The sequence below is a fragment of the Stigmatopora nigra genome, chromosome 14 (assembly GCF_051989575.1).
Source record: "Stigmatopora nigra isolate UIUO_SnigA chromosome 14, RoL_Snig_1.1, whole genome shotgun sequence".
NCBI classification, from domain to species: domain Eukaryota; kingdom Metazoa; phylum Chordata; class Actinopteri; order Syngnathiformes; family Syngnathidae; genus Stigmatopora; species Stigmatopora nigra.
The window spans coordinates 7824640-7896728 of NC_135521.1; the positions used below are offsets into that span (position 1 = coordinate 7824640).

Here is a 72089-nt window from a genome sequence, read left to right on the forward strand (position 1 = left end):
TCTTATTGTTAGGTTCACCAATAGGCATTCACATGCACTTGCCAGTATACGTTCTACTGCTTGGTTAATAATATACATCTCAAAAAGCAGTGATGCTATTGCTTTTAAAACGTTTCCTTGCACAGACCATAATTTGACTCTGCACACTATCCTTTGGGTACAAATAATTGGAGAACTTTATAAACTAGTAATTGTTATAGAAGAAGCTTGAGACAGCCAGTGTTGTACCCATGCCGTTGGTAATAGGATGGCGACGGGGAGCAATAATGACCGGCAGCTGAGATGCTCATTATTTGCAATGACTTAACTGGAAGATGAGAATGTTAGAAAGATGTGGGGTAAAATCCCACCGCTCTCATCTTAACGAGCAATATTGATTGTTGCTTTAGGTGGCCTTGTGAATAAAAAATCTAAGGAAAAACAAACGTTATACCTGAAAGGTCTTGATTTGAAGATGGCAAACGATGCTAGGCGATTTCCCGCATGGTACTAATTGGTTTAGCGATCACAGTTTTTAATGAATGAATTCAAGCACCCCATTTGTTCGAATTAAGCTCGCCCATCCGTATTTACTTCTTGTTCACTGGCCTGGTGTGACAAATCTATTTATACGTGAATTGAGAATATTTTTCCCAATTTGGTATGATTGGCACGCTGAGGCCACTTTAATCCGTTGTCAAGTAAGAGTCATGAAGCGGAGTAGTTCCAGGCACCTCCTTTCCATTCACAAAATGGCATCAACGGAGAGTACCAAGAAATATCGTGATTATGATGTGCAATATATACTTTTCGAGAGTTCCATTCCAAACGCTTTTCACTCTACCCAATATGGCCACGAACTAAGCCTCTGTACCAGAAAGGCCTTGCAGTGTCTAACTGATATCTAAATAACTTCAAAATCAAGTCAAGTGAGTATGCAGTAATCAAGTATTTAAAGGAAAAATGTATGGGTATCAGCTGGGTGTCAGAATTGGTATCGGAAGCCAATTAAAAAGCAATACTAGATCTAACCCAACCAAATGCGGCACAACTTCACATTTAATATATTACTCTATTAACAGATTAACTATGTTGACTCATTAATGTATACCAATCTATTAATGCTACATTACTGTAAGTTACATCAGCGATAGAACAAAGCTTTGTAATGCGCAGCTGCAGAAATAGTTATTGAATAACTGAACAGATGGCTCACATTGAATCAAATGGAGAAGTAATAACATACTCACATGCAGTGAAAAAAGGCTGGTATGCAATATTACGTGTAATGCTTTTTCACATGTAAAAAAAAAAAAGTAATTTAACTGAGGAATATGTACTGTAGCCAGCTCCACGAAAGATGCAACCAAAATATAAATAATAGATGGAGACTTATTATTTTCTCTTCTCCATTTTCGAAAAGGAAAACTCAACGTGAATTTGATCAAAAGTGCGACTGCCTGGGGCTAAATAAAACGTATCCGTCTAGATTAAAGAAGTATGCTACATTTTTAATCCCAAATTCACTCGAGCGCTAGCGGCGAGCAATTGTGGGATTTAAGGGTGGTGGTGGCAAACTCTCAAAACCAGGAAAATATTTCTCCACTCATCACTATTAGATCATTAAATTTAGTGTGGAGCTATAGTGTATGGTGACAGCTTGAGTGCACAGCCTTAATTGCTTAAGTAATGCTAGAGAAACGAGATGGAGAACAATGTGAGGCAAAGGAGCGGGAATAAAAGGAAAAGGAGACAATTGAGAGGATGGAAGAAAGCTCAAAGGTGCTCCCAATTTCTTAAGGAATTCCCACCTTAAATTGATCCCCATGTGTTTCATCTACAAGTGAAGATTGCAGTCTCAATTGAAAGATCACATATTAACACTTGTTTTCATTTGTATAGATTTTATTGTTTGGTAAAATGACAAGCATTATTTATATCTATATGGATATATAAATAGCAATCATACCAACAGGGACACACACACACGAGACATGACTACTTTGAAGGTGAAAGCTGTGACCGCAATGTGATCAGTAGAGGACCATTACTTGTGTTAAAATCTGTACAATGTGAACTGAGAAGTTGAATCAGCCACTCAAAATGTCAAAGAAGCAGGGAGAACAAAATGTGGCAGAAACTGAGGGTGACGTGTGACAAACATATTGCGAATGACAGTTTTCATAAACTATGTACATGCCAAAGGTCCGTAGTAAAATTTTCAGATGCAGTTGTCATTGGGATTATTAATGCATAGAAAGGTGTCCATTGTCATCATCATAGATTTTTTTTCAACACACTATACCATAGACAGCCACTTTACGTCATGCTAATCTCTACCCTCACTAGACGCGTCCTAGTCTAGTCTAATTTTCTTCCTTTGTGTTTGGTCCAAAGTTGACTCTCTTGACTCTTCCTGAAGGAACATTCTTTGAAGTAATTGATATTTAAATTCCCTTATTAAAGCTTGAATAAGTGAGATTTCTCTGCTTGGGGCAGTGTGGAAAAAAAAATCCCAAATGCTATAATCATTATGGATTGAAAGTTGGTGAGCTCGTAAATGCAATGAACTCTCAGCCTGCAATTCAAATTGGAAAGGATCAGGTCACGGCTATCCCCGTCAACATGAATGAAGTAGGGATGGGGAAAACAACGTCAATTTTCCATAAAGGCACGGGAGAATAGTTTGGGATAAATGAGAAGAGATGTTCCAAATGTATTGGATTTTTTTGGAGGGTATGTAATATTTAAATAGATCACAATTATTGCAATCACCAATTGGATCTATCACAACATGGAGCTTCACATTGTCAATTATCATTGGTAAATACGTTGGTGCCTCAATGAAATTCAGAAATTCCTCAAAAAACAATCCGTGTAGCAGTACTAGACCTCGACTCATTCTTAGGACTGCCCGACCCAGGCCAACACGTTGCCTTTGACAACATCAATGATCTCGCAGTTGAGCTTATTGAGCCGCCCGTCCAGGATGAACAGGGACTCCCGGGAAGGGGTCATGAGATATTGGCCAAATGTCCCTCCCCCTACTACCGCTCGGTTCTTGGCGCTCCACGGCCACTCATTGGGCTTGATGGCCTCTTTCAAGCTCTTGATCATCTTCACTTTGCCGCTGTGCAGTTCCACAAACAGCACGTCGGTCTGCCGGCCCGAGCTACCAAACACGTTGTACTGGTGGGCCTCTGTAAAGGAGCGCTGGAAAGCCAGGTCGGAGATGTGCAGGTTAGTGTGGATGTCGAATGGCTCCCCAATCTCACCCCGTTCCGAGATGGTCTGAATCCGCATCAGGCCGTCACTGTCGTCTACGGTGACCAGATAACGGCTGTCTGGGGACACGTAAGGCGTTCCAGTAACGTCACGGTTCTGCCCGACCACGCCATCCGTCACGCCGTCCACGATGACTTGAGGCTGTGTGGCCCCAGTGGAGTCTGGGTGGCAGTTGACAAAGTAGTAACCTCCCAGGTGAGTGTAGGCGGCCGACTTGGGGATGCAGTTAAAATCCCGCAGGCTGATGTTTTTCACGTAGGCCATGGTCTCCAAGTCAATCTTGTGCAAGACAGGCTCATTTTGGTGAAAGATGAGGCCAAATCTGTTGGCAATTTTAAAAAAGGACAACACAGAAGATTGAATCAATAGCTAATCATGATATCTCTGTGATACAACATTTGAGTGGCATTCTACTAGCTGGAGCGACAGCCATTTTGTTTTAGACTGAAAAGTCTTTTGGTATTTAGATGGTTCACAACCTTATTTTCCATTATAGACCGTGCTATGTTTCTAGACGTGTCACATACTGGACCATTAAGCTATCGACCCATATAACATACCCTATAGTGCAGTCTGTTGTGTTAGCAGAGATCCCATCCCATGTTAGACTGCTCTTCTGTCTGACACGTTGCAGATTTGGAATGAATGAAATATGGAAAATTCTAGACTACTTCCTCGGTTAAATCACAGTTCATGTCTGAATTCTGACAGAAGGTAAATGCCACCTTCTTTTTTTTTGTTCTCAAGTAATCACATGGCTCACCTGGGCCAGAAGCTGTAATCTAGGAATAGTCATCAATCAATCGTAGGTCTCATAGACGGATGGATAAAAATTCACTTTGGGACTAGATCGCCTTACATGAAGGTCAGCTATGTGTTCATCATTACAGGGCATTCTTGATTGATTGGAACTCCAGATATGGATCAATCGTGATTACGATTATCGGGCATTTCTCTACACCTAATTATTCAGCGCATATATTTGAGAAGCTTGGAGGCTTGTTTCTAATTACCTCGGGATAGCAGCTGTCAACATTGAGTAGCGACTATACAGAAATAGAAAATCCCTTTCAGAGGAATAATGCAAGAGGCTGAAGTAGGAGTAATAATGCATCTTATTTTCCTGTATATATGTTACATTTACATTTATTCAAACAAGCAGTCTAGCGCTTTCATTAGTTATTTTCCCTGCAATGCGACATTGCTGCATCTGCTTATTTAACTGGTCCTCAGTTTCTTGTTGGTTGGTTACCACTTGAAGTTTGAATCGATCACAGCATTAACCGAGTAGTACACCCTGGATTGTTTTCTAATAGATAACAGGGTTGATGTTGAAAGATTTTTCGACTATACGCTGGATTGGTCACTAGTTAATCACAGGGTTATGTTAACGATGAACACATCTTGGATTAGTGTAGTGATTCTTTTGCCTGACTTTGGTGCGGTCAGTCAATTCTCACTCAGGTGCAGTGATTCATTTGCTTGACTTTGGTGTGGGCAGTCAATTCTCACTCAGGTGTAGTGATTCATTTGCTTGACTTTGGTGCGGGCAGTCAATTCTCACTCAGTGGCAGTGTAAATGTGAATGCAATTGGTTCTCTGTGTGTGTGCTCTACAACTGACTGGTGACCAGTTTAGGGTCCAGTCCACCTTTTTGCCTTGGGTCAGCTGTGATAGGCTTCATGACCCTACGACCTTGACTTGGATAAGCGGTGATGAAAATTAATGAATTTTCTTACACAATTGTTGAGCGGATAAAAAGGTTGGCTTATTTTGACCTTCATTCTCAGAATCCCCGTACTCTTTTGACTTAGAGGATTTGGGGATTCCAAAATCATTTTCAGGATGTCATCAAAGCCACCGAATAACATGAATAGGGACAGAAATAATAGTCAGATTTTTAATGATACAGTCTCTATTGTGGCTCCTACCCTTTCTCATATTGAGAAACATTCTGACCCTGCTTTTCACGAAAAATGTTTCCATGTGCCTATAATAGTGTTTTTAAAAATGCCAAAGAATCTGCTAATAGAACATTACGTTCTGACAGCCGTACAAGGTATATACACGTTTGACATACTCTGTGACAGAGGCTGATGGGCACCTCAATCTCAACATCGTTCGTCATCTTTTATACCGTATGGTAGGGAGCACACTTAGAGGCTATTATCACTCTTTCCATCGAGGCAATCAACGATCCACAGATTCCTTCTGCCAGAACTCTTTATTTGTTTGTGTCACAGACGGACGGATAAGATATAGATTTATTGGGCTGTAAACCAACCTTTACATTCGAATGCTGGTCAAATCCGGAATTTCAATCATGTTTTCCATTTGACATTTTGGGTCCTAGACCAAAAAATGAAGCTGAATAAAATGCCCTGTCAGTCAAAATGGAATGTTTCAGCCAATGAGTTAATGTTTAAAAAAATCCCAACACTTTTAAACTCTTCCAGTTTTCTGGGGGAAAAAACAACAACAATTGCTAGTTTCTAGTTCTTGCAATCTTTTTTTACCTAAAGTTAGACTAAGAACGTAGCAGCTTTGAAGCCCTTCCCTTGTGTCAAAAGTGGGCAATGTTCACATTTATAAATCAGAATAAATGACACCACGTCCTTGGCAATGTTATCCGATTGCCTCTGAATGCCTTCCACCGGGATTCATTCTTGTCATATGATGGGAAAAAAAACAAAAGGAAATGCATCTGCCGGTATTGGTTATTTCCTAGAAGGATTTGAAGTTACTATTTTCTTTTTTGAAGGATATACGCAGAGTAGCATGTCTATCTCCGTCAGTTGCACCCAATAGGCTAACAGTTGATTACTATCCTTTGTTCATTCCAGACCATCCCATCCAAATAATGGCATGAATCCACCTTCTGCCTCTAATGGATGTTGTATCCCATGTGCTATTTTGGTCTTGAAACTAAAACCTTTTACAGTTCATGGATTTTTTTTCCTGTATTCAAGACGGACATTTATTGATTTTGATGGAGGTGTCACAAAAGGTCTGAAAAAGTTGCTGCAATCACATTTCAAATCGATCAGTGCTCGAGCAGTCTGAACTGCTGGCCTTCAGACTCTTCTTCAAATCTCAAGACATGAACTCGATTGATTTTCTATAAATAAAACCATGTGTAGTATTCACTCTTTGTTTTTTTTTCAGCTAATACTTTAAAGCCAGCATGTGCTTCTTCAGCCTAGCTGCAAGATTCTGCTTGATGTTTCCGATCAGTGGATGCTTCATGAAACAGTCATGAAACTTTTTCACAAAGCCCCTTTTGCATTTTCCCTACTGCCACATTCACCATGATGAGATTTTGAATGTTTTGATTTGTGAACACCCTCCGGGCCAAACTAGCATGCGAGAGAATTCTTGCATTAACATATGGGGGGTGGGGAAGTAAATTGAATCAACAGCTCGCTCTACTTGTTTTGACGCTCTGTTTCTTTTGCAATGATTGGATATCTTTTTTTACATAAAGCAAAAGCTGTACTCATTTTAGGTTTGGCTATAAGTGGGCATGTATATGATTATGGTTCATATATTGCAATAACCAACAGGTTTTTACCAAAATACCTACCACTAGAATAGTGTCTATTTTAATTAATTGTCTGGCATTGACATATCTAATTCCCGTTGACCCGTGGAAGGCTTGTTAATTCAGTTCAGTCACGTTGATTTGGACGTCTAGCATTGTTAATGGCTTGTTTAATTCTTTTCTACGGCAGGTCATGAGTTAAGAAAGACACATTTGTTCATGGAAAGTGTTGTACTGCTAAAAAAAAAGCCATCATATTCTTCGCATTGTCTTTACTAGCTGTTTGTTTCGTTAGACATGCATAGCATTCTTTACCTTCCAGCATGAGGTTGAACATACATGAGGCTTGTTTACTTCTTTTAAAGGGCATCAAACTGAAAAATAGATTCCCCATGGATCTAATTACAACTGCGCCAGCATAGCACCCCGACCTCACTTACACTATGTACACTTGCGCTGGTTGGGCCCCATCGACTCTGACTCTCTTAATGTGACCGACCTCTTGCTTGCTGTTCACCTCCAGGTTGCGAAAGCTAAGCCATCAAAAGCCAGGTCATTAATTTAGTACTCTGTTTACTAATTTGCCAGTGTGCCAAGATCTATCTCAAATGTTGGGTTGATCTCTCAGTACACAATACGGAACCGTGCGTCAAAATGAACCTGCTTGGCCTCTGCACACTGAATGCCTGCCAACGTAATTGCCCAGCCAACCTGCTCTTCTCTTGACAGACAGACAGGCATATAAAAGCAGGCCAGTTAGAGACGGTAGGAAACCAGCCACATCAGTATTACCAAGAGTATACGGTACGAGAGTGATGAGGACTCACGCACCTCACACTGTCCACAAAGAGGCTGACCGAGGGGATGAAGAAGTCGTCGGCCTTGTCGAAGCGTCCACTCACAGGCTGTGTGTGTACCGTGTGGTGGGATAGCTTCACACTTGCCTCACTTATCACCTGTGGGACACGGGTCAACAAATATACTGCATGCGTCTATTTTGAAAACACAGCATGCTAAAAATGGAAGCTGGGGATTTTTGTACCTGCAGTGTCGGAAAGCTCTTTTGCTTATCACCCCAGCTGAGGATCCAGACCTTGTCTCGAGATTGGTCATAGTGCAGTTTCACGGGATACGGGTCGGTGCTGACCGTCTGCAAAACAGACACCATTTTAAGTTTTTGACATTTGACCTTTAGCTGCATTTGTGGATGATGCTAATGGTTGCTTTGAAATTTGGAGGAAACGTGTTGTATCAAAGGAAGATTATGTGATGTTCATTTAATATGAAGTATATTCACACTGATCTTGCCCTCAGGAGAAAACAGGTGTTGCAGTTTGTTGTTTTTCTTCTGAAAAGCATCTACAAGCCTACCGAGGATGATCTCACTGTTGATTCAGGGTCTAAAGCTCATGCGTGAGACTCAATCCTCAGCTTTTTGGATTTAGAACAGTTTTCTTTTTCCTAGCACGTCGCGACTACACAGCAACAAAAATTGCATTTCAGTTACAACCCGCCAAGAGAACAGTTACGGCAAACTCATACAAGAGAAGACGGGGCATGAATCCAAGCCATAAAGGTGCCCCTTTTTTGGATGACAAATGGAAAACAAGAGGATGCAGCATGAAGGAAATAAAAAATAATGTAGAGGACAGATTGAGAGACGAGACTTTCGTCTTTACAGCCAAATTTAAAGCATCGGCATATTTGGTCAAAACTAGCCTGTCCCAATCAGAACAAATACCTGCTGTCAGTATTCCAACTATCTAAGCGTCTTTTACATTGTGCCAGAAAATTCCAGAGGATAGTGCCAAAGCCCAGACGAATAGGAAGATGGTAATTGGTCTTATGAGCCATATCCTAAGGAAATATAGCTTTAGATATTTGTATATCAGTGAGGCGACAAGACTACCCTCCACTATTAGTGCGAGAGGCATCCAGGATTTTTCTTTTCATTCATTCCCATTCTGGGTTCTTTTATATTGCTGTTGTAATCATTTTTAGGAGAAAAAGAAACTACAGTAAAACCATGAGAGCGGGAACTTGAGGAGGCAGTGAGAGGTTCAGGTGCTTTAATTAACAGTTGCTAATATAATGCAGTGGAGCACAACCTCCAGGCGGCCTGAATAAATGAGCCACTGACAGTTTTCGGGGAGCTCAGTCTGCTTAGTGGCAATTTGGTGGCACTACTTCTCAGTGAGGCAACTGAGGCATAAACAGCCATCTGCAAATGGATCTGAGACACACCCAAAAAAGCGTCAGACACGCATGACAGCACTCAGATTCACTTTTTGTAAAACAAAACAAAAGAAAACAAAAAAACAACAGCGACAGGGAGCACAACGTTGGATGTGAGGGAAAGAACATTCAACAAACTACCCTCGGGGAAGGAAAAAGAGTAAAAGCCTTGTAACCTAGCAAAATTGTGACGAAAATATACCTTGCTTGGTAAGGTTTATACTTGTATGTATTGTGTTATACTTGTATAATCACAATAAAAGTATTACATTTAAATGCACATAGGGAAACCCCTTTGTTGCAAGACTGTAAAATAAGTGAATACTTTTATTTTTTAGACAAGTGCAATAGCAAAACATGGCGTTATGAGAGAACCATTGTCGTCTGCTTTTATGTGATGTGTCAAAGACTCCAACTGCATTGCCAATGTCCAACCCCCCACCCCCTAACAAAAACCATCAAATCGCAATGCAAATGTGCTGCTGATATATTTATAATTGCAGGCAATGGCTTTAGCAACCCTCTTGAGTTAGACTTTTGCTAAATGGTGCATTGGATTATATAGTTTGACTCTATACCAACTGTTTTTTCAATGACATAATTGAACGATAATTGCGTGTTAACGTGTAAATGTAGTTACCTGGACGGCCTTCTGGGACTGGACATCCACAATGAGCACGCGATCCAAAGTGGGTTGCGTGGCGTAAATGAATTTGTCCTTGACGTTGACCGCCGCCGACCACACGCACTCCTGCACCTCATCGTCTTCTGAGGGGGGACACACTTCCTCCTAGACACACAAACGACAGCTTGCAGTTCTTATCTTATCAACAGTTTTTCTGCTTCTGCCCCCTGAAGAATGAGCTTTTCCTCCCCTTCTAACGCATAATCCACACAACAAAGCCGGAACGTTCCCCAGATGCTCAGCCTCCGGGTGATGGCGGCATTTAGCCCGGCTGGCCGGCGTCACTATCCTCAGCCCAGCTGTCTGTTTGCGGCTCTGCAGGGCGATTTAGAACGGCTGCTGGCCAGCAGAGATGAAATAAAAAAGCCCCAGGATGTTGGAATTAACGCCTCTCTTGGGTGTATTTATAACTGCAGAGGCAGTGCTGTGACAGGTGCCTTCCCGGTGGTCAACTTGTCTCGCTTAAGAAGGTGCATATACCTCTCTTGTCCTCGGTAGTAGTGCGGTAAATCTATACTGCTACTAATGTCATGACATAAAACCGATAGAAGTGAATGTGTGAAACTAACACTGCAGTTGACAGCAGTGCTCAAGGATTAACTAGCAAGCCAACCTGAATGGGAACAAACTATGGATGTCCTGCTTGCATTTTTGCATGCTGGTTCAAGTCAACTGAATTTTTCAAATAATTAAAAGATATGAACAGGGAAAAGAAACAAAGACAAATGTTCTCTTTCCCCAATTTGAGCAATGCTATCTCAATGTAATAGCAATATTATTATATCCTTATTTGTATTTTGTTCACCTTCAGAGCCAGCAGTTTTTCACTAGGCTTGATGTGCCTCTGTATCTCACATGCCACGGGCTGAATGACTTTAATGCCGTCCTGGTAGAACACGTAGAACATGTTTCCAATACCGAACCCTGCAACAACAAAGAACATCACACGCTTGATAAAATAGGGGCCTGTGCTATGGATTGTAATTTAAATAAAGCAGCGTCCGATCATTTAATCCCTTTTGTCACAGTTGGCTAACCCTATTACAGAAATTCAATTAAACTACTTTAATGAATCCAGTCATGGAGCCATACCTTCATCCCGCCACAGAATGTTGGCCACTGCCAGGGAGAAAAGGAGAACATTGAACATTAAATGCCACAATCGATAAAATCACTTTTGTACAACTCTTATAGGAATGGTTACCCTCCCCCTGTTATCCGGTGCAATGGATAATTGAGTCCTCTGCTCACATATATGGGATGTTTTCTCCAAACCGCCAAATGTGGTTACACAGAATGGAAACCACAAAAATCAACAAGATAATTTTGTAGGAGCTAAAATGAGCAGATCAGCCGCAATGGCTTGTTTGGTATTGGTTCAAACAATGTTGCATTGGTTTTGTTTTTGTGGTATCTTAAACTAAAATGGTTATGATGGAAAATGTATTTTACACAGTCACATCACTTCATTTGGCATTTGTTAGCCTTTTTCTCCTTCTTGCTATCTAACACAAGCTGCCTATGTTTAATGGATGAAACGACTTTTATCTGATCAGCGTTGGGATAAAAATCTTTAAAATCACAGTTTTTATGGAGACTAAAAATACTGACACATGCACAGATTTATGGCAACCTCTGTCTCTAGAAAACATTGCTCCTTCCTATTCTACTTTAAATGTTAGTGTTGTATTTTGCTTACTTACTGTTTGTCTAGGATACAGACCAGTTCAGTCTTAGGAGCGCTCTGCTTGTACAAGCTTCCGGGAATAAAGCAAATCCGACTATTATTGACGTCACAACCATGTGTAGTAAGGACGGTTTGTTCTAAAATGTAGGATTAAGTTCTTTAATGTGTGCCGATTGGATTATGAATTGACATAAACTACCACTCTTTCTCGGAATAAAGTTCTTGATCGGAATGGGCTTAATAGGTTTGGAATATTCAGAATGGGTTGAAGCATTTTTGGTACTAGTCATGCTTTTAGTCTAAATTTGTAAACATTGCCATGATTTATTTTATGATTTCATTAGATTATAATGAGACCATAGGAAGTCTAGATTCGTTCCTAGATTTATTTTTATGTTGCTGTTTAATCTTGCACTGATAGCACTAAAGTGGCGTTATAGTCATCACAGAGTTCTAAGAAATACCGTGCTGATGCTCTGCAATATGTACTGTTCATGATGTAGAGACCAATTCTGCTGTCAGTTTCAATGGGTCTATCACTGCTAGACATCCAATGCATTTGGAATGGAAAATTCATTGAAATTCACAGCTCTGCATTTTTATTTTTCTGTATCTATGTTATGATTATGTTCACTGTTGTACTAGAGTTGGGATTTAGAGGCCATCATAGACTGTATCCAGTGACAGTCTTTGATACTGTAGGATTTTACCATTTTATCATAATATTTCATTTTTCTTGATCCAATTTGGCTTTAATTGCCTAACCTACTCAAAATAATATTTCAGTTTCTGCCCAATAATGAGAGGAGGTACGAACTAAGCATTCAGTGCACCCTGCTTTGGGCTACTTCAGACGCCCCCTGCAACCAAATCACATCTCAGGCTAAGGTGATTTTGATGCATCATTAATGTGGATTAATGGCCAATCTATCTGGTCATACAAGGAGCAGACCTTGTTTTTTTTTAAATTTTATTATTAAAGTCATTGTGAGATGGCTAATGAAACTCGTATCGGCCCTCCAGATTCTGAGTGCTTCTAATCAGTGGATCACAAAAACATTCCCATTCGCCTTTTAAAAATTCAGTTCATGGTTTTGATGACAGGAGTTTACTTTTTCAAAACGGAACAAACTCCCTTCAACTACATTCTAAACTTGGTTTCCATGCAAATACAACCCTATTTCCTTAACACTGACCTTCCCTTTCTATTGTCTGCCCGTCCTTGCGTCAAAGCACTCCCATTTCCCATTTTCCAACGCCGCGTCCAATTTGCGAGCCAATTGGCGCCGATGGTAATCTGTCCTCCCACGCTCATTTTCCTGCTGAATGGCACTCGGAAAGAGACAAAGCGGCAGGGTTTGGACGAAAAAAGGCCATTGTCGAGTGTTTCTAACCAACATGCTCTCCGTGTACCTTTTTCAGCTCATTAAAAAGTGTCACAAAAAGAGAGCTATGTCATCGACAAAATGGACGCGTGCGTAAAACGGGTAGAACAATGGCGTTCATGTGAGAGCTTGCCAGGGATGAGAACCAAATAGAAACTGAGTGGACTTGTGCAAGTGCCATATTGATGCTATTCATCACCCGTGGTCGGAAAGACTGCGGCTGTTGGTAACGTGTGAAGGGCCCGTATATCAACTTCAACACTCATAAGGCATAAAAAAAGCCGCCGTACGTCGGCGGACAATTGCTCCGGTCTTGCCGCTTTTGATGGCTGTTTGCGCCACACGCCAAAGCTTGGGTAGGTGCCGAGGTTAAAAGGTGACTGACTCGCGTCAAAGGCTACTCAGGACACAGATTCATAAATCTGTGTCAGTAATTTGCCCATTCAGGGTGGGGACCAGGGTGGGCAATTTTATCGACAAAAGTAAACATTGATTTTGAGGCTTGCCAAGTTGAATAAAATAATTGAATTTAGTTCCAATATTTTGTGAATGAAATCACATTTTAAATTAAACAAAGTCATTTAACAACATCAGCAGGCTTTATACAATCCTGTACAACAAAGACCAGTCCATTTAGTTTTATTTTTGCAGTACAACACCCAACTTTTCAGCCCACTAGCTTTCCAAGACACCGTGTTCCGTTCCCGCTGAGGTCATTTCTTATCTAACAGACCTTCACCGTGAGTCATAAAGTTTGATGGGAGGATTTAGCGGAGTCGTGAGACCAGACGGCCATCCATAAGCACTGATGTGCCAACGTTTTGATGAGTACATCCTCGCTACAGTCCGATCATAGCCTTAAAGTAAGCTTGTGATGTACTGTAATGAAATGATCTTTTTTAATGTACTGCCAACTTAACAGAAACTCTGTGGAATAAAATGGAGGAAAGTCCTCTCACTCCTCCCACTCTCAAAATGTGGGCCAGTCAAAAACATGATTACTTTAATGCCGAAAAAAAAGAAGTAGCAGAGACTTAAGTAACTCTACCTTAAGTTCCCAAAATGTTGCTCAGGTAAATCTGTAAATTGTTTATAAGTTTTGCTAGTACAAATACGACTACTACAAATGTCCCAAAAAGTTAGAAACAAACAAGACCGGAGTCTTGCTGCCTTTTGGTGTATCTTCACTTAACGAGTCTCTAAATGTCAGCAGTTAGTTGAAGAAAAAGTCCAGTCAATATGTTAACAAACAACATGATTCCAAGACCACTTCATGGGAATTTGCATGGATTTTTTTTTCAAATAATAAGGCAGGCGCTCTAATTAACTGTGACCTTTTACCAAATGTCACACGTTCTTTCGGGATGGCAGAGCATGCGGCTGCACTCATAGTAATTAAGCTCTCCAAATCACACGCACACGCAGACCAATCGTGCCGCAACTGCTGTTAAAATTGAGGTGTTTGGTGTCAGGTTTTCGCAATGGAATTATTGCGGCAATCATGCATTATATTCTAATGAGCTCATCACATGGGAAGCGATGAGCAAAGGCAAAACCCACAGTGGTCTGCCTGTGCGTCATTGCTTGTCTCTGATTCGCTATGACTTTCCAGTGTAGACCTCAAATGCCTCATTTACTTGTAATAGTTTTTTTTGCGAGAAATATGTATTCCCTGTAAAATCACTGTCACGAAATTGTTTGAGATCTTAGAATGCGTGTAACGGAGCTGAATTGACATTTTTCTAACCAACTATTTTATTTTATCTTTGAGAGGTCTATGAATAAGGGAGAAATGTGATTTGCCTTCATTTTTCAGTCCAGAAATTTCAATAAATCTTACTCTTCACCATTAGTGTGCTTTGGGCTACACAATGGACTGTGAGCTGTGACACTTTCTACTTAGAATACGTTATTCATCCCATCAGGAAAATTAAATTTCAAGTACTTTGTGAGCACATTCCGTGGCTAATTTCAATGTCACTATATTCCTGCCTGTCTTCAATATCTGACAGTCACAAAAGAGCACATTTTGTGAAGCTATTGAACTAAGTAAAACACCCAGCATGTATCAATGGTCACAACAAATCAGACAAGACTGTGTGATGTGACTGCCTCTGAAGGTCAAAATATATATTTTTTTTATGAGAGCCACTCTCCACTTTGCTGCCAATAAAGCGCTTTGGGAGCACGTTACCTATTTTCTAGCCCTGTTAAACGGTCTGTTGTGGCCCAGACGGCGACAGTCTGCTGCTAACTGGCACAAAAGCAATGTCCTTCACAGTGTGCCAATTGTTTCTGCTTTGTCAGGCTTTTTGGATGCGCTGTGCCACTATTTGTTATTTTACTCACTGAGGCTCCTTTTCCGCTGCACCGGAAATCAAGGGTAGACATTTTGAATTCTCTTGACGTTGACTTACGGGTTTTGCGTGCAGAGTCTTCCACAAACAGTGAGGAGATATCCTCGTCCACACCCGCCTGGTTTTTGGCGATGCAGGTGTAAGCGCCCGTGTCCTCAAAGCGCACGTTGCTGATGTGCACCTCACTGCTGTTAGCTGGAAAGTGCAAGTTCATCAAAAATTGGGTTTCTCTGTGCATTTTACACAAAAAAATATAATGCAACTGTGACTGTTGGCCTCAAATTATCATTTAAAATCAAACTCCCGAATGTAATGTAAACATGATTTTACACAAATTGGTACCTTGCAGCGTGAGTTGCTTGGATAACTTGGGTATGATGTCCATGCCGTTTTTGAGCCATGTCAGCCGAGGACGGGGGATGCCCTCGGCGTGGCATCGGAGGCTGGCGGTGACGCCAGGCTCCCTTGCTTGGCTCTCCGGGTACACCCGAATGACGGGCGGAACTGTGGAGGGGCATTACAGGCACCATAAGAATTAAAACCGGGAACTGCCAGAGCATCGATTTGCTTGTCACGCTCAGTGCGCTGTAGTTTCATTGGATTTATTTCTGTACCATCCTATGCAGTGGGCCATTTCTTGGAGGTTTGAGCTTTACTGTATAATTGAATAGTCTATTAGTATTCTATCACTATCACCTTTAGGTAAGCTTTAGAGCGCTGTATTTAGAGCGCGATCAATGTTTTCGTTTGTTTCGCAGCAGCCTTTGGTCCAGTACGGTCGAGCGTATATAAATGAGCGGAACAACCATTAGGAGGTCATTGACTTTTTTTCCTCTCTTCCTATTGATTTTACGCAAGCTTTTGTCAGCTGGCAGATGAAGCGCAACGTCTAGCAGCTGACTTGACACTTTAACCATGTGGTGTTTGCCAATCACCAAAACACATTCTAAACTTCCAAGTGAGAAGAATAATCAAATGCATTAATGCACCTACTGTAGGGTGCAGGGATGCTGTACGTAACCCCAGCCTCTACTGTATCGCCCTATAATGCGGTGCGCCTTATGTATGGAAAAAAGTTTTATAATATGGCATTCATTGAAGGTGCGCCTTATAGTGCGGAAAATATGATTACTTAAACTAAACCATAAAAAAAGGCTACAATATGGATCATCTGCATTGGAATTCAGCATTTAGCATGTTTACAAAGTAAAGAAAAAGCTTATTGAATGCTGCTAGCCTGCCTACTCACCCACCGAGCCCCATACATATACAATGTAAGACGCACGCTGCGCCACGACACCGTTGATGGCCCCTTCATGCAGCTCGCCGGCCGCTCGTCAATCACTCGGCAAGGCCACTGTCGGCTCACGGGCGCACACTTGTACACTCGCGCACACAGCAGGCAGTTTTGCCCTCAAACTGTGAAATTTCAAGCAGCCACTTCAATCACAGTGAGTAGCCGTAGGCATCCGCCAAAAAAGCCTGCCGTAGACCTCTGAGATATGTGCTGCCTATCATGACATGATGCCAGCACGCTGTGCCTAATGTGTGGACTCCAAAGTTAGGAGAAAAATAAGCGTTGGACAGTTTTCCAAACTTAATATAAATTGAATTCAAAGCTGTCATTTTTTTTTTGCATATGTTGTTTACAGGAACATTTTGTTATACTTGTGTAAAAAGGCTTGACATTTGGGAATCTCTCTTGGATTGTAAATCACAACAGATTACTAGCCAATAAATGCACTAGGAGTGAAACTAAATAAGACGTCGCACTGGATAAGATGCATTTGTGGAGGGATTATATTTGATCAGAGATAAAGAAAAAAGCAATATACATGATAGTTAAAGAAATCGAATGAAAAGCATCTCCTTAAATAGGCACCTCTCTACAAACTAGATCGACTCGTATTCAGATAACGATTGTATTAAACAACACCATAGTTTGTTTCCCAATTCAGATTGCAACATGATTATTCACTGCCAGCCCTCCTAGCCAATGGCAGCTGAAGAGAAAATTGTGGAACATATCCCACTTGTTAAACATAGTTTCAGGGATTTTGTACTGTACTTCTCCAAATATTTACGTAATAATCTTTCTCAGTTGGTGTTATCACGGCAGCATCTGTGCTGCTGGTGGAACATGCCTCGCCATCTGTGAGGAAATGGTTTTTCCGAAGGCAACGCGGTATGAATAAACGTCTTGCAGGAGATGGATGGCAGTCTGGTGCATTAAATTTACTAGCATTATTAGCATGATGTCAAATAAATGAATAGGCCCACGTGGGTGGATTGAAGATGCAAGATCTTGAACAAATTAGCTGAGAGGGCAATTAATTGAGTTTGAAGAATTTGCTTGCCTGTGAAGATTGATTATGCATTGATTGTGCTTAAAATATTATAGATTGAATAGAAGAAATACAACTCTTAGATTAATAAAATTAAGATGAATAAAAACTAAAATATACCCTGGTTACAGTGGTCACACTATAAAGTTTTTTGTTTAACTGATTAGACTGGCTGTTAATGCTCATGTTGAATTGAGTGTTCTGTAAGGGTAAAAAACAAACAACAATCATTGTTACTTCAGCACAAATCCATTGCAGCTTCCTTGAAATGCAAAGTTGCAAAAAGTCTTAGTGTTGATTTGTTAATGCTATACAAAGTCTTCCTCTAACTGAAGAGCCAGGCCGCCTTGCGAAACTTCTCTAAAGTATCTCCTTCCACTTGAAACTCAATAGCCACATCGTCCTGCGTCGGCGGCAGTGACCAGCTTCCCAAATCCACTTACATATTGAGCTCTCTTCCTAATTGAGTTTTTAGAATACGTCAAGTCGCCTCATCGTAGACGATAGCATCTCCTCAGGGAGCCCGCGGTGTGAAATCCATAGCTGGAACGCTCCGCTCTGGAGTCAATTACGACCCGGAGTCAGCGGCCTCTCACGGGCGTAGTCGTTTTCATAAACAGAACAATTGTTCATCTCACTGTAGAATTTCAATTAACCTCACAGGGATCCTTCTTTGGATGAATGCTAATGAAGCAGCTGTCTGTCAAACATATCACAGACTTTCCTACCCTCCCTCTCAGCTCATTAAGGCAGAGAGCAGATACTCCACACCACATGCGTAACCTTTACCTTCCCCGTAAAGAGCTCATTTTACTTCCAAAGTTAGCCCAATTAGCAAAGGACCTTAAGTTGTCACCTCATCTCGAAAGAAGACCAAGTGTGACGTTTCATTTCCTGAAGGTTTAAAGGAGAACCTCCAAAACTGAAAACCTTTAGAATTTCTCACGTAAAAAAATGGCAAAGGAAATAATGGAAGCTGAATGAACTGTCTCTATGAGAAATATATTGATACATTGATATTTATCAATTTGGCAGTTAAACCCAGCGTTTTGGTAACTTAAGTACTAGTCGTTTAAAATGTGCATGGTTCTTTTTGAAAGAATACCACTTTCCACTGAAATGTGACTCTTAAATGTGACATCTAAAATTTTTCTCATCTCATTCTAGCTTTCCTGAAATTTTGAACAAATTCTATTTGACAAAAGTTTTGCAGTACAGCTAAAAAAAAATCTTAATCCGAGTTACCTGGATTTGAGGATCCAATACTTTTGCAATGAATTGAGGAACAATATTTTAACATAGTATTTCCATAATACAGAAATGATCAGTATTGTGCATTACTATATTTGTGTTACTGCAACAGTGGCTGTTTAAATAAACACAATTCTTTTGGAAATTTTGGACAACTTTGGTAGCATCTTCTAAAAGCAGCAATTTAAAGATTCTCACCGTGAGGATATCAATGACTTAATGACGTAAAAAGTCGCAATATATCACCATACCAATCCATTGTCATGCCTCTAGTCAGAATCAGCAACTGTGTTAAGAGACTCACTGGTAGTCAAATGAACATCGTGACACAAGACGTACCTGTGAAGCCATTTTTTTTTTTCTGTGACTAAGCGAGAGGGTGGGATTTACCACAGTAGCAGATGTTTGATATTCCCCACTGAAAGCTTTCTCTTCGTGTAAATGCCTTGTAAATCCCACCATAAATGTCAGGAGACGAGCGGCGCGGAGATGCCAAAGCGCTCAGTCGGAGCTCAAAACCCGCCTTTAAATTGGCGAGAATGACAAATGGGCCATCTGCTGCACGGGACGGCTAATTGATAGAAAATCCAGTGAGCAAAAAAGTCGTAGTTTGACGCCAGCGGTTTCTTACCGTCTACGAGAAGAATATGCGTCTGGAAGAGCGTCTCATAGCCGTCGGCGTGGCAGGTGTAATTGCCAATGTGGTTTGTGGTCAACTTGGTGAAGTACAAAGAGCCGTCGTCACCAAAGTCCTGATGCAAATAAAAAAAAAGCAGGTTTAAAATGGGCTTTTAGACGGGATGTTTCTTGGCATGACGTCCATTCATTGCCTTGGATACAATTAGTTCTTAACTCTGAAGTGGCTGACAACATGAAATCTTTTGTTAGCCGCCTGCAGTGGATTTTGAGAGACGAGCAAAATACTCCGTTCCCACAATATAAAACAGTTTTCCTGAAAAGATCCAAGCTATTACTGGGAATGGACGTCTTTTTTTTCTTGACATTTATCTTTTCTCCAAGAAATAAATAATGCCAGTCTTATTTAGCCTACAATATTTATACTCAAAATATTCTGGAAAACATCACAATCTTTGCCCAGTCATTCCACGTTACTTATTTCTGAAAGCACATTTTTGATGCATTTGATGGACCAGAATTGAACTTATTATTTTGTAGTTTTGCACTGATAGTATTGGTATTGGTGACTACTATCAAATAATGTGCCAATGCTGCACAATATGTACTTTTTGAGATGTATTTTCCAACTGCTCATTGCCCAGACCCAAGATGGCGAGTTTTGCTCACTGCCCTTCCCAAGATGTTAATAAATGTCAGATCATCCTTCTGTAGTCAATTGAAAAGTGTTTATTTTCTTGCAGATGTCCTATCAATTTGAAGCGGGAGGATGGCAGCAAGTGGATGGCAAATAAGTGATGCCTGTCTGACCAAACCAGTATAGAACTGCTTTACATGCAAGAGGGTAAGCAGAAATTTTGTATGAAAAATATATACGTATGAGTATTTGAAAATATAAATGTATGTACACACAATTAGTCTTAGAAGGGAGAGGCGTACATCATGTATTTTCTGATTTATCATCCAAGCATCATGTACTGTGTGTTGATGAGTTTCATCCTCAATTTTTCTTGCAATTGTTGATGTTGTCTGCATGTAAAATGTCTCCAATTGCTAAGGCGACCAAGTAATGGCACGTAATGATAGACAAATTTGGCTTCAGGAAAAGCCGGGTACTCAACAAGCACAAAATAACCCAAATGCGTGTGAGGTGATTACCTCAAACACATCCCGGCACATTTAAGACATTGGCTGCAAAACAAGTATATTCATATCGGAAACAATCAACGCTGTCTTTTGTCAAAAAGCGAAACAATGCACGTGGTCTTATAAATTATTCAAATCACATGTTTTTTTTTTTTTATGCTTCAGGCGACCTCGGTAAGTCGTGGATGCGCTCATTAGCTTGCAGTGCCTTTTGTCAATGTTAACAAATGTTTGCTGTTCTGTCCATGCCGTTGTATATGTTTACAGTTTAAGCAAAGGAAAGTCCGGCGCATTAATGAATCACGTTCTTGTTGTCCTGCTTGGACTGCCTAACAGGCCCTGTGAGGATTAGCCTTTGTGTGCATACCCAGGAAAAACCTATTAGAACAGCTGAAATTTACAGATATATCAGAGGTCGGTCTGTGCTGACTCCATTTTAACACGTTTCAATGTGATCTCTCTTAATTTTTAACATAACCACCCTGATATGGAGGTGTGCTCACACCATGTCCAACCAAGTTATCACGTATGCCCATGTTTGAGTGCCATTGACAATGCTAGATGGCTAATCAATTTTTCTAATGGGAGTTTAGTGTAAGTTTTTGTTAGACCTTTCCAAGATGAATCTGTGTACCAAATGTAGGTTACGATTTGGCGGCAATAGACATCAATTACACTTAAAAATAAGCAATCATAGCCAGTCCTTCCAGTTTAAAGAATTTATTGTGCTCAATAGGTCAATTTCTGTTTCTCTCGTTGTCAACGGTTGCCTATAAGTGAGGTTATAATATTTTTTTTATTTATTTCTTTGCTTGCTCATTTGAGAAAAAGCTCATTCTATTTGAGAAATTGCCATCTATGTATGTTACATACGTGTGGATTGTGGCTCGCTGAGGTCAGCTGTCTTTTGAAACAGGTTGCTTCTGACGGCCATATTAATTATAGCCTCTCGAGGGTAAATCCACCACCTGCCCTTGTCTGCCTTCCCTTCTTCTTTGCCCCGCCTCCCCATCCATTGATACGAGCTCAGTCAGCAGAGCGCCGGCTGGCCGAAGCATAGTTCTGCCCCTCTGACTTTCACGCCCTGTGCTCGCTGCTTTTTTTTCACCAAACAAGGTGACAGCGTGGGCTTTATGCCGGCCTCCCGAGGCCGACACTTGCCATCCGTTTGCTTCTCCTATTGTGAGGAAGAACATACCTACATTAGTCAATGACACTCGTTGACAGAGCTGACAGATGTGTGCCTGGATATTTAATGGAATTGTAATTTGGTCACATGAGCACACCTAAGCTTTCAGTCGGAGGTCTTATGATAACACCGGCATGTTCTATCAGATGGGATCTTGGATCTGGTGGTATTGGGAAACAATAAATGATTTTGGGAAGAACACGACTAATGACAGTTCTGAGAAATTTCTGATTTGCAAATTTCAATTCTTTGAGCAAACATTTCTCACTTAAATGTTCATAAACCCTAGCTATTGCACAAATCCTCAACTTTGGGGAAAATGCACATAGTATTTAATTTTTTAAATGAGGTGAAAATACACAATGAATGTCAAAATATAAAAAAACAAGCCCCATAAAAACTAAAATCTAAATGTTTTTGATGGAAAAGAAATTCAAAATACAAATCAAAGTGGAAAAATATTGTGAAAAATATTATATAAAATTATTATTTAAAGACCATTTTACATAAACCGAGATTTAATACTCATTAAAATATTGTCAGGACAAAGATGACATTTATCATTTGAAGCAGCAGTCTACTGTAAATTGAATGAGAAAAGGAAGATTTGAAGCTGGACTTTAACATGTCAGCAACAACAAAAGGCAGTACAAGTGACTTGCCAGGCAATCCATCATGTGCTTACTGGTTCAGACTGTGAGCATGATGATGGCCAAGTGGCACAAACGTGTTCTCGCCTGATAGCTACATCAAAAATGCGCACACACGTCTCACATTGCTGCCAACTCAAATGCCGCCTTTTTCACCCTTTTATTGAACGTTATGAAATATTTTGTGAGAAGAGAATTAAAATGAAAGAAATTTGATATTTTATCTCAGTTCTGGCTATTTTCTTGCCTGATATTTTAATATTTTGTCCAAAAATAGCAAGATGAAATCTAGAATAATATTGAGGAAATATTCTAGTGTTGCGCAAATACATTTTTTGGCTCCTGATACAAAAATTCATAAATATTGCATGTGACTAAATGTGTATTGAGAAAAATTGATGGAAATCATCCAAGGATATAAGGTAATGTTTACTTGTGGAATAAAAGAAGAGGTGAACCGTCAGCTTTTGTCTCCCTTTCAGATGTCAACAGCATCTTGGTGATCACACATTCACATTTTTTAACAGAATGCTACAATAACCTTGGCTGATGAGTCACGTGCTGCTTCAATGGTCTTGCAGCAGCCATCTTTTGTAGATTCCCAATCCCATGTGTTCGCTCCTCAATGTTTAGGTTGATTCATAGCCACTCTCCCCTTCTCTGCTTTTGATGTGAATCCATGATTTATGGTCCCCCTTGTTACGCTCTGAACAAATTGCACTCTAACAATCCCATCCAATCTCTGAAACAGCAGCCGCAGATCAGGTAACCCTCGTTCAATCGGACCCGTTTAGCTGAACAAATGTGCGCAACACTGCCGGCCTGACAGCTTTGAGTGATGATGAAACAGCCGGCAGCATTGCGTGGAATTACGCTGTAAGCTGCTTTGTCACAACTCGGAGAGGCCGCGGTCAACTTCTGCTACTCGGGATTAGAGCGCCGTACACCAATGCCAAATGCTGAGAAAGAATGCCAAAATTAGCCCAGTAGATGGCGAACACGCAGCCGTTCTTGTCTTGGTGCTCATTTGGGTGAATTCCCTTGAATGGGTCAGTTCAAATGGATTCGAAATATCACCATCAATGGCAGCCAATGTGTTAAAAAAAAATAGGAGTTCAATCATCCTTTGGTCATGATGCACCCTACCACTGATGAGTTTATCACAAGTAGATTAAATATTTTCAATTTCTATTTCTAGAGTAATGCTTTATGAAATGTACTTCATGGCACCAAAATGCATGTATTCTTTCATTCACAGTATGCCCTCCAAGTTGGAAGAAATTGGACACCTAGCGGCATCAATGGCATTTGGTGAGTTGATCATTGGCGCTTTGTTTTTGCCTAAAAATTACATATTTGCCACTGGGTTTTCACAACTGAGTTTTATATAGTTAAGATTCTTTGGAATTTAAAACTTCTGTGGCACAGATTCATTTACATGGGGTGGGAGGTATAATGTACATGTTACAGTTGGGAAATGGTTCCTATTTTTTTAATAAGTGTCAACCACTGTTGTGTAATTTCACACATGATAGGTAGGCCCCCTTTTGTGTTTGTAAACAAGCCATTAAAAAGTCAATTTTCCACAATTACTCCCCTTTAAATTTAATTTGGACGCATTAGCAATTACTTCCAGTACACTTAGCTGTGTAGTATTTTTCACAACTTTTCATTTAGTATATTTGTTGTAACTCATACAGAAAGTATTTCTTTTCTTTTCCAAGTTCGGCAGCCTCTGCAAATTTCTTGCACCTTCTTACTTTCTCCACTCACGTAAATCCCTCAGAGCTGCATGGAGAAATAATCTGTCTTGACGTCTCCCTTTTTGTCACGTCTAGAACTTTTTTTCTCTTTTTTTGGGTGAAAAATGGAGCGTTTAAATGCCTGACTGCTTCATGGAGAGTCGCAGGATGACTGCGGACAGCTGGGCTACTCATTTGATGGGTCATCAAGATTTAATGTTTTACATCGGTGGCTTCGCTGGGCCTCCCTTTATCTACTGCGACACTGGTGACTGTATTATACATCACACACATGCGCCATGGAAATGAAAGAAAAAGAGGTCGTGGTCTCTGGTATCTCCTCCACACTGAACTCCCTGAGGCGTACACTTACTCACATACAGTGCAACATTGTGTTGTTGCTTTAAAGCCCCATGGTATCTACCGTCATTTTCTTTTCCAAGCCCTCAAATCCCTCCCGGCCATCTAAGAGGGGCAGAAGAACTAAAAACATGCTGGATTATTGTACAGGTCTAAATGGAAAGCAATGACCGGATCACAAGGTGCCCCAAAGGACAAAACTGGGGATGTTTTGATCATATATTTTTGTGTGTGAGTCCAAGTCACCTGTTTTTGAGGATCTACCAATAATTATGGTATAAAGCTTAATGTGTATTTTATTCATCTTTTATTACTCTGTCTCGATGAATTGGACATCTACTTGTAGTAAACTAATGGCCAATTTGGGTAGCACGATCAGTGGTTGGAGATTAGATCTCCAAAAATTCATACTGCACAGAACTGGCATTTTATTTCTTTATACGCTTGAATAGCAATTCAATTTCAATAGCACACCTTTCTATGTTTTTGATATCAGACTTACGTTGATGTCATCCAGGTTCAAAGCATTGACATGCTGATTGTTCCTCTTCCACAGGATGGGTGGGCGGTGCTGGCCCGTAATGGCACAGATGAGCACTGCGCTCTGACCCACTGTCACCGTCTTCACTGTCACTCTCTGGTTGTCCGGGATATCCAGCTGGAACACATCTGTTGACCAGAGGTACATAGTCACTCATTCTGTCTTGGATTTTTATGGCTGTTTCATGTTTTCAGTTGGGAAGTCAAAATACTCCACCAATATTGGCAGAAAAAATAATTACCAATGAATACAAAGTTAGTTGCTAAGGTACTACAGATACAACAATATTGGTTTGATCTTATGTTTGAAGAAGGTTATTATCAGTAAGAATACTTGGACCAAGGCTAATCTTGAAAATCATGCATATGGGCCAATCGCTCATCAAGCCGTTGTTAGAGCTAACTCCTAAACTGAGAAAACTATAATAATGATATCTGGCTTGACATGTGATGAAGAATTCATTGCATGGAGAGCCCAGTGAAGTCAGTTGTGTTATGTAGCGCTGTGTCTCAGAAAGAGCCCTCTATAATCTTTTTCTTCAAAATGGACTCCATTAGTTGTGCTCCTGAAGGCGGAAAATCCAAAGCGCTTAAGACTCTGCGCATTTCCTTCCTCACCTTGGCTGTGTTGGGGACCTCAGCCAACCTGTAAGAGCCAAACTAGCCAATCGGAGCAGAGTGCAGAGAAAATGTTAAGGCCCACAGCGGACGCTGTTAAGCTTACACTCGGCTGACCAAATCACCTCTGGGATCACAGCAAAATTAGAAGATTATTAACGCCTACTGCTCCAAACCCCTTCCTAGTCTCTATAAACTGAAATAGTTGGATTTCATGGTCATGGTCATGCCTATGGTTGTAATGATTCAATGATAATAATTCCACGAGCCCACAGTAGGTGTGTGAGAATATATCGCCAGAGCGACATAGCCTGATACTTTGTATTCTGATGGGTTATCAATGTGCTCCCGCATTTGTTCCTCCTCTCAGTCAAAATGGATTTGAATGTCCAGCATTGTCAATTGCATTCAAATGAATTGGACATCTACCCGTGTCAGTGACAGGCCCATCTTTTAACAAGAATGAAATAATATTTCTGTGTTCATTTACAGAAACTTTGCACCAAATATTCTAAGTGAGGAAGACAAGTTTTTGTAATTTTGGACGCAATGGTACGAAAAGTAAACTTCCTCCAAACATTCCTGACACATGTTTTTTCCACTGCAATCTCGAGTCTAATTGGTTCCCTTCCAAAAGCCTTTTGGGATTTTTTTTCAGCTCGCATGATGGCGTGGGGAAGCAAAATGCATGAGACATTCCCTCAGATTTAGACGTTAAAGACACGAGGAAATTGCATCTGTCGCCATACAAACTCCGGCCAGTCTATTCTCCGCCTCTCCCCTTCGGCACTGAATCTCAGTAAAGCCAGGCTTGTCGAGCTGCTGGATCAGCTGATCCAAAATCTCGTTCTCGTAATGTCGTCCCCTAACCATCCAATCTTGTCGCCTAACACTTTTTGGATAGGATGCAAGCTACAAACTCCATTTGCTGCTGATCCCCTGAGGAAAGGTGCCAGGCAAACTTATCATAGGGGAAGTTTTTTCTGGTACTGACTTCTCCCTGACGAAGCATATGAGTTAAGAGACGAGAAGTATAACTCCTCGTGCTCTTTCCACATGCCTAATCTGTAAATAAACACACTGCAGTCACTACAGGAACTCGGTAGTGATCAGAACTTGAGGTACAATATGATTTTCCCAGGCACTCAATTTAATTGGGTGTGTTGTCGTTGGCTGTGCAAGATTTATTGAAGAAAAAGAAAAAAAAAGGGAAAAAAACCTTGGCTTTCATTAACATTGACAAGTATACTTGTCAATTTTTTAAAGGTGTATATTATATTCAAGAACTGTCATTAGCTATCAGTCAGTAAGTAGTGTTCATAGTGTCTTTTTTTTAAAATAAGTATATGAATCATCATTTTAATAACCTCTTTTTTTTTCCTAATCCTCTGAAAATGATGTGATCAGAATCACGTGATCGGATTGGGGACATCCCAAACTACAATTACAGCGTAGCCCTAGTAGGGTGGGTGGGAGCCTATAGGTTTTAAAAAAACAGAATCTGTGATTAATTGATTATGAGTCTTTTGAGTGAGGATCAAACAAGTTTTACACTTTTCATTTGATATTTATCAGGCGCGTAATTGGCCCTTCCTTATGATTTCTGACGGTACTGACTCGACCTCCCCGAGGAAGGATCAACCTTGGAAGACCAACTTGCAATAAGCAATTAAGGACTAGGACTGAAGGCCTGGGTAGCACCAGCGACAATAAAAATTACCGCGGGGGTTTACGACATGAAGACAAATTACAGAGTGCTTGCTTAAGGCACTTCTTTTCCCCATACCTTGTCGCTGGATCCCCAAACACTCGACTTCGACCGGCCGCCCCGTGGCTTTAATAGGCAGGTCCATTATTAACAAGCAAAGCTACCCACAAACGCTTGGAGTTTGACGCCTCGGAGTGCAGATAAAAGCCTTTTTCCTCACTTCGCCGTGCAGGCGGGGATTGAAAAAAAGACTCCGAGATCAGAAAGGAAAGGTTTCTCTGATCTCGGATGGTTCAGTTGATTCGCGAGAGTTTTTTCGTTCCCAGAAGAAGAAAAACGGAATTGTGTTTTTGATGTCACTTGTCTGACAAAGATAGAAACTAGTTGGAAACACAAGCACTCCCTTTTGTCTTCTCGCCTGATATTGTGCATTTGATTTGGAGTCCCTCTACCAAACAAATACACCAAGACTTGCCCACATGTTTATGATTTATTGGGGCTGTTTTGTTTTTGTTTTGAGGAGTATATTGAGTCTAAGAGTTCCCTACGCTGAGCTGCTTTAATGGAAGAAAAAAAAGACACCTGAAGCTAAAGCAGATATTCTTCAGTCGATGCAAAAGTCTGACTTTGATACTCTTTTGTCGTTTTATTTCTCTACTGAGTACACTGCTTTTTTCATTTTTTTAAAAGATAGCAACTAAATGACTCAGCCATTGTTGGAAATTTAACTGGCAAGCATTAATTGAATTCTGCATTGGCCCATTCTTTTTTTTTGTGCTGCTTAATTATACTAAGCAGGTTGGGTAGACAGACTCTATTGCGTGTGGATTTTTTAAAAATTAAACTGGATGTACGTGTTTCTCTGACTGCATTAGACATGTATTCGGATATTCTAGAGTACAAATACATCTTATTTCCTTTACTGCTGAGGACTCCAGGCAACATGGCGAATGCATGATGGTAATAAGACAACAGAGGGATAAGGAGTGGCCGTTATAAAGGTTATCTTCTACCACTGCCGCATTGGTGCTATGAAATTATTGTTGTTCTCTACTGCGTATTTCTCTGTGTGAACTTTCATCACTTCAAAAAGCATGTTAGCTCATGTCTACGAATGTTACAGATGTACCGTGTTTCCAGAACTCTAAGTCACCTTCAAAAATGCTAAATTTTTCCTAAAATTGATGGGGCACCTTCATAAATCTACAGCGTCTTATGTGTGAAGAAGCAGCATCTTAAATGCAAAATAGTTTTCCTAAATTTTATTTGCAGTTTGATCCCTAAATGCTTTTCTAATACAGACGTCTAGACCTGCTACTTTGAACTTTGGAAAAAAAATGAAAGTGGCAGTAGGGAATCTAGAGCGATTAAATGTGTCACACCAGCCAAATGTCAGAGGAGATCCCGTCAGAAGATATCAAGCCTGGCTGCAAAATGTCAGATGGGAAAAGGAGGTATCAAAGCTATGACGATAGAAATGAGGTGGAGGGGCAACAAAGAGCATGTAAAAGTGGCTCACGCGTGTTTGCCTTCACCGAGCACCTGTGTCGACTTAATGACTTGTTGTTGCGTGACCTGCTTTCTTTTTGGCAAATACCAGGCTCTCAAACTTGCTCGGCTTTGATCTGCCTGTCCCCGCTGGACCAAATCCGATAGGCTTTGATGGAAATGAGAAGTAACTAAAGTTGTAGCTCCCTGACTTGGTAACTGATATTATGACGAATGGGCATTGTACGTAACCGATGCACGGAGCTGACATTGTAAATGACCGGCATCACGACTGAACGCCATCCAGTCAAAAATAGCTTTGTGTTTGATTCTTAAATCCTGCACCATGTAACTGGAGTACCCAATGTCTTCAATCACTAGGTTCAATTAACAACAGTAGACGTGCAATTCATTTGACTCGGGATACTCTGACAGAAAATGATTGCTGGAACCTGTCTCAGTTCAAATGAATTGGATGTCTATTGTTGTTAATGTAAACCAGTGAGTTGAGTGCTAAATACATCCCCATCAAGTAGCAATTTGTTGAGACATCCCCGTCACATTCTAAGAATTGATGAGTTTGCCATGGTAATCATGGAAACGTGCGTCCATCCTACCAAAGGCGGTGTAGAATTCTTCCTTGGTAAGCTGCCGGTCATCGTCTAGGTCATTGTACTTTAGCAGATCCAACAGCGAACACTCGCCAACGTCCTTGGACAGACCTCGGTGCTTAGATACCTTGCAAAAGAGACGGCAGAATAAAACCTTTATGATGAGACTTATGGCCATGGGTAAAAGTGAACATAACAGGGGTCTATGAAAATCCTGATTTAAAATAAACACATACACAACTTAAAATTTAGAACAACAACAATCATAATAATTATACATGTTATGTATGTGGACAGTATATTAAACCCAGAAGCCCACAAAAGAAACTGTCTCAATTGAACAAGCAAATGATTGTGACAATTTTTTTTCTCCCTGCAATTTAACAGACATTTCCCGCTGTGAATCTGTGATCCCAAGACACATCTTTGTGGTACTTAATCTCATTTTGAGATTGAATAAAAATAATAATAATAATAACTAAAAAAAACATGAAACAGGCTTGTCAAAGGTGTCTTCAAAGTCACGTGGCAAAAAAAAACACCCTCCATTTACACCTGCCTTAACACGCATTTTCCCCTCACATGCTGTTATGAGGCACAGTTTGTGTATGCAAAAACATGTAAAAATATGTTAATAATATTATAAACAGATGTCAAAGCTGGCAGACGATTAAGGCACGTTGAACTCCTTTCAGATTGTTTAAAAAGGGATCTGAGTGGATGTTCTGACCCATTCCCTACCCCCAAAAGATGGAAAAAAGGTCAATATCTTATCTTGGAATTATTCTAAAAATTCAAGATCTTTTCGCAAGTTATTTTTTTCTCCCGTCAAAGAAAATAATAAGTAGCAGCATCAAGTCTAAACAGATAAAATGCTTTTTACTTACCTTCGAAAGTTCGCCCATTGATACATGTCCATTGCTGTCAACATCGAAATTTAGGAACATGGCATCAACAAGCTGCTTTCTGGTGGCCGTGTTGTCCTCCCGAATCCTCTTTGTCTCAATGTGCTTTCTGTCATATGCCTCCAAGACTTTGGTCTTGAGACGCCTGTAGTCGCTTAGTCTGCAGCTATCACCTGAAAGCAGCAAAAAAGATAACATTTTAGCTTTAAAGCAGACTAATAGGGATGTCTTGATTATATAGTTTTGTATACTCTATCTTAAAACCTACTAAAGATGGGTTAACAAAGCATAATCCCTTTTTTTCCAAATTTTAACAATTGTATTTCAACATTATTCTAAATCATTTATGCAGCACAAAATAAGTTTGTCTCCATTTGCCCTGTAATCGGTTGGAAACCATTTCATAGTGTCCCCCACCTACTGCTCATTGTTGAATAGGATAGGCGCCAGTATGCCCATGACCCCCGTGTGATTTTGCGGAATGGGAAATGAATGAATATGTATAAATTATGACTAGGGTTAAGATTGATAGAGTTCTAAAACCAATTTCACTGGGGGTCATTCGATGATGGCTACCAGACGTCCTAGTCAAGATGGATTTAATCTTTTTTTTCTATGAGTCTGATCTGAAAGACTCTGGGGTCAACTGAACTTGTAATGAAGGGAGTAGAGACGCGGTAGACATAGAAAGAGATGCTTGTTTGGAGGTGTTGGCTTTACAAGCTATCAGTATAGACTCCAACATCACTGGCGTGTGGAGGGTCACAGCGTGGTCGTGGGTCATTTCTTCTGACAAGATTTCTGTCTGCTGCTGTCACAATGAACACTATGTCAGTGGTGATATGCCATAGAGGCATTGGCTGTGTAATTACAATGCAGTGGAGCCGAGTAAAAAAAATATATGCAGTCATTTGTCAGATTCAGTTGGGGTTAATGCTTTTGGCAACTTATTGATATGGCTCTAAACCATATTTTATAGTTGGGCCATGTTATTAACTAAAGGTACTATATGTCAAAGGTATATGTTTTACTGATATTTCCTTCATTGGTTAATCTGCAAATGTCAAATTTGTTCCACCAAAATATCTGAACAAACAACTCATTGCGTTGCTATTTTTAGCATCCATAAAAAAGGTCATCTGATTATAGTTTCAATTCAAACTGGGATCTGATCAAATATGTTCAGGCGGAGGTAGCTGATGGTTCAAGTGTTAATGAGCAGAGCTGTTTTTACAGTGTCACCAGGTTTTTGACTGCTCATTTAAGCTCCGTGTTATGAAATGAATGAAATGAGTCTCAGGATGGCTTGCCCATGACAGGAATGTTTTGACTCTCTTGACAAGCATCAGCAGCAGACAAGCTGGCTGCCTCGCAAATGGCACAATGAATAAAAGATAAATAGCTGCCAGGCAGCCCTTTGGGGCGTGAAGGTCAAGGCCGTCAGGATGCGACCAAACACAGTTTGACACGCATGCACGCCATCTCAGACGTACAGTTTCCACAAACAAATGTTTTTTTTCTTTTTCGTATTGTGAATGTATAAATTGTCGAATGTCTCTTGACGTGACATAGCTGTAGATGTTTTTTATGCCAATTGTGTTAAACAAAATCTAACATGAACATTTGAAGCCGGTTGTCTCCATTTAAATAAATTAAACTAAATGGGCAGTGAGTTAATTTTGGGTCACTCCCTTATTAATTTGATGGTACTTATGGGTTGAGGTTCTGCTCAAGTTGTAGGATTATGGAGTCGTTTCTGATGTATTTTGGATCATTTTCTGATGATTTTAGGGCATTTCTTGTTGACTTTTTATTCACCTAAAATGAATAGTGATCAAAATATAACTAACTGCCTTCTATTTAGTATAATAGACATTCATTTAGTCTTTCTGTCAATGCTAGACTGGAACGGGCAAATTCATTCAGTCACTCCTGTGAGTCAAACTGGATTGGACGTCCAGCGTCCACGGTGGCCAATGAGCTGCCAAGGATGTGACCCAAAAATGCCACAAAATTCATGAGTATGGTGGTGACCAGAAAACTACTGAAATTTGCCAAGGCATAGTAAAACATCCCTATTTTTCAGTCTTAAATATGTTTTTTTTTAGGAATATAAAGCATTGACCTTGTTATTGTTATTGATCTCTTAAACAGAAAAGGCTGAAGCTTTTGGCGTAAAGTTTAAATGTGTGTCGTCACGCTAGGGTTTCATCTGAGCTTAGGTGTGGCGGTATGCGCTTGCCCTTTAAGATTGCTATCAGTGACCTGTGCTCGGGGCCGGCATGGTTGTCAAGTTGCTGATGGATGATCGGAGCGGCAGGAAGGGTGGCAGCCTAGGCCTCGGGTAGATATACAGCTCGCAACTCGTCTGCTGCGTCTTTGCTTTTTCTTAAGACAAATAAATAATGACGTTTTTATTGTTGGCGCAACTGCGAACCAATAAACGTAGTAACAGGAGTTACTAGTAGTTACAAGTTCAATTGAAAGAGAACCTGCATTACATCATTTTTTGTAATGTTCGGTAGTTGGAGTGTGGTGGAACGGTTGAGGCTCATAGGTTGTACAGCCGGCTGGAAAAGTGGATGCAAAAATATGAATTTTCCATGTGGGGAGATTTGCTTTGCAAAACTTTCCCACAATGTTTTCACGCCACTGCAACAATAGTCACATAAAATTGCAGTAAAACTACTCGGCCGAGTATTTTATCCAAAAAGTAAATCTTCCCACTCACCTCTATTGGTAGCATTAATCGTGAGTAAGCGAGTGTCAAACTGACGACTGAACTTTATTCCGCCATCTAAATTCCCCTGTGTTCACTACCTTATTGGCCCAAGCCGCATCTTTCACTCTGGATTTTACTGTTTCGCCTCGTAAAGCAACTCAGACCCTATCAAAGATGGCCACGTGTTGATGACTTTAAATAATCTTTATTGGCACTTGAAGGAACAGAAAGCAAAAGTCACTGAAGTTCGAGTTGCTTGCGCCACGAATAACAACTCCCGAGCTGCTCGGCAGGGGATGTGGTATTATTCCTGGGACGTTCTGCCGCATGGTCACCATGTTGATTTAAAGACTTAATAAGGTTCACTTACTGAGCTAGACAAGTGAGGCAAGTCAATGATGTTTACGCAATGTAGCCACTAGGTTATTCATTGCATCCTTCAAAGTGGCTGAGGGAAAGCTTTGCAAAAAAAAAAAGATGCTCACATACAAATACTTTGTTTCTGCTATCATTTGGATATGCATTATTGAAACTACACTATTGGCCTTTTACATAAAGTAGATAACCGTAGAAGCAAACATTTTTAAATGTATTTTTAAAGACAGTCCATTGGCAGATATACAATTAAAAATTGAACTGGTCTTGGAATATGCCACACTGGTGGACCTCTAAATACGACATTTCATTTGGTCATCTGATAATCCTCTCTGAGATCAGCAGCAGGTGAATGCGCGCGCACACACTCGCTTGCTCTCAGAGTGTCATCATCATCCCAATCCATTGGACTTTAGTGATGTAATCCTATAGATTGACTGAAGCTCATGTGGCATTCTCCTCAGCCTCCATCGATTGGCTCCTAAAGCCGTCAACTTGACAAAAAGGTGATTCTAAAAGGAAGTGTCGCTGTCTCTTGCAGCTATGCTTTTGTTCATTCATTTTATCACCACTGAGTTTTTTTTTGTGAGATGGGCTATCATATTTCCCCAAGTATAATGATATAATAATATTTAGGTTTCTTATAGGGTAAAATGACAATCATAATCTGTGCAGGAAAAGGTTAAATATGACAATGTCACCCTTTTAGGAAAAAAAGGTTACTGTATTTCCTCCAATAGTGAGAATAATTGCGAATACAAAATAGGAATCACGTTTGGCGTGACATTATAGGAGTGAACACTGTAAGGGATGGAAATGTATCACTAATTTGTATGTTAATTATGGAAATTTGGGTCACTGTATTCATTTAAGGCGTCTTTGTTCCAAGGCCAAGTCCTCAGAGACTCAACATCTTGCTTTCTTGGTCGAAGGCAGCTCGTAGATAACTGACTTTGTCGTCCTCCCGCTGCCAAGTAGAAGGAGGACGCAGCCGCGCCGGCTGCCAATACGCTAGATGACTCCATACATCAGCAAACATTTCGATTTCCCACCATTCATCCGGCAACACCAATGAATGTGCTTTCTGCACTTCTAATATTTTGCCGTCCTGTTGACCTGGATACATCAGCTGTATACCATCTAGCTAGCAGGCATTTATCCTTCTCGCTATTCTGTTCCACTTGGAGGCCTGTGCAAACGATGCCGTTTCCTTGCAAGAGTGAAAATGTGTGACCTCATCAAATATGAGTCATCTTTTAAGAATACAATGTTAGACAAAATAGCAACATGATGGCTTAATTCAGCTTTTTAGTATGCAGGTCAACCTGGGCTTTTTGATCAATGCTGCTGACAGCAATGGATTAACTAACACCACTAGGATTTTGGTGGGGATTTTTCCTGAGAATTGTTCTTAAAAAGCCCCAAAACAAATCCGACTTATTCTGAGAAAGAACGCGTAGCCGGTTATGAAAATACATAGAATTTATGGATCAATATGATTGTTTATATTGATATGACCACATATTAAATTAGCCAAACATAATTATTACCTTTGACAATGCTGCGTGCAAAGGTTCAAAACGCAGAGAAAGGTACTGGTTTATAGTCTAACAAGCATGGTATTTCTAAATAAATAATACATATGTATGTTTTGTATTCATGCGCTTTTAAAATGACTTTAATCATGATGAAAGAAATGTATATTACCATGCCCAAATTGTTTAGTATATTGGGAAATATAATACATGGATTAATTGTAGTGTGTAACCCAAAGCAAATTTAATGTAGAGTATAGCTCAAACTAATTACATTTTAAGCAATTTTTTATATAACATTACCAATGCTAGTGCACTGACCACAAAGTCATTTGTCTTTCCACATGGTCGCCGTGGCAATTAGAATTATTCTATGTGGGGAGTTCTTAAAAAGTTCCAATGGCCAATATGTTGAGACATATTGAAAAAGAAAAAGTCATTGTCAAGTTTCCTAGTACATCTTAATTATACAGCATCAACTTCTTTATACTATTAGAACAAAGAGGGTTGCGATGGCGACCGCGTGGATTGGACTATTCATAGTAGCTTTGATATGAAAAGACGCCCACGAGACGCTGACCCAATCAAAAACTCTGAACTCCACCTCCTCAAGTGCGTGGTAACAACGAGATGAGCAACTGCGCACTTAAGTACTCGAAACTAGTTTAGGAGAAGCGGCTGGGAGGCACCCTGTCATTTAGGCTGTATTCCCACATACACTTTAATCTGGACTAATCCCCAAAAGTTTGTGGTGCTGTAACCCTATGATTGTTTTAATCCGTATTTAAAGGAAGAGCACCAAACCAGAAAAAAGTCCATTGTGTTTGGTCAGGACCAATAGCAAACTATGGCCTCTCCTGTCATGAATACACCCTTAAGTTTGGCAGTTAAAGCTGACTCAAATAGTGCCAGTAAAGTTAATTAAGATCTTCCGGCCCATTAATGAGTACTCTGGAATAAATTTCGATGCATTCAGCACACCAACGTCTCTCACTTTGGAAGGGAACAAACATCCGGGACGCTTAATCGGCCAATTTGTCATACGATTGTTTGGGCTCGGCGTGAGAAATAATGGGCCCATTCCGCCCCCCTAATGAACATTCAAGTCAATAAGGGTCGATCCAGAACCACATGTGCTATAAATAAGCCTATTGATCACCAAAAAACATGCGTTATGTATCTGACCTGCATTAGACTGCAAGCAAATAAGATTACAGGCTTGTCAAATTGAGATGTAAAGTGTAAATGATTTTTAATGCTTGTGTTTTCTTTTGCCAGCGACTGCATATCACAGCCTTGTCGGATCGATGCTGAATGCACCCAAGATGAAATATTAATTCAAACAAAGAGAAGAGAAGAAGAAGAATCTTACAAAAAGGTAAACATTCCCATGGCACCTGTCTCTCAGCGCACTGTGAGGAATGAATGCTGGCAAAAAGTAGGTTTTGTTTTCAACCTGATTTATCAGTTTATTAAAACCGAGTAATCGGGCCAAAAAAGGACGTCCACAATAAAAGCGCAATATTACGAGGAAGTCGTTATATTTTTATTTATCATTTCTTTATGGTACGTAATATGTATGGATGCAGTGAGGCTATTTTAGATACTTTATGTTGCGCTGTGCCACCTCTCTTAAAATGAACACATAAATGGGGAGTTACGATGAAGTGGCAGCATAAAGCCTTATATCCATTTTAATGTAATGTAGATGTGGCAATAAATTAAGGATTCCCTTATTTGTGAAACACATTCTAATAAACAGATGCACGAGATTCTCTCAATATTTGTAACATTTCCGGAGCACCCCACAGTCGCAAAATATTTTATGTTTATGTTGATGAATAATGGCTGTTTTACAATTGTTTTAAACTTAGGGCACGAGGGAGCTTATGCTTAGCGATTTCATTTATAGAGGGCAAGTCGTCCTTCTGTCTCCACTGGGACGGACAAACATATGCGTTGTTATGGTGGAGGCTCTCCAGGGGCCTTGGCTTCTTGTTTGTGGGTAACTAGGCTTGGGAGTTTGAAGCAACACGTTTCTGGAAAGATCTTAATTGCTTCTTACAGAGCCGTTGTTGTGAAGATGCACGGTGTGTTCTTTTTGATGCATTTGTTTTCATATATATGCTACCAGAGACTAAACAGAAATTGGTCTCTCCCTTTGTTTGTTCAGGGCTCCTATTTGCTTGACTTAACTTGACTGTGGACCAAAATCTACATCATTTATATTTAACAATGCAATTATCTGCACAGTCCTTTACATTCAAATCAACATTTTTTTTCCCCTCTCTGAAAAATCCAGAAAAACATTTGTTTTTATAGTTGGACTTAAATGTGGCCGTGAATGAATCATAGGCTACAAAATAAAAGCTTAAGGATGCAGAAATAAATACTGCCCGTAGGAGAACCTTATGCTTTACATTAGAATTATAGTTTTTCTTGTTGCCATGGTATCAGATTGGTATTCTGTACCGGCATATCCTTAGTTAAGGTGATTTGGACTTAAAGCCACATGCAAATATGTAGATTGCTTGAAAAGTGACAGAACCTTATCACATCCCCTTTAGACTAATTACAGTTGCTCAACTGAAGTTTATCTTTCTTTTAGCCTGCAACTAAAGTCAACCTGAGATTGTGCAACAGTAGTTCTTGCTCCACTTTTTGCATCAAGAACTGAAATACTCCATCCTTCCAACCATAATAGTCCATCTTTGATTCCACTCATATAGTTTGTTGATGCCTCTCCATATGTATTTATGCATGTCTTTCGAATTGCAGGCCAAGTAAAATGCCATAGGGGAACTGCGAATATTAAAATCCCATACAAATGTCTTGGTACATGCATAATTTTTTTTGTGCTTTCTATCTTTGGGAATACATGCGACAGTTAGTTATTCATTATATAGGCAAAGCACGCCTGCCTCATTGTGAATTAAAACATGATGATTTATTCATATGGTCACTGTCATATCTTTATGAAAAAGGAGAATGAGTTTGAAGCATTGGGAGCATTTGTACCAAAACGCTGTTTGCTGTGAGGGGCCTGTGGATTTTTCATGTTGTGAATATTCTTAAGACGCAGGGATAGAAACCTTCGGCCTAAGCTTAGAATTTGCATTCTCCACTACTCAAATATGACACATTTTTGCGTGCATATAATTATCATTTCCTTGGCGGGTATCACATGACTTTCCGATTGATTGACAGTCATTTTGTTCTTTTAGCTTGGGTTCAAACTGAGACCCTTGGCAATGTGCTGATCTAAAGTTAGAAATGCAATTTCTCAATTTACCGTCTCTTCCTACTTTAAGCGCAGTTAAGAGTCATCGCGTAATGTGTTGTTTCAGCAAGCCCAATAAAATGTCTTTGAGCGGCGTGTGAAATCACATCATCAACTTTACTGGAGCGTTGCCGTTTTATCCAGTCCATAAGTCAGCAATGCCCAGAGTGTGCACTTTTCACCGCCTGCATTCCAGAATTGGAAGCTACTTCCAACAGTAACGGAGATTAGACGGCAAGCCACTAATTACAATTGGGAGGCTGCCAAATAAACAGAGACAGTCGGCGTTTGGCTGTTGATCAGTTCTAGATCCAAAGTAGATGTCTGTTGTTCTGTTCTTCTTTGAAAACTTATTTGAATAGTATAACCTACATATTTTAAAAGACTTGTTGCAAATGCCAAACCTTGTTCAAATGATTTAAAAACTAGTTTTGTATGACTTTTGAACTCTTTTTTTTCAAATTGTGCCACTTCACTAAGTTTTTCCTCTTTCCATTATGTTTCCTCCCACCAATTACAGTTTATCACTAGTAGGCGTAAAAAATCAATTTGAAGTGGACCAATATCCATTCGTTCATGCTTTTTTTTCTTACTTTTTTCCCCGTGCCCAAAACACAGTATTAGTTTCAAAACCACAAAGTCGGTGTGGGCTCAGACGAAAGCAAATACTTTTTTGCTCAGAACTGTTTTTGGCAAACATATTTGTGTCGGCATTCATTCAAATTCGGCTATAATCCAGTCTGAAAGGCTACCCAGACAGAGTATATTAAAGATTATTTTTCATTGCATATGAACATTCATCGAATCCAATGTATCTTTCAGTAAAGGTCACTGGTTCCTACCTTTGTAGAAACACTCTTCGCTGTGAACGATGGAAATCCTCTGACGTTCAGAGCAAGAAGCGCGGTGCAGCTCACAGTGGTTGGGGTAGAGTTTTCCGTCAGAGCCACATACGGGCTTGTAGTGAGGTTTGCAGCGGTCTATGCAGTTACACTGCCCTTGGCCTGTCTGCTGGTTGACTGTGCAGCGACGGCCCAGGCCGCAGTATTTTCGTCCGCATGGATGCGGGTCACTGTGATGGTCTATCAAACCTTGAAACATTCAAGGGAGAGAACAGTTAAATGTTAAACAATGATTTATATAGCTACCCACAGGATAACAGATGATATTTTGTTCATCACGACTTTCATTCATATCATTCAATCCCCTACTGGTATTGATTCAGAGTAAAATTGACTCAAAATAAAAATAAATACATGGACTTATTGTTTTCGTGTTCATCAATAAAGGAAAACAAATCTCTCTGAAAAAATTCCCACTGTTTACTTTATGGCAGATGTACTACATTTTGTCTGGTAAATTTCAGATAAGTCAGAGTTCGATGGAAGCATTGGACAAAACACGAATAAAATCCCCACACGAAACGTCCTGAATTATTTAACATTTGGTGTTGTTCTGTCCTTTTGGAAAGTAAAAGTCCTTCCCCTTTTAAACGATTTAATATTTGAGCAGCTTTGTACCAGTTTCATTCCGTACACTAGAAAATAATCCCTAAAAAAATAATGTGGACTCGTACAAATCAGGTTTTGCTTTGAAAAGTTAACATAGGATGGTCACATAGTAGGCATAAGCCTTTTTGCCTGTCACTTAACCTCACCAGAATTGCTTAATAAAACATTCCTTAATGCATTATTTGAATAGAATAACTATGAATTGGAAAATGACATTAAAATTTGAATGCCACATTTTTTTAGCTACATTTAGATTTACTCAAGTGCAGTCATTTGCATCTTGGGACATGGTCACCATTTTAGGACCCTCACAGGGCAATTGACAGTGTTTTCTTTTTGATTGATCAATGCAATGATCAAACCTGCATCAGGTCTCACATGGACATGATGCTGTACCAAAAAAGTTCCAATTGCAACATTGAATAATGGCAAAACAATACAAATTTAGTTGGCATCACATTTTTTTTTAATGAACAATACTTATCCGCCTACTTTTAACTGGGCAATCTTCAATTCCAGGCTATGCATAGTGGCATAAACAAACCAATTTAAAACCTCTGACATATTCTTTCCAAACACACCCATGCACACACATGCTGTGACCTGAATGGAGACAGTCAATTTGCCACTTTATTAATTCCCGGCGGCTCTCCGGCATAATGATTATTCGACAAATGTGTGTTGCACATTCGAGGCCGGTATCTTGCGCCACGGGCGGGGTCATTGAAGGGCGCCCTCATTTGTCAACGCCGCGCTCGTACGACTGTTTGCTCGTCAGACGACATCAGAAAGATGTTTGTTTTCCCATGGCACATTATTTTCCTTCGTTTGGTCTAAGATTAACGAACAAGATATTACACAAGAGCTGCATTTATTCACGTCCTTGTCATGATTGACGGTTGTTGTTGTTTTTTTCATGGGTTAGGAAAATTACATTTTTATGTAGTAAATGCAGATTTTACCTAGATCACAACACTGCATTATTGCATTTCAGTATAAGTGTAAGCGTTTCCCTGGTTTGTCACAGGCCATTTTCATACTTGCAGACATTTTGCAGTTCCTGTTAGAAGTGGTAACATTATGGTGGTGTACTTTGTATGCCAGTTGGTTGTCGATATGGTCTTTCCAACAATCAATATATTTCAATGATATAGTGTTGCTGTATTGAAATGTTGCTCTGGAATATTTTCCTCGTCGGTGACAAAGACAAATGGTTTGGACCGAACAGTGACAGTGCAAAAAAAATGATTTCATTTGTTTTTTTCTTTCTTAGTATTGTTGTATCCCAGAAAATCGTATATTGATTTCCTGATTCTTGGTATCATTAATTGTGATATTGCAATCTTGTAAGAAAATCATTATGGTGACCCTTCTATTGCAAATTGTGTTGTATCGGGAGTCACCCAGATGTTTCCACCTCACAGTTCTTATAACCAGTTTTGGTCTCGTTCTGGTTCCATAGGAACTAGATAATGCAGATGTCTGGGGATTGGTTGACATTAGTAGTAACATCTTATGCAACATTTCCATTTCTAACAAAACATGTACAATCTAATACTTACAACACACAACTAAATAAAACTAACCAAAATCCACCCAAAACAATAATCAGTAAAATATGATTGGCGTACTGAAAAATAGACAGATGAGTTGAAAAGTCCATTACACGCCTTTACTCAAAGGAGAATACTATGACAGCGACTGTTGTGCAAGTCTCAGCTGGGGTGCACAGTGCGTGTATTTTTAGCACACCTGTTGTCATGCAAAGCCCAAGTGCTAATGTATGCATGGGTTTCATTAAAGACACCGACGGCCGCGGGTTTGTTTCTACCCCGCCACCACATAACCCGCACGGCTCCACATTGCCATCAAACGTAAGACGGAAAGATCTGTTTCGACACTGTAAAGGCAGACGATGCCTTTTCTGTCAAACCGTGGTTGAAAATGTAAACGCCAGCCCTTGTCAACCCCTCCCCCCACAAACCATTTTGCCGACCCTCCCTCTGCTAATTGCTGTGCCGGTGACGGTGACAACACTTGAGCTCCTGCTGGCATAAACAAGTCATGAAGATTTTATGAGAAGCTATTTGAGGCGTAAGAGCTTTCTCCATCCTTTCACAGGAACGCCTCAAACTTGCTCCCCTTTGAAACATTGATGATTTCCACCTCACTGAGGTGGGTTGTTTATTTTTTTTGATAGCAAAAAAGTGGAGTCAATGTAAGGCAATAATGGAGCTTGACTTTTTTTCTGGTGCGAATCAGTTGTTGGTTTTGTAAACAGTGTAGTTTATGCACACGGAGTAAAAAGTGTTGTCAACAAAAGAAAGAATGAAAGAAATGAATAATGGACAGTTATTTGAAAAATACGCCATTTCATTCTCATCAGTATATCAAACCACTTTAAAAAGTCCCAATATTTAGCTCCCTACATATATCTATCTCTATCTCCTTAACACCCTAACATTAAAAAAAAGAAACAAGGCCAATGAATTTTAATGAGCCATTACCTGCAAATGGACATATCTCAAGGTGTTCCTTCTTGGAACTTTGCTGATTAGGATTTTCAGCTTATTAAAACAGCAACCTTTTGAGGATATTTTACTACTGTAATATTCGCTATTTATGTATGCTGGAGGCCATTAATGTGACTCATTCATTTGTTTTATCAGTTCATTTTTCCAATTAGACTAAATGCCTTCGTGTTTAAAAAAAAAAGTTTAATGAGATTATCCTGCAAATGCGTGCAGCATTATACAAATATGCTTCATTCCATAAAAGTCGTAGCAAATCATTAACGCAATTTAAATGGCAGATTGGACAAACAGGAGAAAAACACATTAATGGGGTGCGTAATTGTTGCAGCATTATTTTCTTGTATGACTAATAAACGCTGTGGCTCAGCAGCGGTTTAGCAGTTGTCTTTTCTTTTAAATGCCGGCTTTGACTGGCTTCAACTGCTTGCATTGTTGTCTGCTTTTGCAGAAGTGATGACATTCATCAAATCTAGAGATTTTAAACAGTATTAGGGGAAAAAAACAGCAAGAAAAGAAAAACATTAAATGAAAAGTGCACAAAGTAATAAAAATGTCAACTGTTGAAATATTTTTTTAAAAGTGATTGTATATACAAATAAAATAAATTGATTGAATTGATAATCATGGTGGTTAGAATGTGCACGGCAATTGGCTGGGTACCGAATCGGGTTTAGCTGGGATGGGATCCAGCACCCTCAATGACCCTTGTGTGGATAAGCGTAAAGTGAATTCATTAATAATGATCATTTTAAAATATTGTATTGAAATCCCGGAATATTCAACCCAAAGAAAAAATAAAATGACAAATAAAAGCCTTATGTGACACAGAAGAATTACTCACATATGACATTCAATGCAATACAGCAAGTTTTGGAGTAAAATGAATGAAGACAGCTGACAAGCTCCTATTCCTATTTTGTCAGGCACAGTGACAAAAGAGGCTTGGGCAACATACACAAGCTTCCCAAAAATCAGTAAACGCTTGCCAGTGTTCTCGTTAATTGGGAGTCCCCACGCCGAGCGCTAGCCACAAAAGCCTGACTCATTAGTTTACAGGCAGTATTTAGCCTGGCAGATCAACCCGAGGCTGGCTCGCTATCTATCCATCCAGTCGTCCGTCCGTCATCCATCCATCTGTCTACCTTCCCAACAACTAACCCGCCATGGTGTGACGTCACGAGCTGATAAAAGACAAACAGTACAGATGGCCTAAAATAGGACTCTCCAGTGCAATATTTTGTCTATACAATTTAACCCAATCTTGCACATTTTCACATTTGTTTTCCTTAAATATTTTCAACATGGCCTGAAAAACAATATTTTGCAGCTCTCATTGGGGATCTAATTGTAGTATTGAGTGTTGTCTGCATGTGATTTGAAGTGTGCAATTAAACAAAAAAAGGACACTTTGAAATAAAATCTAAACATTTTTTTAAATAAACCCTTTTGAGATTTAAAAAAAAATATTGGATAAAAAATTCAAAACAAATAGGTAAGAAATATGAATATTTCTAAAACAAATTTAAAATTGAACTCAATGGCTGCCATTCATTCTATCATGTACATCAATGTCCATATTGTACTAAATACCACAACACATACTCTGACCTGGGATGACAAATAGTCAGTTAAACTAATGCTAACCTTTGTAAAAATCACTGTCCAATTATGGGAACACCTGTTTGCATATACCGGCAAGGCATACCAGAAACATATAAGTCGTTGTTAAAATAAATCACTAAATAAAAACCATCATATAATATGTTACATATGCCCACTGCATCTGTCAAAGTAAAATTGCACACCACATTGTGTGGATAGATGTAATCAATACCTTTTCAGTGATGCACTCGAAAGCTGCCGCTTTTCAGGTCGAGTACAAGTAGCAATTTGGAATGAAAAGAAGCAAATTCATGCCTTACAAGGCCGCGGGGGCGTAATTGGAGATTGTACATGGCTAATACGGAAATGTCCGCGATCGTGTGGGTTCCGATCAATGTGACCAATATGTCCAAAGACACGTACATCTTAATAGCGTCTAATTGTGGCCCCATAGGACACATTCTCTAATAACATCTCCTTTGCTTGCCTCTCTCACTTGTTGCTTGTCTCGTGAATTTTTTTTGTAGGACCCTCTTGGTTCCTTTATTAAATAGAGACAATCTTTGTGTAAGGTTGTTTGTCTAGCCACTCAAAGCCTTTCTTCAGAGCTTTTCTTTAATGTATGTACATGTGATTTTATTGTCTTCAGTGGTGTCTTAGTCTACTTTGAAAATCCTTGCAAAGAGGCGGACACCGCTCATAAAAGTGAGGCATTAAGACTCAATTGACCTCACATTTCTGGTCATCAGAAGCTAGTGACAGTGCTCGGGGTGAACTCAGAATAATTTATGACATTCTCGTCAATGGTGGGGCGGCAGACGAGTTGGTGAAAACAGGCTAGAGCGAGACCTCCCCTCCGGGTGTGTTATGCTAATGCAGCGTCCGCAATTACCGCCACGACCTTGGTGACGTCCGGTTGAGAAAGGATAATTTTGGTGTCATTTGAAGTACTTTCTGTACTTTTGTTTAACTACTTTTTATGCTCGTGCAATTCCCTGTCAGTAGGTTTAAATTAAAAGAATAAATAAAATAAAAAGTTGGATTGTGATGGTACATTTTTCTTTCTGATACGATTTCAGTCACGTGCTTGACTATTTAGTCTGAGTTGATTTTTACTTATTAGCAGGAACATGCACTGGATTTCTTTTAAGGTTGACTAGTTTCATCGCATTCCGTTTGTATTTAGCGATATTATACGGTGGTTAACTACTTAATACTTGCCTGTACATTTAATAAAGGTTTTATGAGCTTTGGATGAGTGGATTTACATGATTTCCTATGGGAGGCTCTCTTTGCTAATTAAAGACACGCATACATAATGTGTATGCGCTTTTAAGATTTTCCATTAATTAAATCGAGCTAGGGCATCAAGGCAGACAAGAAGAGACATATCTTCTAAATTATATTCTAAAACTGTCCTTAAACAATTTACATAACACATTTTTTCAACAGTGTTACCTTCTGATCAGCAACACATAACATTACGTACTTAGTTGTGTTTGTTAAGTGTCAATCTGCTACATATTGTACACTGTGCTTCATTAAGTAGAGCCTTTGCAGGGAGTCATAACTTGTCATATGTTTTGTGAGACAGTTGAAACAATGAGTGAATCACAAAGGAAAACTTACCCCTCATTTTTGGGTTGTCAGGGATTCCATCCTGTGGGTTAAAGAAAAAAAATCAATTGTTGAATGAGACTGATAGCCATACTGTTATTTTCATTAAGGTCTCTGCACTTTTTTTTTAAATACCAAGGGCACCCTAGGCCTTTCCAAATTAAATTTCCAAGAAACAAATATCTCTCATATTTGTTTCTATATATATTGCAATGAATAAGCATCAACAAAGTTACAAGCTAGAGCAAATATGTAGTAACCCTATGTATAAATGTTGCATGGTCCTATTTTTGGGCTTTTGAGACTGATTCCATCATGCCATTTTCTCCTTTCAGTCACCAAAATCAAATCCAAAATGTCCAAATAAAAATAAAGCGTAAAGTAAACAATTACGTTAACAGCTCAACAGCCGGCATTTGTTTTCACACCACGGAATAAATTGTCTGCTCATAAGTCGGTCGTAGACGAGTGGCAAAAGAGAAGTAGTAGTGCATTTACTGTTGCAGAAAAACACAGTTTGCTACATCTCCAGCAGCATGATGCATGAATTTGGAAGAATTCGTCATAAATATTTGATTTTTGCAACACTTGTTCTTGTTTCTGGCCAGAAATTTCCAGCCTGGCTGGATGGTTAGGTGTTAGGAAGAACAAAATGCATTATGCAACAGGTCAATAATGAACAGCTACAGCTGAATGCTTGCTGAAAAAAGGAAAATGGGAAACACAAATGCACAGACTGCAAGAAAAATGACTCATTCCAAGTAGATACGATTCACGGCAATTAATGATTTGCATTCCACATACAATAAGAGAGCATTCATTCTGATTGTGATATGATATTAAATATATTAATTCCATTCATCCCTTTTCAATACGGGATCCCTTCCTCAATGGTAAGCAATATGATTCACTCTAAGATTAACAGGAAATGATAAGATGGTGATTCATGCCTTTCCAGCTGGCATTAGAACCCTCCAAATATGGTGCGCTTCTATCCAAATCTGATACAATTGATTGTACATTAGGATTCAATTTGCTTCAAAGATGATACAATGTGATAGCATTAATTAGGCCCCAATTCCACACAATTAGCAAAGATATATTTGCCATTCATTTATGTTTTGAGAAAATACAAGTCTTTCCAATTGATATGTGAAATTCACTTTATTTAGCATGTAATGTTAAGTCTTGCATCACTATATATATATATATATATATATATATATATATATATATATATATATATATATATATATATATATATATATATATATATATATATATATATATATATATATATATATATATATATATATATATATATATATATATATATATATATATATATATATATATATATATATATATATATATATATATATATATATATATATATATATATATATATATATATATATATATATATATATATATATATATATATATATATATATATATATATATATATATATATATATATATATATATATATATATATATATATATATATATATATATATATATATATATATATATATATATATATATATATATATATATATATATATATATATATATATATATATATATATATATATATATATATATATATATATATATATATATATATATATATATATACATATATATATATATATATATATACATATACATATATATATATATATACATATACATACATATATATATATATATATATATATATATATATATATATATATATATATATATATATATATATATATATATATATATATATATATATATATATATATATATATATATATATATATATATATATATATATATATATATATATATATATATATATATATATATATATATATATATATATATATATATATATATATATATATATATATATATATATATATATATATATATATATATATATATATATGTATATGTATATGTATATGTATATGTATATATATATATATATATATATATATATATATATATATATATATATATATATATATATATATATATATATATATATATATATATATATATATATATATATATATATATATATATATATATATATATATATATATATATATATATATATATATATATATATATATATATATATATATATATATATATATATATATATATATATATATATATATATATATATATATATATATATATATATATATATATATATATATATATATATATATATATATATATATATATATATATATATATATATATATATATATATATATATATATATATATATATATATATATATATATATATATATATATATATATATATATATATATATATATATATATATATATATATATATATATATATATATATATATATATATATATATATATATATATATATATATATATATATATATATATATATATATATATATATATATATATATATATATATATATATATATATATATATATATATATATATATATATATATATATATATATATATATATATATATTCTTAACTACTTTCAGATTATAAATGTATTTTTTTTTTATCTTGATCTTTCACCTGAAAAATGTCACCAGGTACTTTATTTTTTACTGATTTGGTGTAGGCCATGTGAGCACGGCATGAATGGACCTGTCACTCTTAGCCACTCTATTTGATGCGCCTTCTCGATCGCATGACATTTAGCAAAGCTCCACAGTTCGCAGTGATTTTCTGGCTATATTTGCATATGACACACACTCAAATACATCAACATTTAGTTCGGGTCATATTTGCATATGACACACACACACACACTGAGATGCATCAACACTATTAACGATCCATTCGTTTAAAAAGAAAGTGATTTCCCTGAGGCTTCTCTCGCTATCAAAGCGGTTCGCCTTTCAGCTGTAGAGGACGCCGTCCAGTCAACCCGCTGGATGAGCACCCACCTTCTCTTATGTGCTCTTTTTGGCCTTTTCCTTTGAAATTAGTAACTATTAGAAATCAAGATAAAGCTAATTGTTTTAAAATGATTCCAAATCGGAAAAATTTATTTCCATTTTAATTTGGTTGTTTATCATTTCAACTCAACTCCCTCGTTCTCGTCACATGCCCCCAAAAGTACACAACATAACCCCCACCCCCCTGCCCTTCCCACACACTACAACACACACACACACACACACACACACACACACACACACACACACACACACACTTTACCCCTCCCCATCTGAACTCAACCCATTTTAATCTGGATTAGCAGTGTAGCCAATATGCCACGGCCAGCCAACCAGCAGGTTTTGCACAAGGACGCAGTTGCCCTCTTGCCTCCATTTTGTTTGGTTGTCGACATCACTGCATGCGATTAAAGTGCTTTTTAATGTTTAATACAACAAAGCCTTCTCTCTTCTATTTAATCTAACATTCCTGTGTCATTTCAAACTATTTAAAAAAATATTGTTCACATAGTTTCTATTTGTAGCACATCCAATCCACATCAATTGGAAGAAGTGAATGAACAATAATCATATAGTTAAGATTGTTCTACTGCCTAAGTATTTTTATCCTATTGCATAAAAAGTCCAATACTCCTAGACAGAGAAAAATACAGATTCAAAAATAAATAAATAAACATTTTCCATTGAGGGACTATGGATTTGATCAAGGGTTGGACTGCTTTCAAGCTGATATAACCTTTTTCTTTCCATATTTTTCATTCCACTTACTGAACATGACAAATTTCTTTAAAGTTTTGGACAGAAACGGAGTGAAAAAGGGCAGAATATCGCCAGAAAAGGCTATCTAATCTTTCTCTATTGATCTAAGGACCGTTTTTCTTAGCTGGTTTTGATTTTCCCGCAGGAATAGTTCAATGTTTACTTCCTGCTTGTGTCAGGATTGGAAGGAAAGTAATGATAAAGCATAGCTGTCCGAGAAACGCATTTCCCTCTTTGATTGATGTAGTTACCAATGAGCGATGGCACTGCAGTTAAGTCCGATAAAAGCTGATTATTGTTGATGTTCCGGATTTCTTGAGAAAGTACAAGATGGTATCCAACAGTTGTAACTAGCACTTTAGACCCAATCTGCATTGACTTTGTTTTCTTTCTTTTTGAGGTGAATGGTGGAAAAGGCAAAACTATCATGTCTTACACTGATGCTTTAAGGTTTTCTGGGATTTTAATGATAGCTATGCTGCTGCTTTTGATCATCTTGCAGAAAAAGTTCAGCCTCGAATATGTTTTTGTGCTACAAACTGTAGTCGTGCTGAGGTTCACCCTGAGCCTGATAACAGAATCGATTTTCATTATTACGCCTTTTCTGTAACTTTTTAAATGGACTTTTTGCATAGGATCTTTGACAAGAAATGTACGAATGCTTTTGGATAATAGCAATTCTTTCATTGTTGCTTGGAACTTTCCTATTGCTCTGACTTCTGTCTTTGTATTTTAACATCTATGGGATTCTTGATTTCCCTGCTGAAAAAAGTCAAATATTTATCTTTCAATTTACTGCAGATTTGAAATGTCGCGATCCTGTACTTTTGTCCCCTCTGAGCATTTATTCAGTTGATTGATTTTTGTAGCCGATGAGGAATAGTGCTTCTATTCAGCAAGATAAAAGAAGCCTTTTTTTGTTGTGGTTTTTTGCTAGCACTCAGTGGCACCAGTTTGAATCTTTGCCACAAGTTATCTCACCATGACAAAAAAAATGAGAACGCGACTTTTTGTTCAAAGTATAGAAATGATCTATCTGATCTATTTTCAATGGAAATAAACAAACTCTCAAAGCAACATTTGAATCTTTCTTCTTTAGTTTGTATGCATCTTGGGTCTTCTGTTATTTTTACATCAATGCTGCTTCTTTGAATTTCAATCGCGTGTTTGTGATTATTTCTGTTTATCCTTAGAAAGAATAGCAACAGTGTCAGTGTGCAACAATAACAAAAAAACAAAAAAACTCAACTCCAACCTAGATTAAATATGTCCTATGTGACTTTCAGCTTTTGGCTGTGTTGCTCAGCTGAATTGTTTGCCACCGCTTTTATGCCGACTGCCCTTTTTGTCACACTCTGCTCATTTCTATTCAGGCTCGGGACTTGCTGAGTTTGGCGGCATTGACCGAGATTTGATCCCGCGCCGCCTGGATAAAAGGTAATGGCATACCACTGTACAACTACTTTAAAATTCAATCAAATCAAAGCATTTTATGATATTAATCTGATCTCTCCTGGCAGTTTTTTTTTCGAAGACTAGTTCTCTTTCTTTAAATGTTTTTACATCTTTTACAGTTCAAAGTTCATTCAATGTCTGTTGTACATTAGTGTTAAAGAAATATGTAGATTTTATTTTCATAAAACGAGGTGCTATATGCCCAAAGTGCAGGTGATGGATGATCAATATTATAACCAAAAAAAATGTATTAGTCCAATAGCACTAAAAATTCTATCAATACCTTATGCCTTAATCTCAGGGCGGGTTGATAAAGTTGTGAGCCATATGCCTCGTCATTTTTGGCTCTTCCGTCTGCGTAGAGAATGGCTAATGCTGCCAGTAAAATGGCCGCTGACCAGCATCTGGTTGCCGTCATTGGTCTTATCCTGTCGGGGGGAAAAATAGGTAATTAGGGACATCACTTTAACAAGTTTAAGGCGAGCCTATCAATACCACATCATAGATTAGATCTGCGTTTAAATCAATTGCGAGAAATATATGGGAGACCGGGAAATGGAGATTGAGGCAACAAAACCAGAGGATGGATTAGGACAATTAAAGAAGCCTTTCAACCGCTTAACAAGGCCCAGATTCTACAATTTTGGGTAAACATGTTTATCCGTAGAAGAACTGGAAAAAATTAGTGCCTATTTTAACAAAAACTTGTGATATTATCAGACAATGTAAGAATCCTGTTATCACTGACAAAAATGAAAAGAAGGGACACCAGCAAGAGTCAGAAATGTCTTAGTACTTTATGTTCTTCATCTCCCTTGCGGGGATTAACATGATTCAAATTTCCATCAGAGGTTTAAATGTATTTTTTCCAGTTTGGAGATAAAAGCAACACAAACACTGGTTACGTAATTATTTTCTCCATCTGATGTTTAAAACAAAACCAGATTGCATCTCCTCCTTTGCTCGTCCCCAGACGCCGGCACACTGGGAAGAGTCATCCTTGCAACGTGGCTGCTAATTAGCGCCAAATCAAGGAAAAGGACGACCTTCAAAAAAATTAAGCAATTAAGCAACAACAACAAATAAGGTAACAAGTCATGAAAGCTAACGATTGCCCTTTTGGTGTCTTAAAGCCTTCACAGTGTGAGTCATTAAGTTGAGTCTCTGAAGGGAATCCTTCAAGGTGCTGCCATAATCCACCTTGGGAATAAGTGTTAGAAGTCCAATGTGAGGACTTTGGTTATAATAGCAAGAAAATATGTTTGCCTCCAACTGCCAACAACTGCTTCTAACATGAGAAGCCAAACGGAAAAGAGTGGTTATTCATTTATTTATTTTAGATATCCTAAAAATGAAGACACAATAGTGCAATCATTTTTCGGAAGATGGCTTGCAAAAAGTGTTGTGAAAGTTTTTTTGCTCGCTTGACCGGCGTGCACCTTTATCAACCCACGGCCGCGTTCCGCATCCCGACTTTGTGGTACATCCCCTTCTGTTGGGAGCAGCGCGTGCAGCTGCCATTTCTCCGCCTCACCAAAGTTGCAGAGGCGGAGATAAAAGCCAACCGGATTACTTTTTCCCTTCCGTATCGTCTACTGGCAGCGGCCCAATCAATCTCTTTGTGTTAAATGACTTATTAATGAAGTCACTCTTGGGCTAGATACACACACAAACAGTTGCACACACAAACACACACACACAGATACATTGTTTTCATACAGTGGAACTTTTAAAGTTTTAACTTTAGGCTTGAGATGTCCCCAATCCAGCCAACGAAATTTGAAATAGAGCCTGATCATGTCACTTTCAAATGCTGGGAACCGGGTTTAGAAAATTGAGTTTTTCAAATGTGTTTATTTATTTTTTTATGACATAGGAAGAAGCACTTTCAACTAGGCCTGCTGTGTAGCTATCAGAGCTGTATAGTGTGTGGGTGTGTGTGAATGAACTACATTTGTGTTCTAATCACGTCCGATCCCGCAGGTGAAACTATTAGCCTCAGGTTAGTACTTCTATCGGGTCCTTGTCTTTGCCTTAAAGATCCTTAAAATGTGGGGGGGCTCTTGATCCCTTAAGAAAGAAGCTTTGAATTGTCATTAAGCTTCACATTTCCATTCTTTCTTTGCGACGCTATACTAGTCGGTTAATATATAACTGACATCATCATTACTGGGATACTCGTACAAAGATTACTGTCATCAATTTGATTGTAAAAACAAACTCAGAAAAATATACAGTAAGAGTGCCCATCCTCTTAGTTGTGGTTAAAGCCAAAAGAGGAGACTTTTTGTATCAAATTTAGGCGTTTTTTTCACACGACATGTCATGTTTAAACTGGCTTGAGGGGCTGAATTTTCAAAAGCTTCTAAGCAGTGCTACCAAAATGTTTTTTTCACTCCAAAGGCTCACATGGATCTTGTTTAAATTTGACGGGATTAACTCAGAATGTCAGCAGAAGATTAATTTGCAATAATATCCAATTCCAGGATGCTCCAGTCTTTTTCTTTTTTTTTTTTTTTTTTACCCCCCAAAGCTTACTACATTCAGCTGTCCTTCGCGGAAAGTCCACTTAGTAGCCTGCCAATTTCTCCCCAATTAAAGTCCACAAATTGTTTCCACATTTTATTAAAAGCAACATCCAATGTTTATTCTGGCTCTTGCCAAGATACTTGCACTTTAGAGTAAATTTCACTCTGAGACAGTATTTGCGGTCTGGTGCACTTATTCTCAAAGTGTGCGGGTATACTACCAGCTCCCTCTATGTTTATTATTTGCATATTATTTATGGATGTATAAATTAACATTCTAATAAAAACAAAATTGACATAACTAACTGGAATTTAAAAAAAATACATTCTGAGAAAGCTGACTTAACTTATTGCTTGTCATTTAGGAGGATTGGCCAATGATGCTTATCGTTCAGCACCATGGACAGCGCCACACTTCAAATCCATTCTGACTGGGGGAGGAGTTCAAACAAACAATAAGTCGCTCCTCCTAGGCAAAATTAATTTGACATGTAGCACTATCGATGGCCACCCTTGTGTTAAATCTAATATTTAACTCAACTTTTTGGGAAGAATACAAAAGGCTAGTTTTAGTAATACTGTCTCATTTAAATAAACAGACATGAGTTTGACGTATGCTTATTTGGAGTTCAAATACGGTCATGGCGCCTCCACAACTGCCTCCCATAATGTGCGTTGATTGCACCACCATTGTGGCTACGGAGGAGGTTGGTGGGTGTAAATGAGAATGTGGTCAGGCTAATGAGAGTTCATGTCGCTCAATAAGCGACACTCTAATGAGCCTCCGATGACTTTCCGAGTGGACAGGCAGCTTTGTTCTCAGCGGGACTATGTAATTCAAAATGTTCTGTTTCCAGACCTAAAGTTGGAAAGTTTTAATTTTTACATTTATTTTTGCACATGGATTACAACACATTCTTGTAATTATTATTTTTTTCTGATAGTCGACTGTCTAACAGACCCTCGTTTTTCTTTTATGATTATTCCTAATGATTTTATAACATTTTGGTACAGTTCTAAAATCTTTATTTACCAAACGGTTTTGGATTTCTGTTACAGAACAGAAGTTTTTATCTTGTTTTATTTCTCTTGCAAGGGAGGATTCTGAATGTCTTTCGTTAAAATGTTACTTCTATGTGGAACAATCGGACACACATCATTATTACTTGTTTGATGATGGACAGTGTAAAGCAGGTTTGAGTTCAATGGATTAATGTCTGGTCAGGACACGCTGTATCAAAAGCCTTGGCAGAGATTCAAGGCTTCCCCCGCCCTGTGCCCTCTCGCGTGTTGTCACACTCGGCCACATGGGGGTCAGACACGGCAATTAGGAAACAGAGCCCAGCCTTGACCACGCTTCCACACTTTCCATTATGCAGACTGCTGGCTCATCAAAAAAGCCGAAATGTATTACATGGAGCTATTTTCTTTACAAGTTAGTCTATGTATTCATTAACATGAATATATGTTCATTAATATATACTGTCCTTATCCAATCCATCAGGGGGACATACATGAATTACTTAATCGTCTTTTGATCGGTGTATACTCAAGCATGCTGACAAACATTCAGGTGGTGCAACTCACTTGTATGTTTATAGGTTTGGAGAGGACACACACAGCCTTGCTGTGCGAACACGGTGCAGAAAGAGTCGATGCCTTGAATCCTCATTCTGTGTATAATAGCTTTGAGCTACCTGGCGGGCAAGTCACACTAGGGGTGCGCGTGTATGGGTTTGATGAGCGAGACCTCCCGCCGCCGGAGGGCTCTGCCTACTGTTTCTTCCCCCTTCTTGTAAGTCTCAGCTGTCTCATTTTATCCGTATGCCTATGCTTATATTTCTTCAAGAATCTAGGAGATTTGTCTTTTGTTGTTGCAGGAAAATTCATAGAATATACATTTTGGGGTAGGTCCCAACATTTTTCGACAAAATGGGATGCTGGTGAGACAAGGCTGAGCATGGGAAAACGTGACAGACTTTTGAATGGCATTGATCCCCTGAAAGACTTTTCAGCAGTCTAAAAATAACGTGAGTGAGGGCTGTGTGTAGTATGTGGCAAATTGACTGTTTGCATGTTTCAGAACAAAATCTGGACTCTTACATTAGACAATACAGAGGTTTTTCAAACATTGTTTACATAGTGGTGATGCAACTCTCAGGCCAAATGTCAGTGGACTCTATTGTCAGGGCCAGGTTTCATTCATTCCAAACCTTGGCCGTGGATTTGGCCATGATTCACCTCATTAGAATGTAAAGGAGTGAAATGGAAATGTATTGTTATATGGAGTAAAACTGAACTTTTCTTTTTAGGCAATGTGCCTTTTGAGCATCTGGTATTTACTACCGTGTTTATACTGGCAGTGGCAGCGACAGACATTCTATGTATTTGAACGAGTACTTTGACTCTAAGCTTAATTGGACTTTTATTGCTTTGGCAGCCAATGAGTTAAAATCATCTGAAGTCACACTTTGCAGACCCAGTTAGTTTAACATGAACATGGATGTGCACTATAATACATATATACATTTTTGGTGCAGCTTGAACATTTCTTAATGTTTGGATTTACTTAATTTCTGGATCATAACAGTAGCATGCATTACCCTGCATGTCACTTTTTTTTTATTGCCACAACAAAATCTGTTGTTTATATCAGTTAATGGTTTCAAGCTGTTCACGTGCTTTGTGAAAGATTTATTAGTTATGAGAGGAACTAAAGTCCAACAGCAAAATTCTTCGCACAGCATTTTGTGCTTACTCTACCGTGAAATGGAAATTGTATGGATGTGCGGAAACAAAATATGAAATAAGAAAAAAACTAAAGTGTTCAATTTAAAAAAAGCTATTAGAGAGACAATTTGATTACTGCTCCCACTGACCCAAAGGAGCATGAAAGTTGCAATATACCCACATTTTGAAAATGTCAACGTTTAAAATATGTAAGATGAGCACCCGTATGAAGGCTCTCTTAACGTTGTTTCATATCTTTGTTATTATTGTAAATCATCGTTGCTGGGAGAAAAAAAAATCTTGACAATTCAGAAACTGACTTAAAAAAAGATTTAAAACGCCTCCTTCTGAATCTAGTTTCATCTAGCAACAGGAATGTTGGCAGGCATATCTATATGATAATAAAAAACAACTAGTGTTATACCAATATTACATATCAGTACTTAAATGTCGTCTTCGATATTGAGGAGTGCTAAGAATGCGAATGAAATATTCTAGCCCTTCTAATTTGAATGGATTGGACTTCTATGCAGAAATGAATGCAGAAATGTACTAAACTTTTTACTTTTGATTATTCTATGTCTGTACAACAGACTGAGAACCATTTCCTTGAGTTACCCATAAAGGAAGACTTCCCATAGATATTATTTCTATTGCTACCAAATTTTAACAATGAATAGGAGACAGTTGAGTGAAGTGAAAAGATTCCGACTTCTTGCCAGAGTGTGTGGGCTGAGTATGGCAACAGAGTTTGACTGCTCACTATGAAACATGAAACATACGTAACACCACATGTCCCAAAAGCCAAATTGAATCATCTCCGTTGTCAGAAAGATTCAACTTAATAGCAATGTAAATATATCACTGCTTGCTGTTTTCATTAAATTTACCCCACTTTTGGACTGGCTAAATCCACACATCTGCCAATGCTCCTTGACACACACCCCCACACACACACACACAAACACACACACACACACACACACACACACACACATACAAGGAAGAACAGCACGCTCATTAGATCTGAAATGACTCCAGCGGTACAACTTTGTGTTCTTTTTAATAAGCCTGCCGAGTTCTGTTTACACACTATGCTGGGGGACTTGTCCCATCAGACCTTTTACCTGGGCACTATGCTCGTGCACATAGATCATCAAACAGCTTTAACTGGATCATTATCATGTAGATATTGTAATAAAAGGACAGGATCGCTCAAAACATAAGTCCATAGTCTTCAAGCTTTTATCTAGTCGACTCTATTTTAGTATTTTGTACTCTAGACCGGTTTAAATCTGGCTTGAAATCGGATCCACAAAGGCATTAGTATTAATTTTGTCTTTAATTGCAAAGCTTTATGTCTTGTTTGGTCTAAAGGAATTCTGGTTTTGGGCACATCTTGGGTTTGTCATGTTTTAAGTACAACACAGTAGTACCTCCTTGTTAGTATATGAATCGTGTTTGGCTTTTTTGTGTGAATAGGATATCCATTCCTTGTGGTTTGTCAAGCTCGTACTATCTCCAATTAGAATAGCTCATCATCTCATTTTCTGAACCGCTTTATCCTCACTAGGGTCAGGGGGGTGCTGGAGCTTACTCACTCTCATACTTAGAGGCCATTTAGAGTGTCCAATCCGCCTACCACGCATTTCTTTTAAATGTGGGAGGAAACCAGAGTACCTGGAGGAAACCCAGCAAGGCCCGGAGAGAATATGCAGACTCCAAATAGGTGGACCGACTTGGATTTGTACCCAGGTCCCCCACTGTGAGGCTGACATGCTAACCAATCAGCCGCCCCGGCCGCCCATTAGACTAGCTGTATATGTTCATTCTCCTGTCATTCACCAAATCAGGATAATTTGACAGAGGATGTTGTTATTCTCAAGTGACTATGTCATAAGCATGTTAGAAGAAAACTCTGTTTAAATTGTAAGAAGAATATGTCTCCTCTAATGTAGTCTTTGTACGTTGGTTGCTGAAGGCAAATAAACAAAGTGGAATGAAGCAGTGCCAGCCAGCCACTCTTAAGCATGTTTGACTTGTGCCTTAACAAGCATCTCTGTCCGCTTTATTGTTTTAAAGTCGTATTTCCTCCCTCTTGTTTGTGAGGATCAATCCTAATTTCAAGCTATTTTTCTTCAAAGGAATTTGTGAAGTGTGACCTTTCTCGCTCCACGCCGAGACGGGAAGCCTGAGTGGATTGTTATTTCCAAAAAACTCCTTTAATAGAGATAGACTGAACAAGGCATGTTTTCCAAGTCAAGGATGAATGAACTGCTTCTTCGTTTCTGGGCTCCAAAAGAGAAAGAGTCAGCTGGAGGAGGGTCTAAATGATCAGGTTGAGGGTCATCAATTGCTACTTGCGGCTGCTCATACATTTATTCATTCCTTCATTTTCTCAACCAATTATCCTCACAAGGGTTGCGGGGGGTGTTGAAGCCTATCACAGCTAACTATGGGCACCAAGCAAGGAACAGCCTAAGTTGGTGGCCAGCCAAATTGCAGGGCATTAAAAAAGAAACTAGTTTTTTTTCAAAGGTTTAACAGTAAGGCAACAACAAGATAACAGAGATAGGATTGAGCAACAGATGAGCAGCAAATGTAAAATGTTTTTCCCCAAGGTGGAAAAGTAAAAAGTTACAAAAATGTAATTGGACATCTAAGAAATGGGGATGATTAACCCCAAATAAAGTTTCGGTGTGTATTCACTATGTTACGTCGTAGAGTTGGTGTGGTTGTGGCAGTCTTGTATTATTTTGGTGCCCTTCTATCTAACTTTTTTATCAATTATAGGCTTATCATATATAATATTTAAGACTGTTCGGACATATGATTTTCATTTAATTTAATCTCGGCGGTGAACGTTGATTTGCAAAAAAAAAAAAAAAAGAAAATCACTCAAATCTCAAGCCAGTTCAGGACATAATTCAGCCTAGCCCTGCTAGAACTCCTTTAGGGTTTACGTTATCGTGAGAAGTTAATCTGCTTTAAACTCCACACATACACACCCACTTCAACTACCATCTGCTGCAATGATTAAAACACGCCCAAAACGTGGCACTGTGTGACATCACCAAAACAATCTAACGGTAAAAAAACAAAAACAAACAAAAAGATCACATGCACCCACACACACCACCCAATGCACTGAAACAAACAAGAAGACCCCTCCCAAAAAAATCTCAAATAACAAGTCTTAATTCCTGTCTGGCAAAACGGTGTCACTCAAGGATTATAGCCCCCATCCAACCAACCCCTTGCACGCACACAAAGTAACCCAGTTGATGAATTCAAACTGCAGTTGTGCATATATCCTTATCACCACATTGTTTGGACGAATAACCCAAATTGCTGATTATTTATGAGCCTGTAAAGCAGAAAACAATTGAAGAAATACAACAAATAGCATTATCTACCTGTGTTTCCTCACTTGGTGAGAATCCAAAAAAAGAAATAATCCGCAGGCAAAATTAAAAACAAGTGCAAGGAAGCACTTCAAAGAATCCAAATGGTAATTCCCAGTAAAGCTGTAGTGGAAGGTGGCTCCGTGCGGTGTAGTAGTGGATGGACAGCTCCCACCGAGAAGCAGCTCGGGTCTGTGGTCTCCCTTCGGCAGAGCACCACTCGCGTGTGCGCCAGCAGGGAGGGAGATGCCGAGCTCACCTCCACTCGCATGAGCACCCCCACCGGCAGGATTTTTGCCGAGTCACGTGGAAAGAGGGAGAGAGGGAGGGATGAAGATAGCGAGTGGCCAATGAGAAGTAGGTGAGACAAGCCGATCGGGCCAACTGTCCTTGAGCATCATGCCGTGAGAGAGGAATAAAAGAGTTGGATTATTCCTGGATGAAGATTGAGCCATGGACAAACCTTCAAAATGAGTTTGGATACTTTATAAAATGTAAATCATTTTCATAGTGGTCAGCCTTTATGGAATGGTGTATCCTGAATATTTAATTACACTTAATATTTTAAATGTTGATGTTTTTTGGAGGAAAGAATGGCACTTGAGTGGTTGACATGTCTTGTTGAATGATACACTTTATATTTCAGAGATTTAACAAACAACAGTACAAAGCAAAAAATATTTTCATGAGTTTCATGAAGAAATCATAATCCTTTGAGTCGTTAAAAGTAAATTTTGCCTTAAGCCTTCACCTGCATCCAAAACAAGCAACTAATTGTTTTTTTCTTCACTTTTCCACCAGAACAGACGGCCTATTATTGAGCTGGCTTCCTCACAACAAGCACACAGTCAAAAATGCAAATGGTTGCAATTGATGGAGGACGAGAGGAAAAAAAAAGGAGGAAAAGGAGCACCCTTGACATTCACTGCACGCATGTTGAAGATGACTCGCTGGCATCTGGGTTTATAAACCAGCAAGTGAGTACATGTCGCACGCCGCTAATACATCAAGTGAAGCGTTAAAGTGGTGCATGCTAATTGAAGGAGGTGTTATGCAAAGGTGACGGTCTCATTTTGGAACTATGGGAGGGCGAATGGGAGTGTAATGGATAGAGACGTTAGTACAAATTTCTTGGTTTACCTGTCACCTGGGATTAGGGGTTTCAGAGGAAAACGCCAGAGTAAATTATTTACATTTTTTAACATTAAATTAAGGGTTTAAGTCAGGCTTTGGATTTTAAATGAGAATTATTGAATAAATACTCTTTATTTCGTCAAATATCCCACAAACTGCTGTAATTGGATGAACTTACGTGACAGACTGTGAACGATGTACGTTCTGACTATGGACGTTTTTGGTGTAAATACATATTAAACCTCAAAAAGTACATATCTGTTATTTCCTATTACTCCCCGATATCAAAGACTTTCCAATACTAGTATCAGTATTGTTGCAATACTGTTTTCAAATCCATAGGGAATATTTTTACAACAGTATTTTGGGTTCCAAGCTCTTAAAACAGGTTGAACTGTTGAGATTTTGAACTATGGTTTCAACACAGCATTCAGGTTTCAAATTACAGTTTCTAGTTGGAGTGAGAGATTCAAATGAATGTTTCAAGAGAGAGCTAACATTTCAAGATGTTGTTTTAAAGTAGAGTTTGAAGTCAGGATTGACATCTCCTCTACTGACCCCATCCGCCTTTGCTGTTTCTAAATATACTTAGCACATTTAGTTTTCTTCACTTTACCCCAGTGACATGTGCATGTTCTGAACTGAGTGTTTTGCACTCGGGAGCGTTCCACTCTTTGGCAAAAAGTTGTCGCTAATGGAATAACTCACCAGGGCATCCATAATGCAGCAGCCATTTAACTGAAAGCCTTTTGTCTATGGCATCGTATTGAGCGCTGCTACACTAATGCCACAAAGTACTGCAATCCAATGCAGCTACACTTAAAGACACTCTTTTTAATTAGAATTTTCCTCACAAGGGTTGTGGGGGTGCTGGAGCTCATGTTATCCAACAATGGACAGGGAAGACTAATAGCTATCCCTGCATACACTCATTTTTGAGTGCTAAATTAGCCTACCATACTTGTTTTGGGAAGGAAATTAAAGTAGCCCGAGAAAACCCATGCAGGCAAATTCCACCAAGGAAGAACGAAAACCAACAGGGATCGAACTCTCGATCTTAAAACTGTTGGGCGGACATGATAACCACCCTTACACAATCCCATTGATGGCACTCAATGCCCCAGCAGTGAAATAGGATTACTCAATGCTTCAAGTGGATTTCATGTTGATCCAAAGCCGATGTCTTAAAGCTAAGTTTAGGATTTCTGGTTTGACGTTTCAGTGGGAAAGTTTTATAGATGGCACAGTAAAAAAGTGGCGTTGACTTTATTTTCATCAAATATGATTAGAAGCGAACCGTCTCAGTTTCACCCCGAGTGCGATCAAACACTTTTTTTCCAGAAGGACAAAAGAGCAAAGCACATCAACGCCAATCCAGTACGTTAGACAAACGAGCGCTGTAACCTTGTGAAGTGCGCTTAGTCATACGGTACGGTGTTTCCCAGAGGGAGTGTAGTTTGACCGGTCGCAGCAGGAGAGAAACAAACCTTGAGAGGAATCATGCTTGGAAGTAGAAAGATGCGGTATGTGTTATTAAAAAAAGCAGCAGGGGGCAAAAAAGTTTTAACGAGCTTTTCTGAGTGTTGCGTTGGTGCTATACATGATGTTCAGCCAAGGTGTGTTGGGCGTGAGATTTGGGAAGTGTAAATAAACAAACATCATTAGGAGCGTATTTCATCTTAAAAAGATACCTTGATAAACATGGGAATTATATATAATGCACGTATCTTTATATAGGGCCGCCCGGCGGATGAGTGGTTAGCGTGTTGGCCTCCCAGTGGGGGACCTGGGTTCAAATCCAGGTCGGTCCACTTGTGTTGAGTTTGCCTGTTCTCCCTGGGCCTGTGTGGATTTTTTACGGGTACTCTGGTTTCCTCCCACAGTCAAAAGACACTCTAAATTTCCCCTAGGTATGTTTGTTTGTTTGTCTCCTTGTGCCCTGCGATTGGCTGGCCACCAATTCAGGGTGTCCCCATCCTCTGGCCCAAAGTCAGCTAGGATAGGCTCCAGCACCCCCCTGCTACCCTACTGAGGATAAAGTTGTTCAGAAAATGAGATGAGTATCGTTATATGATTCAGGTATATCATTTTTGCTACAGGTTTTAGTTATTTCAAAGAACGATTGACTTTTTTTACATTTTGTGTTTTTCTACAGTTTCTTTGGTAATGTATATATAATATAATTTGCAATGTTACATTATTTGAGTCATTCTTCTTCTAAAATCCTAAATATATCTTGCCCCGACAAATATTGCAACACGGTTAAAATGTGATTAATCGAGACTAATTAATTGTGAAGTGTGCAGTAAATGCGATTAATTTTATTTCATCAAGACCCGCCCTGACGTTTTATACAGAGTTTAGTTTTTTAAAGTCATATTTCCAATCATGTCTAGTTTGAGACCAGATGATGATCATAAGGACGATCAGATTGGGATCATCTCCGGCAGTGGAGAGCGGTCTCGGCGGACCTTTCCGCCCGGCATTGATATGCATGCCTGCATTCTGTCCATATTGCCATCAGATCTCATTATGCAAAGCAAACGAACATGGCAGCTTCAGCACGGACTTTGCCTCAGTGGGGGAGCCGAGGCCGAGGGTTATCTTTCATAGCAAATGACTGTGTGATGACAAGCCTCATCCGGTTTGGATTAGCATCCCCAGTGGGCTAGCCGAGTTGCCCTAATGTTGTTTTCCGAGAGCCTTGTGTAAATATTGACATTTAGATAGCATAACGGAGATGAAATGTTTTAATGGAGGTTAGCATGTGGCATTGGGGCACCTCTTACCTGTAGGAATCTCTTTTAATACTAAAATACTGCATCGGGTAGAAAATCTCCTAGGAGTATGACCGTATATCGATCAATTTGTTCCCAATAACATTCGTTCACTTGTTTGATTTCCAATAACAAGATTGGATTGGAAGCATCCCTGGTTTCTTATGTAGTGGTGAGGTCACTAGTATATTCATTGAATTGAACATATCTTTCTCAAAAATCCCAAAGATGTGAAAAGTGAATACATGCATATATTTAGTCTATATTTTGTTCATGCTTTTTTTTCTATTACAAGTTGCTGCAAGCACTACACACATTTCAACTCTCAGGAGGAACATTTGACAGCAAAGCAATCGCTTGTCTTCTCGCCATTTATCTCGTACCAGATTCTCGTCCTGTCACCTCCCATTGTTTTCACCCACACAAACAAGGGAAATATTTTGAAATAAGTGAAATGTGAGGAAATTATAATTACATGACAAAGCTGTAAATAATCTTGTAAGTTAATTAACATCCGGCAAGACTTTTTACGCTCTAATCAACAACTACACACGTTTTTTTGATGTGCGGATTGGAAGAGCCAGAATAAATGAAATATTTTATCAAATGCTGATGATTTAAATTTGCATATCACATCGTTATTAAAGCTTGAGATTATTTTATTTTTAAACCTTGGGTTAAAATTAACCCTCACAAAGCAGGCTGAAGATAAAAAAAATAAGGTTACTGCAGTCAATTGAATCCCTTAATCATTTTATTCATTCATTCATTTTCTGAATCGCTTTATTCTTACAAGGGAGGCCAATGTGATAAACACTCGTTTCCCGGGCCGCCTAATCATTTCATGCACAGATTTGTTTTTAATCTTTTTTAGCACTTATTGTAACTTATTTAATTCATTGGTTGCCATTGACAATGTTAGGCATCCATTTCGATTTTTACTGGGATGACCGATTCGAAGGTTAATTAAAAGCTAGTCTGTTGACTTTAATTTGGTAAGCCTCCAACAACAAGATATCGGAGATCAGGTGGATAAAAGCTTGTTTTACCAACTCAAGTTAAAGTCAATAATACAAATTCATGATAGACAGCTCAATTGTATTTCCTGTTAATTTATTGTCAGAGTTGCATTTGAGATATTGGAACAGCTGCTGATGCTTTCAACGCAGCTTCCTTCCTGAGCTCAGGGCTGCCGCCTCATGAGAATGTGGAACAATTCCAATTTTTCATCTTTCTATGACTTGTTTTTGTACTCAATAGTCAGCTGGGCAGATGCTGCTGATTACTTGCCACCGATTTCTGTCCAATCACTCTTGCACCCCGTGTGACCAAAGCTTGGAGATTAGTTTTATGGTGGAAAAAGACTGACGTTGACTTAATTTTGCAATCTAACCTGAAACACAACAAAATTGTTGTCACATAGATTGCATGCTTTGACTTTAATGCAAAGCAGCAGCATCAATTGTCACTTACAAACACGGCAGATCCTTCAACTAAATAGGTCTGAACTTCTGGGTCAGAACAAACAAAATATGTAAAGTGGAATTTATTCATGTCTTGTCTTATTTTGTGAGATAAAAATCATTTAATTTACTGTAAAAAAGAGATTTAGTTCAGTGAAAAATGAACAGAATTTTGAAGTGGTCAGTCTTTTGAGGCATTGATTAACACTTTATTTGATATTGGGTCCATAAGAATATCATAAGACCATCATCATTATAACGTGACACTGTCATGAATCTAATTGAACGCTTATGACAGATGACATTAAGTGTCATCTGGTAAATTATTTCACTTTTAATGTAAAGTGGACATTGGTTCTGTCATGATAAATTCACATAGATTATGAAGCGTTGCTATGACAGATTGTCAACTTTTCATCGAAAGTGACATCATTCAAAGTTGTTATGACCCAAGTTGTCATGATAATGACACCAAAATGGACATAATTTACTGGATGATAGTACTTTACTTAATGCATCAGATTTATAATCTATCAAAGTCAATATTCGAGAAGCATCACTATTTTTAAGTGTTCAAAATACTCATTGAGACAATTCATATCTATTTTCAAAATGGTACGATTGTAATAATTACAATTTAACTATGCCCTTCTTTAGTCTTATGTTACAATTAATCCTCATTTGTTCAAAGTAGTGCTTTGACCCCAAACAAACATTGAATTTTTAGGAAAGTCTCATAGGGACATCTAGTGGTAAGCCATGTAAAGACATTTTAAAGTCGTGTATACATGACTTCATGAAGATAAAATTACAGTAAGTGTACAAGTGGCCTTTACATTCACATGGAAAGAATAAAAAATAGAGCCCAGGGCCCCAATCCATTCTGCCATCCCATTTAGTTGTTTTAACAATATTTATTTGCTTCTATTTTTCATGACTTCTGATGGTAAATATACGGCACCCAGACAGTCACAGCCCCGTATTTGCATGAGCAAATGCACCCATAAACTAGTTCATTCATACCAAGTAGTATGTCGTTTTTAAAAATTATTTGAGCATACAATTTTCTTTTGTTCATTTTGTTATTAGCACGACCCAAATTCTATTTGTTATACTATATATATATTTCTAAAAGTATAATAACTTGTTAATAATTTTGATATGCATTCAAGTTGTTTACATGCTATTATGTATAACAATATTATGATCTGCCAAGAAAATGAATTTGACACTAACACTCCCGAAAACCAAACTAAGAAAAAATGTTATTTGACAGCAGTCTTGCGACAGAATCTCATTAAATTCTGTAAGTGTGCCTAATGTTGTGGCAGGTGTCACCACCCTGGCGACATGGCATAACAACCACTCTGCTTATGTCGTCATTAATGATAACTCCAGCATCCAGTTGTGGGCGGTGACGGGGCTAATTTGATATTTGTTGACAGGAAAATGGCGACAACATGTCACTTGTTCTCTGCACTTCCTCCAGGTGCATCCAGCATAATGAATGTCTCGTCTCAGGAATTCTACCTCCCACTTACTCATTTTCTCAGGAGAAGAACTGAACCCAACATTGAAAGGGAACGTTCCCTGAGGACATATATAATGTAAAAAATGGTAGCGAGACATTTTGGTTCATAACTGCCATTTTGTACTTCTACTACTAGCATTTCCGTAAACTCAGACAACTGGTTGCTCAACATTATTGTTGTAAGTTAGTGTATTAATACTTTCATACTATACTATATCTCAGTACACTGTCCCTTTCAGGGACAATGGCCATCTTTTCACAAGTTATTATTAGCTTCACTACTTTATTACCAGCTTGGGTCACACATAATGTCTTGTGGTAGTTAGTATAAGAAGGAAATGTATATTGAATATGCCTATTGAAGGAAATACATGTCTAATACAATTCAACTGCGAGTTGATATGAATTGGATTTTTATAGCCATCAATGGTAGCCAAATATGTAAGCCATGTGGTGTCACAAAACAGACAAAATATTGTAGAATATTGCCTTAATAATGTCTATACATGCAAAATATTCAGGTTAGGAAACACTTCAATGGGAATATTTTGTTTCTGGATATGAAAAAAAATTCAAGTTGGAAACTACGAAGTCTCAAAAATGTAAACATCTCCAAATCATAAATACACTTGGAGCAGACTTTACTTTGTTTTGATATTTGTGTGACAGTGTTGCTTTCCCATTAACTAGGAGGGAGTTGTGTCTCTATGATGTTTTTTGTTTGCCTTCAAGCCTGTTTTCTTGAATTTATTTGATATTTTTTAATTGCCTATCGCCAAATACATGCAGGCAACATTAATACAGTACTAACATTGCATGTCAAATAGGGGCCACTAAATATCCCGTGGGCTGCAAGATATATAGTGATGATGTCCAGATTGTTTTCCACCATCCGAACTACAGGTCGTAATTGTTTCTTTCAAATCTAGTGCATTGACAGCTTTGCACATTTGTCACACATCTAAATACAATAACATCAGAAAATCACTTCCACAATTGTGTTTACTCATGAGTGCGAGGCAGGGCATGCAACATTGACAAAGTAAAACCGAAAATGATGACAGTGATGCTACTCACTGCTGTGTCATCAGCATCTCACTGACAATGTGCGAGAGCGTGCTAAATGAAAACGTGTTGGCACAAAACAAGCCACACAGATCTAAAAAAAAACTGTGCATGCTGTTGTAAACATGATGACAGCTATGGATATTTACAAATCTATTTGATGTGAAATGTGTTTTCCTTCGAATTGCACATATTTAATAATGTGCTTGTTTTCCATGCAACCAAATACAATTGTCTTCCACTGTTCTTTCAGCCCACATACTGCATGTCTACATGAACTGTGCTGATGTCTTTCCCTTATTAATTTAGCTCAATAGGGTTGCTACTAGTGATAGATAGTTATAGATATCAAATCCATTTGAATTAGGGGGCTCAATTAAAATGCACTTGACGTCTACGGACGCCAATGGCAGCCAATAAGTTAAGACCCCTTGAAATTAAATTTTACATCACTACTATTTTATTGGTACCACTTCCTACACTACTTGTAAAATATGGTCATTCCTTTCGGTTCATTATTTGATGATTAATCGTAAAATAAAACACTCATTTAGTTTTATGCAAGTACCATATATGCATAAATTATATTTTTCCATTTGACAGACTTATAGTAGATAATTGTTGATATTTATTGCTTATGTGCCTATATGCACCATCAATTCGACTCCAGCAACCTGTTGCTAAACCAGAAAGTAACATTGGTTTCATCATACATCCCTTATCGTTGCTTGTTTAATTTGCTGCAATGTTACTTGGTATCCAATTCAATAACCGATGCCCATTCTCCCACTATCTTTTGATTTTAGGTCGCATGGGGACATTGGCTAAAGGGGACGATGAGTATTGAATTGTGAATGACAGCCTGACCCTGAACGCATCATCAATTCCAGTCCGCCAACCTGTTGCGCGCTAAGGGAAACGCCCACTCGGCTTCTTCCGCTTTCCCCCTCTTCCCGATTGCCTTCCCTTCCTGCCCCAACTCACTCCCCGGCCGATCTACCCGGTGCAAGCATGGCTGCGTACAAAGTGATAGTTTACGGAGGAAGAGGCGCTTTGGGATCTAAGTGTGTCCAGCATTTCAAAGCTAAAGGATGGGTGAGTGTGCTAACCAAATCGGCTAACTCGGCTAACTATTGCTAGTTACTGGATTCAACCAATACATTCTGAACAGATTTCTAAAATCGATGTGAATCAAAACGTGGTTATTTATGTTTCACCAGTGGGTCGCCAATATTGACTTGGGCACAAACGAGGACGCTAACGAGAACGTCATTGTCAAGTTGACAGACTCTTTCTGTGAGCAGGCTGGTCAGGTAAGTAAACTTATAGATGTCAAACGATGCGTTGATTTATCCATAAAGAAATCACAATTACAACTGGATGTACTCAATTGTGCCATTGACGGTCATAGACGTCCAATCTATATAACATCACAATGAATGCCACCTTCCCAGTTCAAATGGATTGAACTTCTACTATTGATAAACTGATTTAAAAGTTTCTATTTATTTTTCGAGATCCATATGGTTGGACATATGTCATTGTCATTTATTATCATGTATTTTTTTTTTTTAAATGAAATAGATCAACATACAATGAGATTGCCGTCAAAGTTCTTATTGGAAAACATTATGCCAAATATTAGTGCCACTTTGGATATATTTAAATAATTTTGGTAATTGTCGATAATGTATGTTTGTACAAAAGTTGACTGTTTTACTGCACTGTACAGTTTAAAAATTGCTGCTATGAAAATGTATGAGAAAAATATCTTTTCTTGCTAAGCTGACTTGTGACCATAGATATCAGGTGACAGGGATTTTTTTTTAAAAGGGACTAATCAAACCCCCCACTCCCCAAGTAGCCAAATATTTCATGAAATCCTAAAGCTACTATACAGGGATTACATCGTTATTTTTTCCTTGACAACTTGAAATATGTACTTATTTTTTAAATTTACAACATGAAAAGTTATCAGTTAGCCAAATAGGAAGGACAAACATCCCGCCTGTCATATTGTTTTTAATACCTGAGTCCTAACTGTCAATATTTGGATCTTTATGGTGGACCTTGGGCAAATTGAATTTTTCATCTTTCTTCTTTCAACTCTTTATTTTTAGGTCACGGCAGATGTTGCCCAACTTCTTGGAGAGCAAAAGGTGGATGCCATTCTATGTGTGGCCGGTGGTTGGGCAGGAGGAAATTGCAGTTCCAAAGGTTAGAGAGCAACAACAGTTTTGTTTTGCATAAGCAAAACTGAAACCAAATGAAATGTTTTAAATTTGGCGACTTTATTGGAATGGCAATTGCATGGCATTTTTTTGTTAAATTTTGAAACAAGTATAGTGTCCTAAAACATGCGATTGTCTGGTGTAGAATTAATGCAAAACTGTCACACTTGAAATCCACAGAATAAAATTTGCATTGTTCTTTTGCTTAAATATGTTATCGATTTTGGGGATTTTGTATTCTGGCACACCTAAAATATGATCGTTAGATCAGGATTTGTCCTTGTGATTCAAGCTTCATTAATGTATGCTCTTTAGATATGTACAAGAACACTGACCTGATGTGGAAACAGAGCGTGTGGACCTCCACCATCTCCAGCCACCTGGCAGCCAATCACCTGAAACCCGGAGGTCTTTTGACTTTGGCCGGGGCCAAAGCTGCACTGTCGGGGACCGGAGGTGAGGTCCGCTCGTGCCTGTGTGTTTACCATTCTCGTCCACAGGAGCCTATTGATCTGTGTTTGTTGTCTGGCTTGTCAATAGTCATGATGTGTGTAATAGAAAGCACCGCAAAGAATCGACTCTCTTATCGGAAGATGTGCCGATAAAATGGATCGGAGCTAGAGAGAAAAACACCCACAATTCTGTACTTTGTAAATAGAAAGAGTCAATGCTCTGATAGGCCCGCTTGTCCATCAGCTAGTGCTCTGACCTGGCCGCCACCCAATCGCCTCTTTTCGATCACTGGCAAAGAGAGGCCGAGTCAATATTGAGAAAGAAACTTGCTGGAGTTCATGTGGGGAGACTCTGAAAGTTCAAATGCTGCAAACTACATAGCTTAACCACTAATCATTCAACTTTCCTAGAAAATATAGACATATACTTGAATTATGTACGTTATTTATTTTTTTGCCCAGCCAAACATCACTTAGGAAAAAAAGAAACACGCAGCAAGACTCATTCACTTTTGCTTCCTAGCGCTGAATTTTGACTCATTTAACATTCTTAACAAATTTGAAAGTGAACTCCCCTCGCTTCTATTGGTCCGTTCGTTATTGGCATGCCACCAAACAGAGCCAGAAGGGAATTCTTGGGATTCTTTGTAAAGCCGCATTACATTGTGGTGTTGGGGTTCTGTTTAGTACATCCAGATGCTATACAACTTTCTGATCCAGCTTTGTTGATCCTCAGGCATGATGGGATATGGAATGGCTAAGGCCGCTGTGCACCAGCTATGTCAGAGTCTGGCGGGCAAAAACAGCGGCATGCCTCCTGGGGCTGCCGCGGTGGCCATCTTGCCGTAAGTGCTAATCCTACATTTCAACACTATTGCAGTTATTGAAGGAAATAACCAGAGTATCCTTTTTTATTAGAAAAATGAACCATTACACAATCAGGTGGCCAGTACAGGTCTATTTAGATTTTTTAAAAAGAAAAAAAGAAATGCATTCAATTTTTTTTTTTTCCTTTTTCTAAGAAACAAACGTTTCCAAAGACATACACTGTTGTGCCGTTATTATCCGGGTTCTACTTGCGTCACAGATGGACAGATAAGCAGCCTAGCAAAGATAAGCAGCAAAAAAAAATCATCACAAATAAGGATGTAAATGCCAGATGTCTGATAGGCCTGCTGTAGCTGAATAGTGTCTTTTTGCAAAATCATCCTGGCCATCTAGAATGTTCTTGCTTTATTACATAAACAACATTGAAACCAATTTAAATTTGGTGAGTTTATTGGCACAGCAATCACATGCCATTTTTCTACCAGGATAGTATCTATAGTACATTGTGCCTTCTGTATGGTTGCTCTCTTTTTACCAGCAGCAGCCTTCTGGAGAGCTGTCAAATCTGTTTTGCATTAGCCCCATGACTTGCATTTCTGCTGCTTTTTACTCTGGCGCACCAACGTAAAGTCACATGACTGATGCTGCCTGGCTGGCATCATAAGGTCTTTTTTGGCATGTCTCTGGCCAAAACTTTAAAGATACCTGCCCACGGGCATGATGGGTTCAATTTTCAACCCTTATCAATGAACAGTGTTCTTTATTAAATAGATACCTTTTGAAATATATATCTGGTTTATTAACCTTATTTTCATCAGCACATAGCACATTTTCCCCACGGTAAAAAAAACCTACCAAGCGGATAAAGAAGGTTGCACATTTGTTTTAAGTTTGGTCGCCACTCTGACCGTTATGTTTTGCTTTTTTTTCCATATTTGAGGAACTTACCGTTCATGATCAATTTACTGTTGTGCAATAACTCCTCCTTTCTAATGAAGTGAAAATGATGTAATGTTCTCTTTAGTGATGCATTTGTCATTTTTTGTTTTTAAAATAATCATTAGTATTTGCATATTTGTAGGTTAATAATTGTTTTCAAAAAAAAAATCTTATGGAATTGTTTTTTAATCTCATTAGTTAAGATGTGTCTTCTCCTTTCTAAATTATCTGATTTTAAAGTATTTCACAATCTGCTTAGCCTTGAAGAGTTTTACATAACAATGCTTGCAATGAATCAGAGACAG

General features: G+C 38.6%; 2 protein-coding genes across 3 annotated transcripts in view; one reads left to right on the forward strand and one right to left on the reverse strand.

Annotated features, from left to right (window-relative positions):
* Positions 1-1863: 1863 nt before the first annotated feature.
* Positions 1864-59662, reverse strand: fstl5 (follistatin-like 5). Of its 2 annotated transcripts, none has more exons than XM_077732591.1 (16): positions 59377-59662; positions 50986-51130; positions 45532-45562; positions 39098-39346; positions 30326-30516; positions 29445-29565; positions 24976-25142; positions 19382-19502; positions 15497-15658; positions 15215-15349; positions 10818-10844; positions 10531-10649; positions 9681-9830; positions 7848-7955; positions 7637-7761; positions 1864-3586 (listed from the first exon to the last, which is right to left on the reverse strand). In XM_077732591.1, exons 2-16 carry the CDS (start codon positions 51118-51120, stop codon positions 2884-2886), a joined length of 2544 nt encoding a protein of 847 aa, XP_077588717.1. In that variant the 5' UTR covers positions 51121-51130; positions 59377-59662; the 3' UTR covers positions 1864-2883. The 2 variants fall into 2 exon arrangements, with proteins under 2 accessions (XP_077588717.1, XP_077588716.1); XM_077732590.1 differs by having other exon boundaries at positions 39098-39337; positions 59377-59648.
* Positions 59663-68247: 8585 nt separating this feature from the next.
* qdpra (quinoid dihydropteridine reductase a) overlaps positions 68248-72089 on the forward strand; it is a 5214-nt gene continuing 1372 nt past the window's right edge. The window contains exons 1-5 of the mRNA XM_077732592.1: positions 68248-68429; positions 68555-68647; positions 69455-69551; positions 69881-70021; positions 70754-70862. Of these exons, the coding sequence (XP_077588718.1) occupies positions 68346-68429; positions 68555-68647; positions 69455-69551; positions 69881-70021; positions 70754-70862 (524 nt within the window). The 5' untranslated portion in view covers positions 68248-68345. The remainder of the gene's footprint in view (positions 68430-68554; positions 68648-69454; positions 69552-69880; positions 70022-70753; positions 70863-72089) is intronic.

Bases quoted from the DNA above. Each gene is read 5' to 3' on its own strand.
- fstl5 (XM_077732591.1), bottom strand. From the start codon at position 51,120: ATGACGGCAACCAGATGCTGGTCAGCGGCCATTTTACTGGCAGCATTA. The intron at 45,563-50,985 runs GTATTGATAGAA...TTTAACCCACAG, and splicing joins CCCTGAGATTAAGGCATAAG to GATGGAATCCCTGACAACCC. The intron at 19,503-24,975 runs GTAAGTCTGATA...TATTTGCATCAG, and splicing joins TGAACCTGGATGACATCAAC to GACTTTGGTGACGACGGCTC.